This window comes from Cryptomeria japonica, chromosome 7, assembly GCF_030272615.1.
Source record: "Cryptomeria japonica chromosome 7, Sugi_1.0, whole genome shotgun sequence".
Taxonomy (NCBI): Eukaryota; Viridiplantae; Streptophyta; class Pinopsida; order Cupressales; family Cupressaceae; genus Cryptomeria; species Cryptomeria japonica.
This window is the reverse complement of record NC_081411.1, coordinates 697,680,200-697,752,288: the sequence shown is the minus strand read 5'-3', so window position 1 is coordinate 697,752,288 and position 72,089 is coordinate 697,680,200. Positions and strand designations below refer to the sequence as shown.

At 34.7% G+C, this 72,089-nt stretch overlaps 3 protein-coding genes across 3 annotated transcripts; 2 read left to right on the top strand and 1 right to left on the bottom strand.

Moving 5' to 3' along the window:
- Positions 1-1,384: 1,384 nt before the first annotated feature.
- LOC131033061 (cysteine-rich receptor-like protein kinase 44) lies at positions 1,385-10,076 on the bottom strand. Its single transcript, XM_057964184.2, has 9 exons — positions 9,393-10,076; positions 9,133-9,270; positions 6,206-6,345; positions 5,837-6,047; positions 5,429-5,663; positions 5,175-5,325; positions 4,766-5,098; positions 1,686-1,767; positions 1,385-1,596 (listed from the first exon to the last, which is right to left on the bottom strand). The coding sequence occupies exons 1-9, from the start codon at positions 9,871-9,873 to the stop codon at positions 1,385-1,387; spliced, it is 1,983 nt and encodes a 660-aa protein (XP_057820167.2). The 5' UTR covers positions 9,874-10,076.
- Positions 10,077-16,947: 6,871 nt separating this feature from the next.
- Positions 16,948-46,970, top strand: LOC131033060 (GDSL esterase/lipase At5g03610-like). Its single transcript, XM_057964183.2, has 5 exons — positions 16,948-17,002; positions 45,664-45,807; positions 45,925-46,214; positions 46,265-46,592; positions 46,690-46,970. Exons 1-5 carry the CDS (start codon positions 16,948-16,950, stop codon positions 46,968-46,970), a joined length of 1,098 nt encoding a protein of 365 aa, XP_057820166.2.
- A 17,841-nt stretch (positions 46,971-64,811) lies between these two features.
- On the top strand, positions 64,812-65,417 carry LOC131856958 (uncharacterized). Its single transcript, XM_059208924.1, has one exon. The coding sequence runs from the start codon at positions 64,812-64,814 to the stop codon at positions 65,415-65,417; it is 606 nt and encodes a 201-aa protein (XP_059064907.1).
- Positions 65,418-72,089: the final 6,672 nt, after the last annotated feature.

The following is a 72,089-nucleotide window of genomic DNA, read 5'->3' as shown; positions in this document are numbered from 1 at the left end:
TGTAATACTCTAGATTGATTTGACATGTCAATCCAAATTTAAACCGACATATTCCACCTTTAGTCACTCTTATAGCTACCATCTCTACCCTCAATCACTAGGGGGATAATTTCAACTCGAAGAGGATTGAGTAGGCTCTGACAAAATTTAATTAACCAAATGACCTAGTTTACTTAGTCAATGTATAGTATGTAAAATATTTTGTCAGTCCATCTAGCACCCAAAGGATGTCAATAATAAATATAGAGTTCACTAAATGTATATAATAATTATAATAAACTATTTTATGGTACTTGCATATCCACCTCAAGTGTTGGATTAGAGGAGGACACACACACACACACACATGTATATATATGGAGAACATGTATGCATATAGATTTCTAAATCTTAGGCAATTCATTTAGAATTTTTAGGCTATTAACGATATTTTTTCATGACATTGCATATATGTATCATTTGAGTTTTTAAATTGTACTTAGGAATTTATAAGGAAATTGAAGGCTATAATTTGTTGCCTTGAATTATTTCTCAAGGACATATAAATCATTAATTAGGATTTTGTATATTTTCTTTTACTCTTCCCTTTTGATCTATTTTACTTATAACCATTAGGTTAATACTACAACTTATTATATTATTAGATAAATTGAAATACTACTATGATACATGAAATTCTATATATGGTACCATTACATGCCTAAAAATTGAATGTAGTACAATTCATTTTAAGCTAGAATTATTCTTCCTATTTCCATTGTGGTAAGAACTAATCTAATAAGAATTTCCATATATATTCAAATGTTTATATTCTTTTTTAAAATGTGATTCGTGATTAAACATGAGATTCCATTGAATTGCATATATCTTGGTTTTTTTCACATTAATTATTGTACTATAAAATATGTAAATTTTACCATCGACGTAACTATCACACCTCCTTTTGATACAAATGCTAATTACATAATGAATATCTATGTCATCTCAAGAGAATGATGGCCTTTACTCTCCATTCAATTTTGGTAGGTAATCATTGAACATGTAGAGATATTACCGTCACAACTTTTGTCTCACACTCGACCTATTTGAACTCATTGAAGATGACAAAAAGTTAACATGACTGATAAGATTATTCCATTGAATTGCATACATCTCGATTTTCTTTCACATTAATTATTGTTCTATAAAATATATAAATTTTACTATCGACCTAACTATCACACCTTCTTTCTGATACAAATGCTAATTACACTATGTCATCTCAAGAGAATGATGCTTTTACTCTCCACTCAATTTTGGTAAGCAATCCGTCACAACTTCTATCTAATACTCGACCGTACTCGAACTCATTGAAGATGACAAGGAGTTAACATGACTGATGAGATTAAAAAACTAAAAAACCTTGGACGTCATTAAACATGGCAAGAACTTGACCTGCCTGCGCGAAGAAAAAAAGAACAATAGTGGGTCCAATCCCACAATTTTGTAATGGAAGCAGTTGTTTCCTTGCCGTGACTTGGAAATTTGCAGATGAGAAGTCGACATGCTTTCCAATCTCACAATTTCGTAGTGGAAGCAGTTGTTGACTTGCCGTGACTGCAGTTGAGAAGTCGACATCCCTTTCAATCTCACATTTTCGTAGTGTCAATTGATCAATGGGGAATCTCTTCCATAGACCTACGTACAGCTTTGACCCGCCTCAAGAAGAAGACACGCTTTCCAATCTGTCCATTTGATACTGTAAACAGCTTGACGTGAAGGTTGTACCTAATCCAGTTTCAAAAATATCACGATTTTTGCATAATATGAGGATAAGTCAAAAATTATAGATTTAGGTCGGCGGAACTAGCTGCATCTTTTTTTTTTCGGCAAAGGTTAATCAGCCATTTTGAAGTCAGATTAGCTGCATCCGATATGAAGAGGGGTTATCTCTTATATCCATCTAAAGCTTGAATTGGCTTTCTACAAAGTAGCTCCAGATTGTGCAATAGGGGTTATCTCTTATATCCATCTAAAGCTTGAAGTGTTGGATTAGAGGAGGACACATTCTTCTATGATTTATAAGAGTAGTAGAATTTATATTGATATACAATTATTATATATATGATATGGAGAACATGTATGCAAATAGATTTCTAAATCTTAGGCTATTTATTTAAAATATTTAGACTATTAATGATGTTTTTTTCATGACATTGCATCTATATCATTTGAGTTTTCAAATTGTACTTAGGAATTTATAAGGAAATTGAATGTTATAATTTGTTACCTTGAATTATTTCTCAAGGACATATAAATCACTAGTTAGGATTTTGTATAGTTTCTTTTACTCCTCCCTTTTGATGTATTTTACTTATAACCATTAGGTTAATACTACAACTTATTATTATTAGATAAATTGAGATACTACTATGATACATGAAATTCTAGAGATGGTACCATTACAGACCTAAAAATTGAATGTAGTAGAATTCATTTTAAGCTAGAATTATTCTTCCTATTTCCATTGTGGTGAGAACTAATCTAATAAACATTTTCATATATATTCAAATGTTTATATTTTTTTTTTAAATGTGATTCATGACTAAACATGAGATCTCATTGTATGCATGTAAAATTCATCTTAATAACAATGTATCAATTAGAATCAAAGGGAAAATTCATGAATCCCTATCTAATCAAAGAATCTAACAAACAAGACAATGAAATAATGCAATATCAAGAAATAGGAATTATAAATCAAATCAATCAAAAACTCCCTATTCCAAGATTGCATATCGCTTCCATTGCTCTTCTCTTCTCTGTGGTATGATGGCTCTCAGATATTGCGCTGGTAACCTGCAAGTGACACAAAGATTCGAAGTTCATGATTGATTGAAAATGGAGATTGAATGCTCAATTTATAGATTTTTGGAGAAGAATGATTGAAATGTGGAACAAATTGATTAAGAGGTGGAACTCAGGTGAGCTCAAATGAAAATTGATAGTTGAACTGCTGATTGTAGGAGTGAAACTCAATAGATAAATAAAGAGGATGACAAAGAAAGCTTAATTTTGAAAAAGCTAACTGAAAGATGGAAATAGAGATTGGAAAGATAAATGATTTAATTAATTAATTGAATTAATTAATTAATTTAGCATGTGCTTGCACTTTGACTTAGATTTTGAATTTAATCTTTGCATGAGATTTTAATTCAAATAATTGAATTTAATTCAATTTAGTATTTGAATATATTTAGAACTTGACTTTGATTTTCAATTTGGTTTTTGAAATCATGCACATGTAATTGAAATTGGAAGAATTAGAAGAAATAAAAATTAAATGAAACTAGAATTTGAGGATTTGGAATTGAAGAATTAATTAGTTAATCAAATAATTTAAAGAAACTATTTAATTATGTAGAAATGGAATTTAATTAAATAATAAAGATTATTTAATTTAAAGGATAAAATCATAATTAATTAAATAATAAATATTTAATTAATATTTAGAAGAGAGTTGAATGATTAGATGATTAGAGAGATAGAAATTGATGATTAATTTATTTAAATATTAAAGATTATTTAAATTGGGGAATTAAAAGAATTAATTAAATAATAAATATTTAATTAATATTTAGAAAATTGTTTAAATGATTAAATGATGATAGAATAGGAAATAGAATAATTAGTAAAATGATGAGGAAATACGAAATTAGAAGATTAAGATTAATTAAATAATTAAAATATTATTTAATCAAGTAGACGAATAATTAGTACATGATCAATGAGATATTTTTAGGTATCTACACTCATACCTAAACATACTTAGGAATAAATTGCCAATATAGAGAAATAAAATGTGATTCATGACTAAACATGAGATCTCTTAAATTAGTTATTAATGAGTCCATGAAAAATTATGAAGGCCTATAGGAATGGAATGTTGTAAGAACAAAGGCCAAAAAGTAATTCATAATGAAAAATGGGTATCTTGGGGAAACCCTCAACTAAAAGATATAGTAATTAGTTATTACACATTTTGATGAAATTGACTACTTTGGTACTATCAAACATGCTTTTAATTGCCAACAATGCAAATCCCATTATTGTAATAGAGTAAGGTTGAAAATGAAAATATATACACTACATAAAAGAATGAAATTTATCTTTCCATCCACATGCAACACGTTATAGGTGCCAACTACATGCCTAACAATAATTTTAATTTCAACCCAAAATGTAACTCCTATAGCCACTATTCAAAGTTGCAAGCTCATACTCTTGAAAATACAAGAAAATCTTAAATATTTTCAATCCATTTTAACTAATACAAAACAAAAACATCTATTAAAATTCTCTTACATGAAAAAAAGAAAACAAATCAAAGTTTATGAAAAATAAATAAAAAAATTGAACACATTAATTTCTTTATAGCGAAAAAAGACTAACAATTATATTAATATATTTAAAAATAAAGACCAGAAAAATATTTTCTTTTATATAAATATAAATATACAATAAAAAATAAAAAAATTTACACATATATTTTCTCTTCATAAAAAAACAATTTGAAATAAAATTCAATTCTCAATATCTAGTACAAAGTATAGCTCATTAAAGAAAGATAGAATTTTGTATAAATTCTTTAATTTAAGAAGATTGAGAAATCTTCAAAAAATAGGTGTCTCTAAATTACATAAATGCAGAAGCAATTAGATTATATCAAATTGTTTACAGAGATCAACTAGATTTATCTGGCAGCTAATCCTACTTATCTAGCTACCAAATCTGTGACAGAAGCATCATTGACAGACGGTGCAGATGATGATGATTTAGATATTGAATTTGCAGTTCTAGATCCATGCGATAGATCTCCTCCTGCTACTCCATGTGTAACATTTACAAAAGCGGGCTTTGTAGGATTTGGCAAATTGGTGAAAGAAGTGTTTGAAAGCATTGAATACACAATTGACATGGGTGGACGAAGTGATGCATCTGCCTGTGCACAGAGCAAACCGACATGAATACATCTTATACATTGCTCTTTAGGGCACTTGTCTATTATCTCTTTATCAATCACATCTAAACTATTTCCTCCGCTGTAACATCTCCATGCCTGCATAGTAACAACGTAAACATTATGGCCTTAGAAAAAAACCATGTCTAATTTTATGTTTGGTGTAATATCTTACCAATGACAACAGATTTTGATCTTTTGTGGCCAATTTGGTATCGTTATTCTTTCTCCCACTCACAACTTCCAGAAGTACAACACCGAAACTATATACATCAACTTTAGAAGATAATTTACCACGCATGGCATATTCTGGTGCCAAATAACCGCTGCATTGAGGAAATCAAATCAAGACACTCAAAATGTAAACCATCTAAGAATATATAATTCAACTTATGAAATATAAAAAAGTTTCCTCCATAGAATTCTTACTATGTTCCAGCAACTCGAGTGCTAATATGAGTCTGATTTTCTGGAAATAATTTTGCTAAGCCGAAGTCTGCTATCTTGGGATTCATTTTCTCATCTAGCAAAATATTACTTGCTTTGATGTCTCGATGAATGATTCGCAACTGAGAATCTTCGTGCAAGTATAGAAGTCCACGGGCTACTCCAGATATAATGTTTAAACGTGTTTGCCAATCCAGCTCTTTACTCCTTTGGGGATCTGTAAATCATGTTTGCTATAACAAGTTTAGACAAATAACAATACACTTATTTTTATACTAGGAATTGTATGTTTCAATGCATTCTTATTATCTAATTGCAAGTATATGTGGGATAGTGAACCAAAACAATCAGTGTTATAACTTTTGTGATGTAGAGAATTTGAGTACTCACGAAAGAGTATCTTGTCAAGGCTTTTGTTGGCTAAGTATTCGTAAACAAGCAACCTTTCTGATCCCTCTACACAACATCCAAGTAGATTCACAAGATTTCGATGCTGAATTTTCGCAACGAGTTTAACCTCGTTTAAAAATTCTTTGTTCCCTTGGGAAGATTTCACAGACAGTTTCTTCACTGCTACTTCTCTTCCATCTGGCATAGTACCCTGAATGTACATAATCAAATTCTATTTTTAAACTTAAAGGACTATTCAGATATGTATCATTATGCATAAAGAGAGGTCATCTAAATATAAGAGAGATTAGATATTATTACTATTATTAACATTTGGTATAAACATTGAAGAATTCAATGTTACACTACCTTATATACAGGACCAAATCCTCCCTCTCCTAGCTTGTTCTCCTCGTTGAAATTTCTGGTTGCCTCTACTAATGTTTCCAAATTAAATATTACTTGAAAATCTTCACTGATTACCTTGTCATTTTGCATGCACTCATTTCCTACATAGTAAAACCCACAGCTGTATAAGAAATTATTTAGATCATATAGCTTGTAGTATTATGATTCATGGAGCAAGAAAATCGAAAAGCTACATTTATGTAATATATAACAAAATATAATTGGTATATTTATTATTCAAATAAATTATTTTATGTAATAAATTAAAAATATAACTGTAGGAATATTAATGAATTAATTTACATGCAATATACATATAGTTTTCATGATTCTTATGGATGATAGATGTTAAGCATTATTTTTATGTCATTAAAGACTTAAACCACATCATGGTAGTTATAACACATTCTATCATTTGAATAATGTTTGTTATGATTATTTTTGCTCACAATAATTGCCAAATTTATTGACCAATAAATCCATTAAATAATGATGATTTTCACATCTTGCATATGTGATATAGTGAAGACTGTGCTATTTTCTATGGATAATATATGAAATAAATATTGAACCTCCCATGTGTATTTGACTAGCTTATTCAAAAATATTTTGGTACCTAGAATTATTTGATTGAGCTCATATACTTAACTACCCATCTAAATAAAATAAGTGTTAAATATGAGAAAATAATTTTTAGTTGATTCTCGTGGTTGAAAGTCTCAAACTTCGAAAACTTGAAGAACCAAAGAAAATACTTATTCAATTAAATGTACTAGTACTCCAAAGAATCTTTTGCTCAATTTTTTAAGGCAGTTTTATATTAAGAATTTGAAGTTATTAAAGTCTATGAGTGTCTCTTGATGAAAGGAAAAATAAGAAAAACTATAATAAATTTTGTAATAATAGTTCTAACAAATTTTTAGAACTAGCGGTACAAAAGCAAAAATGAAGAAGATTAATTGTTTGCAAGTATTGTGAATGTAAGAATGATATGGAAAAGTTTTTTTTAAAGAGGAAAGAATAAAAATCCAAGCCTAAGCAATAAAAGGTTAAAAGAATGTAAGATGGACAAGCTAGTTTTGAGGTCATCTTCTTTCAAAAGCAAGAAAAACCTAGTATGGAGTAAGTTTCAAGCCAAAAAATTATTAAAAAAAATCACAATTAAAATATATTGTAGATCTTTTATGAAAGTTTAAAATACTTGAAAGTAAGTCTACTTCTACTCACTTCGAGAGGTTTCGAGAGGTTACCCCAAAGACAGATTTCTTTGGATTCAAACACACCTTATATTGCTCCATTATTGTGAAAATTTAATCCATGATTTCGAAGTGTCCATCTCTGGTGTAAGATCTTCCAAGAAAATTATCTATATAATCTTCCAAATATGTATGCATCATGTCATGAAATATAGTGGTCATTTCACATTGATAAGTAGCTCTGATAATTTTTAATCTGAAGGGTATGACATTCCAACAAAAATTTCCCTTAGGATAAGTAAATGTTGTCTTTATTTGATCCTTAGGAGCAATTTTCCTCTGATTATAACCTAAGAAACCATCCTTGAAAGATAACATATTGTGCCTTGCCATTAAATCCACTATTATGTCAATATACTTGCCATCCTTGAAAGATAACATATTGTGCCTTGCCATTAGGGTAACCTCTCGAAATTCTACTTCTACTCACTTCCAATAGGAGATTAATCTTACTAAGAGTGTTTTTCAAAAATAGTAGATGCCACTTTAGATAGACATTTTCTCCCTTGCAATCTAGAAATAAATCTTATTAAGAGTGTACTTCAAGGCAATAAATGCCACTCTATATAGATAGTTAACCCATTCCATATTAGATATTTGTTTTCCAATAAATTTAGTATCAAGATTTATCCAAGAACCTAAAAATAGTCATTAGTTAGCTACAAAAGAATTATAATACATTTGTGGAACAATTCAGCATGGTTATAAGTCCCTAATTTCTTTGGTTGGCTTTTTTAAAATCTAGATTATAGTATTGATATAGATGATAGGAAATTCACTAGTAATCATGCTTTTGAGTTTGGATTAGGCTATAATAAATGATCTAGTAAAAAAAAAAACTACATCATTTTCTTCATGTGAAACAGAATATAGAATTGTAAATGAAGTATGAAAGTAAGTTGGATTCAAGCTCTATTATTTGAGGTTGACTTTGTACAATATTTCATTATTACTTTGTATTGTGACAATTAAAATAACATAAAAGTTGTAAACAAATTTATTTTCAATTTTAAAACAAAGCATAATAAGATTCAAGATTTGTTTTAAAAAAATATTACAAATCTCTATTTTTTTCCTACTGAATAACAAAGAGCTAATAAATTTACCAGAAATATGATAGAAATCAAAATTTTAAAATTGTGATGAAAGTTTAATATGATAATAAATTTACCAGAAATATGATAGAAATCAAAATTTTAAAATTGTGATGAAAGTTTAATATGATAGAAATGAAAATTAAGAGTGATAGTAGTATAATGTTCCCTTCTGTATACCTCATGAATATTGATCTAGCCAACGTTACACAGAGATGTTGTAAAAAGTAAGATTGTCTAAAATTTCTTATAAAATTATTAAAAAGAAAACAGTATAAGATCAACTATTTACTCTGTTTGTATGCCCTATTTTACTGTTTGCTGTTCTGTTTTAATACTTCTCTTCTCTCTTAGAGACGGTTTTAAATAAATATCCTTGAGATCAATAATAACTAATATGCTGCTTACTAAATGTTTTAACCCAGCCGCCCAACCATGCTATCCTCAAGCTTATGCAATTAAAATACACAACCCATTACAAACACACATACAAAATGTATTGCAGAGAAAAACGTAAAAAGATTCAATTGAAAGCTACCTTGGTTTGTAGTTGTACTCTTCCCAGATATTGCAGACTTCACTTTTCTTCGCGCTGCAAACAGCCCTCCTAATAAAACGAGGATTGTTAAGCCGCCAAGACAGCCCAGAATGATTGGGATTTTGGCTGAAGATTTTTCTGCGTGGCTCATCAATTTTTAGTGTAACCCAATGTCAGAAACATAAGTATAATTTCAAATCTTAAGAAGAAAACCAAATTCAGCTGCTATGCAGAATTACTGAATGTTGTCAAGGGCTTACTTGACGGTGATGTGTTCTGCCCATCTGAAGACAGTGTAAAGAAAGGGTAAGTATCATAACGAGCAGTACAACTTCCAGAATAAACCACACCTCCAAGATTATGTGCCCCATTTGTCACCTCCACCAGATTACGGATTGCGTTGTCTAAACAAGATGCGCAGCCCTCAACAGAGATGTCTCTCCAGCACTGTACAAGACCATAAATCTTCGTAGAAGAAGAATAATCTTCAGCCGAATCGGAAGAATACAGATAAGATGATTCAGTCACTTTAACGGACAAATCAGACAAGAGGCCCTTAACGGCAGAGCCAAAAGCTTCAGGATCTGTGGCGTTTAGAAGATTATTTTGGACTAGATAGGAGGTACCATCCAGATTTCCAATGAAGTGGCCACGCTCATAGCGTAAATAGCACTTGTCAAGCCAGACTCTACGGCCTATACAATTTCCACACTGTTGTCGAATCGTCGTGTTGGCTTCCATTGAACAAGCGTGACATTCCTTGTCTGTTGTGTCTCCCCTGCATTGGAGAAGCCCAGAGATGAGGTCGGGGCTTTGGCCTTCCACTGTAGTGTTAAAACCCCCTGAGGAGGATGTGTGTTGAACAAGATGATTGACCACCGTATTGATATTTCTCTCCACTTTACTACCGTTTGTGTAATGGTCGCCATTGCAAACGCTCTTTGCTGCCTTGCATGGGCGTATATGGGTATTGGTGAAGATGCAGAGAAAAAGGAAACAAGTGGTGGGTATCCTAGTGATGTTCATGTTTGTGCTGATCCACCTGCTTTTGCAGGATAGATGAGAGATGCAGCGTGCTACGATAATGGCAAACAACGCTATGAAAACGGTGTGGAATCAATCAATCAGTAAGTCAGGCCTGTAAAGCCAAACAATTATATCGCTATCGTCAAGTCCTGAAGGAATATTTTGTTCACTACGGTAAAGGAAATTTCATAGGAAGTTTTGTTTTTGGTCCAGGGATAATATGTGGACAGCGTAGAACAAGTAGCACACCATGGAGAAAGAAGGAGAATACAGTTTTGTTTTTGGTCCAGGCATAATATGTGGACAGCGTAGAACAAGTAGCACACCATGGAGAAAGGAGGAGAATACTTCCACACACGAATAATTTAGGAGATAAAATGTCACGGCTTAAATCATATATTTATACTTTTAGGTTTAAAAGTGTTAAATATTCAGAGTTGACTGACATTTTTTACACTTAATATGTTTTTTATTATATTAGCAGGGAGAAGACCCTGAACCTACAAAACAGCAAAATCAGAGTACAACAACAAAAGAACTCACATCATGCATCCAGTCAAGGAAGGCCAACCAGCTGTTCCTTAGAAGTATAAAAAATTAACATACTAATCCTAACTAACCACCATCTTTCAAGCATAATAAAAGTATTTTTAGTATCAGCAAGACTAAGAACTTTAACTATGGAGATAGTCATAATAAAAGTCTAGTTAAAATGGTCCACACAGGCCTCATACTATCAAAGAAGCTAACTATATTCACTAAGTTATCATAATCAGAGTATTAAGCAAAACAGCTTGTGTTTACCATACTATTCAAGACTTAATATGTTGCTTAATGTATGTTGTCAGACTAAGAATACACTTCTAGGCTTAAAAGTGTTAAACACTAAGAGTTGGCTAACATCCTCTAGGCGTAATATGTTGCTTAGTGTGTGTGGTTTAAAGCCGGCCCAAAATGTCATTTTAATATTGAAGTGATTTATAAGAATTATGTGTAGGTACAATCAATTAATATTTTAAGTCTATGATTTTTCTTGTTTTTGTCTTTGGTTAAATTTGTATTTATAGAGATTATCTCATGTTCATATTGGTTTCGACTCAATGAGATATTATAATTTATGTATTTGAAATTTTATATATATATATATATATATATATAAACAATCATATTGATTAAACATTGCACATTCATATTTATTGTAAAATTAATTTGATACAATTACTTATCTGAAATTATCTATATATATTTATTGAGTATTCAATAAAATATTTAAAATAGTTTTACTAATTGCTATTTTACATCAAGTTGTTCTCGAATTTATAATATTTTAAGAATACTTACTCTTTTAACTTTTCTTTCTATGTTAATATTTTCATTATATTTTCTCTTTTTTTCACCCATTTAAATTCAATTACACAAAAATTTTGGGACTTTTTGAAGTTCAAGAAAACTTTTTCTTGATATAAATGAACCTAGCTCCCTTGATTCTTGTTTCAATGAAAACTTTTATTCTCAAATATTAGTTCAATTTATCATAAGTTTTGGATCAACTTAAACAATTGATATATATTTTTCTATTGAAAAACATACATTACCTCAAATTAATAAAATAACATAAGGGTTGCTATTTGGAAGTTTCCAACTACCTTAAAATTTGGACTTAGAAATTTAATCAAGGTTTATGATTGTAGATAATTCATCCAAGTTTTAGCTTTTACCACTCATAGTCAGGTACAATTCATCACATTATCTCCCTCTCCTTCTCTATTTCTATACATCTTCCCTTCTCTATCTATGTAGTACCTTTCCCTTGATCAGACTTTTTGGATACTTATTTTGACTATAGTTGACTTTTACAGTGGATATTAGAGGATACATTATATGGTGATATTTTACTCAGATATTATGCTATGTTGTGTTATACTTTAATTTGAGTTTCAGTGTATGTTGTTTATGCACTATTTCCCTTATTGATGGTTAGATGTTATTTTATTGGATTACTGACCATGGACTAACACATTTATTTTATGCATGAGATGCGTTATGTATATGTTATCATGGTTGTAAGTGTATGGAGTGCGAGGAGTTTATTTTCCTTCACTCACTTTGGTGAGACAAGGAACGTCATGATTATCCTTCACCAATGTGTCTACCGTGTTTGAATATATATATATGTATGTGTGAATTGGTGATGCAGAATTTGCAAGTACAAGGTACTGACTTCACCTGGTCCCATAGGTCTGAGTGTACCTAAATAATCTGATGGAAGTGGAAGAGATAGTCTTAAGGCCCTAAGTTTCACCTTAGTCTTGCTCATCACTGAACAGTGTCAGTCATCAGTCAACCTTTCCTTTTGTTGGTAAGCGGGTTGTGTTTCTATTTTGTTTTGTTGTTGTGTGTTATGCATTTTTAAAATTAATTTTGAAATAAATGATTAGGTGTATTTTAATAGATTAATCAATTGTTGAGTTAAATAGTGAAATGTTATAAAGCAATTAAATTAATTTCCCTAGCTAGCTAATTAAATTAGTTGTCAAAAAAAAATTTTAAAAATCTTATGGTGGATGTAATTTTATATCTTATGTTTTGAAAAAAATAAATTTACTTTTGGAAAGTAAATATATTCTTATGTTGACTTTTGCTTTATAAAAAATTTGAATTCAATTCAAAAGTTTAAAACTTAAAAGTATTTTATTTTGGGGAAAAGTATTTCATTTTTATTTTGTAAAGTTTTGCTTGGAAAAAAAAATAAAACTTGACCTAATAGATATTTTTAGAAAAAAAATATTTAGATGCTAGGAGCTTTGCCGGATATGGGAGGCTGGTTATTTTGGAGGAAAATTGTCTAGTTGAAGAAATTCTTGCTCGGAGAAGAATTGGGTGCTCTCCATCAAATTTGTTTTCCAGAAAGCTTATCAAGTTGGTTTGTTTCTTTTAAAAATCTCTGCTTGCATAAATTTTGGATTGTAAGAGAAAAATCTCTGGTTTGTTATTTGAAAATGAAATCTCTATGTTTTCCTCTTGAATCTTTTGTTTTAAAATGATGAGGAAAGTATAAACGGTTATAATTTGTTATTAAATTTTTAGTATGAAGATGATGTTAAAATTCCTCAGATTTTAACTGTTAATGTTTACCCAATTTGGGGTTATGCTATTAAAATTTTGTCAATTTGATTTTTGGTTGGATTAGTAAATTGTTTTATGAAATTTTGTTGGGGTTTTATTTTTTAAAATACTAGTTAAAAAATATATATATTGGGTTTTATAGTTGTTGGAAAAAAATTGTTTTCCGGGTTATATATAATTTTACCAGTTCATATCTTGAGTTTGAACTGGGTTTTAAAAAAAATCGAAAAAAAAAATACTAAAAAAATAATATATATTAAAATATTATTTAATGGTATGGGGGGGTGGGGGCGTGGTACCGATGGACCACATCCCCATGGTGTGGGGTTCGTGGCTCCCCACGGCCATGGGAGTGGCCACGGCTGTGTGGACCACACCATGGTCCACCCACAGCCAAAGGCTATTGGGAGAGCCACGTAGTGGACCACAACCACCACCCCACCCCTTTGGAAAGGGGTTGCGTGGCTTTAAAAAGCTACGTGGGATTAAAAAAAATTAATTAATACTATATATATATATATAATATTTATTTATTTATTTTGTATATGAAGAAAAATATAGTTGGAAATGGGAAAAACAAAAAAAGGTTATTGTATTTTGCGAAAAAGAAAATATTAGATTTAGTATATAAATGTATTAATTTATATTTATATATATATGTATATATATATATATATATATATGTATATATATATATATATATGTATATATATATATATATATATATATATATATATATATATATATATATATATATATATATGTATAATTATATAAATATATTTGTGGCTTTTGATTTGTAGTGAAATGGTTATTATTAAATGGTTTATTTTGAAATTTAGAGAAGTTAGAAGACCTTGGTCATTTTGTGTTTAAATGAAAGAGAAAAGAATTGTTTTTCTAAATTAGCAAAAGTGCTTGTTTTTATTTGACTGTTTTTGCATTTAATTTGGAAACTGCAAGTCCTTGGTTTAATGGAATTGGGCATTTTCACGTGGTCTTATTCGTTGGTCGCTCATGTCACTTGATTATGTTTTGTCAATTGGTTTAACCTACATGCAAGGGCATGTATGGCTAAGTGTTTTCTATTGTCTTGAACTTCGTTATGTAACTTCATTTTGGTTCTTTGGTTTTAGAGTTCGTTGGGACATTTTGTTTAGTGCCATAAGAGAGAGTGGATTTCGAGTGGGGCGCACCCAAAGAGGTTAGTAGGATAACCCCTCAAAAGTTGTATAAGTAAGTGATAACCTAATAACATATTAGGGGGTAGGGTAGCTAAAAAAATTAAGTAAGATAATTGTACCTCGCTCATGGTTGAGTGCTCGTATAGACTCAGGATGTAGTGAGAAGGCCTAGAATGGAAAACCAACAACCTTGTCCTCATGAAAGGATTGTTTGGGTCCACATGAGACTTGGATGGGGCCGGGGATTCGAGAGAGGTTACCAGGATAACGCGGGATGGGGGCCAGGACCTATGGAGGCTTGCCAAGATAACCATGCCAAGCTATGTGATGACACTCTTCCCTTATGGTCACTAGTGTGTAGCCTTGTTGGTATCACCTGATTTTTGTTGTGGAGTCATGTTCTGTGATTTTATGCTTCATGTGAGTTTTTTCGATGTTGTGTTTCGACCATGTGTGTGCATACCTTGTAGGTTCCTAGTGGGTCTTATTTATATATCCTAGCATGGTGGGGTGGTTATTTTTTAGCCACATTGTCAGGTGGTAGTGCCACTTTCCATCGAGTGTGTTTGTTCCTTCTTGCGGGAGTTGGTTTCACAGTTATTCCATGTGCACTTGGATCCGAGTGTCTTGTTATTCAGTTGGATCCTATTTGTTATTTTGGATCATTCCTTGTATATCATGGACCTTATATGGCCAGTTGTAATTATTTGATATGTATGCCTTCATGGCAAGATGTAACTTGTAATGTAAACATTATCAGATCTTTTGAGACTTAATAATTTAGTGAAATGTAATGTATTTCTATCTTATGATGCAAAAAAAATGTATGAATGGAAATTAAATGTTAAATGCATATGTTTTATTAGATTATTAGATGTAATGTAATGGATAGAATCCTAATGAATGAAACCCAGTCTTGTTAATTATATTTCACACTATTGGATAAATTAACCATTGGTTAAATGCAATTATGATTTTATGTTTAATCAACTTAATTGGATTAATTAATGCTAAGCAAAATTTATTTTGAATTGGTAACAATTAGTTTCTTTGTATTTCAAAACATGTTGCCGCTCAAAAACTCCCACCTAGTGGCCTACGTTCTGGGGACGACGCCTAGAGGAAGCCCTTCGGCCTGCACTATCCCTGGTCCTTGTGGTTGCCCTTCGACATGTGTTGTCCTTGGTCCTGGTGGTTTCCCTTCGACCAGCATTGTCCTTGGTCCTAGAGGTAGCCCTTTGGCCTGCACTGTCCCTGGTCCTGGTGGTAGTTCTTCGGCCTGTGTTATCCCTAGTCCTGCACTAGGTGATGTGTCGTCATGCCCTGCGACTGATGGTGGTGGTGCTACTGCATATTTTGGGATAGTGGATGCAAACCGTGTTGTTAGTGGGGCTACTAAGATTTCATATGCGAATTGACTGGGTAAGGAGACTCAGCCTTTCCCTATTTTTTACTCCATTACTATTAACTTGGATGATGAAATGGTTAATGAAATAGATCAAGTGGCTGCTGATCTATCTTCTCATGCGATTATCTGTCGATTTAAAGGCTTTTGGCCTAGTCTTCCTGGGCTTCATTATTGGGTCTCTAAGTAGTGGGAGCCCCTTATTTCAGACTTGGTGCAGATTTTCCCTTTGGCCAAGGGTTTCATTGTTGCTAAGTTTGAAAATGCAGCTGACAGAAAGATTATTCTATGCGATCATTTTTTATTTGGGAGAATCGTTACCCTTTGATGATTAAACCATGGCATGAGGATTGCGTTCCTTTGTTTGAATACTTCAGTAAGATGCCAATTTGGGTTAGACTCCCTAACCATCCTCTTCACTTTTGGGTGGATCCACTTCTTGAGGTTGTGGGGGATGCTTTGGGATATTTTTTGATGGTACATGTTGAGTCTTCAGATATCCTTTATTCTACCTACGCTCGTATCTTGGTGGACATTGATACTTCTAAGGGGTTGCCTGAGGAGATTAAACTATCGAAACCAAAGGGTTTCAGGATCCAACCTCTCAATTATGAAGGCATTCCCTTCAGATGTAGAAGGTGCTTCAAGATAGGTCATGTAGTGGCTAAATGTGATTTACACAAAGTTAAACCTAAGAAGCCTCCATCTTGGTGGATTGGGGCTTCCTCCCACCATTACACGGTGTTAAAGGGCTCTTCTCGGATGGGTTTGGGGCCTGATATTTCTCCTCAAAATGTTGTTGAAGATGCTCCTCCTGCCACTAATGTGAATGGTGAGATGGTTCATTCAGAGCCAATCAGTGATTCAGAGTTGTCAAATGCTGCTGGATCTGCCCCTGTCGCTGGTTTTGATAGGTCTACGAGTGTTATTCTTATGTCTAGGGAGGTTGTTGGAGTGGTCCATGTGCCTACTATTGTTTCCAGGGGTGTTTCTGACCCAATTTTTGCTATGCCTATTGGAGCTTAGTTTCTTGTTGGCTATCCCTCAGCTACTGATTTTCCTACGTTAAATTCGATGGAGTGGCAAGATGGGGCTGCTAAAGTTGAAGATGGTTGGATAACGGTTAAAGGTAAACGGTCTAAGAGGTCCTCACCTTCTTTTGACATGACCCTTCAATCCCACATGAAAGGTCCTAAAGGGAAATTCTAAGTGAGGGGGTTCCTTGTGGGCAGTTGTGCTCTATTTTTTTTGGGGTGCCTATAGTTTCCCAGGTAGCTTGTCTCTTTGGGGTTTCTACGCTTTCTTTATCTAGTAGGCCGTTTGGTTTTCTTTATCTATTCTTTTTCACAGCTTTTCTTTGCTTTTGTTGGAAGCTATAGAGTCAGTTGTGCCAGTTTTTTGGCTGTGGTTTTCATTGTTAAGATCTTTGCGCAGCCTGCTTTGTTAGGATCTAGATCCTAGTAATATCTATTGGGTTTTGGGTCCCTTCAAAACCTGTTGTATGGGGTTTCTGGTCCCCTTAAAACCTGTTTTCCCTTATTCAAAAACGTTTAGTTTGAATCATGTTAACCAAGTTGGGAAACCCTTTACGTGTTAAGTCTTTTGTCGTGTAATCTAAACATAATGTTAACTTCATTTATCATTAAACTTATTAAAGTTTCAAAAAAAAATTAATATACACTCTTTTCAAGTGTTTTAGTTTAATCCCTTCAGGGTTTCCTGGCAGGGAGTTACAATCTATATCTAGATATCTCTCTATCTCATATTCTATATCTTCCTATGTCTCCCCCTCTATCCTTTTTTGTCTATTAATCATTATCTCTCTTCCTCGTTCATCATCTCTCAACCCCCACCCCCAATCATATTTTAGACTAATAGATATTTCAAATTTAATAAAAATCGTTGATGTGACTCTTTCATCAAATTATTCCTTTCTTTGACTTTCTATATCTATGATAGTCATTTTTTGTTAATTCATTTTATTAAATTCACATTTCCCTTAATCTTCTTAACAAACTTATCTCCAAACTACACTAGTTCCTTTTAAATTATTATTGAATAATTACAGTCTTCACTATCAACCTTTGTACCATTTAAGGGAGCATGATTATCTGTTTTAATAAGATCAACATTATATTGACCATGCTTTCCAACCCTTTGTTTCAATGGGATTGATGGGACACATAATTCCCCATTCTATGGATTAATGCAAAATATATAATTCAAATTTAAAGAGTCATTCATTTAAGTCATTATTTGAACAATATTATCATTTATAAACAATATTAGGAGTTTAAGTAACTAGTTCCTCACATTCAGTTCAAAGATTTAGATTTTTTGGTAATCAAAAAACAACTTTACATGATGGGTCATGTGTGCTTGTAAAATCGTGAATAGAAAGTAGATTATACTTCAATCAAAAACATAAAATGATTTTAGTTCTTAGAGATTTCCACAATCCATCATATAAACAAGAGTGCAGTTTTTGGATTTTTGCACACAATCAAATCTAGAAACTGTGCTCTTGTTTTTATGAAATGATTTTTTTAATTTCATGATTATCATATTTATTTATTTATTGATAGCTTGACCATATTAATTCTAGTTTACTATTCTTAACTTTCATTTATATCCTATGAATGTAAAGGACTTAATGATAATTATGATAGTTGTTTGGTTGCCTTAAACATGACACATGACTTTCCTCTTTTATTATCTGGTAGCATGAATTATTGCACTTGACTATCCTTTTTATCTTTGTATGTATTTGATTAGTCCAATCAACATTATTGAGCATCAAATTTAGTTTTTTATCTATATGGTTAACTATTAAATTTGATTGCTTAAGGTTTAAGCTTAAGTGACATGATTATTTTTCATCATGATACTCATCTTATAGCCATGATAGTCTTTACTAAAATTGAGAAACTAATTTTTTATTTTATTGGATTGAGTACAAGCACAAAAGAGAAAATATTTGAACAGTCAAAGGAGAGGAGAAAACAATGCATAATAACCAAAATAATGTCATTAAGTCCTCCAACTGGTTTAGTTAGTTCATCAATCTTTTATATGATGACCCACTTCTTTGTATACTACAAGATATGGGAGGAAGATGTATTCCCTATAGGATTGAAAAAACTTATTTTCAACACATTGATCATCTCCTGTTCTTAATCATATATAGTTGCCAATAAGAGTCGTAATAAGGATGATTTCTCAATGGAGTTGTATAGAGATATTTAGCTATACATTAAAGAAGAAGACTTTTACTATACAATATAGTTTGAAAGGATTGAAATGTGATCTTTGGGATCAATTATCATTCAAGAATTGTTCAAACTATTCTAAAAAAGACAAAAATAATTTAATAAAAATAATAATAATAATTGGAGACTAATTACTTTTCTCAACACTTATTATCACAACATTATTAAAACCTTTACTTTTACAATAAAGCCTATTATTGAAGAGATTGTTAACCTAGAACAAAAAAGATTTATAGGTGGTTAGTTTGTTCTAGATAGCATTGTGCTAGCTTGGGTGATAGTTGATTGTGCTCAATAGCCTTCCAAAAATGCTATAATTGAATTTTAATAAAGTGTGTGAATGAATAATATGATCTTTTATACTATATTTACTATTAGAGATATCTTGTATTAGGTAATAATTATTTATTTAATTATTAGTCTATTATACTCTACGCTAAAGCTAAACTTAGGCATTTAATAATATTGTAGGTATTTAATATTTTTTATTAAATAGACATTATCTCTTTAGGGTTTCTTTAGGGTTGCTAATATCCTTTTATAAGGATTGTATTGTACTTTTTCATTACTGATCTTTTAGAGGCCAAGGTTTCAATTTTTTTTTCAAAGTTTTATTTTAGATCTAGGGTGCTTATTTGTTTCTAGTCATTTTGGGCTCAAACAGACCTCACCGTTGAGCTCAGAATACCTAAAAATCCCCATTTTCATATAGAATTTGTCCAATTTGGACAACTTTGGCTCTGGCAAAATCTTTTTTTATTTTGGCCCTTCTAGGACACGAATTTCGAGAAAAAAATTTAAAAAATATAGATTTTTAGGTAGTTTTACGGTGTGCCCAGGCCAAAATTCACAAAAAATGGTCAAAAAGGTTTTGTTAAACAAAAAAAAAAAATACAAAGGGGCCGGGGGGGGGGGGGGGGGGGGGGGGGCGGGGGGGGTGGAGGGGGCATGGGGCGGCCTCTGCAGGTCCGTACGGCCTGCAACAGGTCATGGACCTGACTCCCGCCTCCCCATCCGACGCCTCCATGCGCTCAAGTCCTGTCGGCCCATGTCGTCATCGCCCATGGCCTCGCCTCCCGCCGTCTACTATAATCAGCCATGGACCCGCCTCTCGCCCGTCGGTGGTCTTTTCCTCTACCACCAGCACACTGTCGCTCCCCCCGTTAGGACCTATCCACCTCTCCACCACTGATCAATAGCCTGCCGATCCCTACCTTCTGTCAACCACTGCCCATTTCCCGACCATCGGTTTTTGTTTCTGGCATTTTTTTTCTGGCAACCGGATTTTTTTTCGGGAGGGAGAAATTTTTTTGGCAGGCAAAAGGAATATTCTAGGAATATTTTGCTAACATCAACACTGTGTAGGCAATCTTTAGGCCCCTTTTGGGCCCGTCTAGAGCACCTTCAGTCTTTTGGCCATATCTTGGGCACACGGAGGCATTTTTTGATAAACCTTATATCGTCGGAAAGCTCTTTTCGAGTTCTATCTAGATCTAGAGGTTTGAATTTTTTATTTTCCTATTTTGATGGTATTTTTTTCTGTCAAAGCCAGAAGTTCATTTTTGCACTTCAGGAGACATAACTTGAGCATCTGAACTTCATTTTTCAAAAAATTTATATAGATGGAAATCTTGTTCTGTGAACTTTCCAATTATATGAGTTTTATTTCTAGATTCTTCTCTAAGTACATTTTATTCAGTTTTTTTCTTTTCAGCACTGGTGAATATCTTAGATGTTTCAAGTCTTGGGATCTCTTTCTTTGAGTAGGATGTCTCATCTTTGGTTGTTCTTTCTATATTTCCATCCTTAGGTCTCTTCTGATCATTGTATACATCATTTTGTAAGCATTTCCTTTTTTGCAAATGCAGTGAGATAAAATGCCACTATGCCTTGCATGTTTGGGATCTTGCACATCTTGTGCCTTATTGTACTCACACTCGATTATAAAGTGCCATGGGGGAGTTTGATGTTTGCCTTTGTTTCCCATCTACCTTTATCATGTGAGTGTTCCTTCCATGACATTAGCCTCATGATGTGTGTCAAGTGAGTGTTCCTTCCATGACACTTGTCCTTATATGAGTTTGCACTTTCTACTGCACTCTCGATGTTCTTGGTTCTTCATCATGCAGTTTTCTTTGGCATTCATTTTTAGTGTACCTGTCACCTCTCCCTTGTCAGCATTATGGGGGGGGTTTCTCCTATTGGTTGTTGATTCTAATGTTTCCTTGGTTCATTGGAGTACACTCTTTCATTCCTATTTTTGGAGGCAATCTTCCATCTCGATTGATCATCTCTTCAGACTTTGGTGTTTTTTGCCATCTATATCTTCGAGTTCAGTTGTTTGCCTTTGTTTACCATTAGATTCAAGTAGTGTTATTTGAGGGCACTCATGTAGATTATAGTCTTCTCTACCTGATCATCTTCTATTTCAATGGAATTTCTTCAGATTGACAGTTATTATTCGACAGTGTTTGCAGGTTCTTCATGCTTCAATGATTCTTCTGCTCTTCTTTTGTCCTATCTTTTTGAAACATTCTTGTTTGGAGGCTTCTTCAGTCCTTCACTTGCTTGTTCCATCTATTTTTGGAGTAGAGTTTTTTCCCACATGGTTTTCTCCATTTCTTCAGTTTATAGAGATTTGGTTGTGATTGGGTACCTCATCAGGCCTTGTTGTCAGGACCCAAATGTGCCTTCATCATGTAGTTGCATTTTTACTTCATGCATTTAGTTTTTTAGCTTCTCCCTAAGTTCATCTTAAGGGGAGGTGTTAGATTTACCTTGTATTAGTTAGTAATTATTTATTTAATTATTAGTCTATTATACTCTACACTTAAGATAAACTTAGGCATTTTATAATATTGTAGGTATTTAATTATTAAATACACATTATCTCTTTAGGGTTTCTTTAGGGTTTCTTTAGGGTTGCACACCTTTAGGGTTTCTAATATCCTTTTATAAGGATTGTATTGTACTTTTTCATTACTGATTCCCTCTCTGAATGATAATCTTTTTCTTTAGAGCCATTATTGTGTTTTTGTCTTCAATCTTCTCTTGTGACAGGTATTTTGCTTGCAGGTGCTCTTGGGATCTTTGAAGTTGTATTTTCTCAACTTCTTCATTTACTATAACGATTGAATTTCTTTTATAAACTAATTGTCAACATAAAAATTAAACAACCTAGAATAAATAAGATTTATAGGTGGTTAGTTTAATCTAGATGGCATTGTGCTAGCTTGGGTGATAGTTGATTGTGTTCAATAGTCTTCCAAAAATGCTATAATTGAATTTTGATAAAACATGTGAATGAATAATATGAACTTTAATACTAATATGCTATAACAATCGAATTTCTTCTATAAACTAATTCTAAACATAAAAATTAACCATAATATGTCTGGCATGGGCAAAGAAGTGGTGGGTCTCCTGATGTTCATGTTTGAGTAGCACCAATTGTTTTTTTTTGGATGGATTCGAACCATGATAATGGCAGACAACCTTATCAATACATTGTGGAACCAATCATTCAGTAATTATGCCATGTAAAGCCAAACAACTTTATTGTTGTTGTAAAAAATTATACCATAGTAAGTCTTGAAGGAATTTTTTTTTCAATACGGGAAAATAAATTTCATAGGAATTTTTTTTTTGGTCCAAGCATAATATGTGGAAAGCGTAGAACAACCAGCATGCCATGGAAAACGAATGAGAAATTGTTGTCTCACAAAATTTTATGGGACAAAATGCCATTTTAATACCAAATCCATGATTTATAAGAATCATATATGTAGGTACAATTATTGAAAAACTATGTCAAAACTAAATAAGTATCTTAGTGTGAGGAAAAAAAAATTGATCTTCCATTAAATTTGTATCTATAGAAATAATCTCACATTTACATTAAAGACGGGTTAGATTAAATATTATAATTTTTGTTTCATATATAATATTAAACAAAAGAATATTAAATTTGTTTCATATATAGAGAATTACATTATAATAGAGCATATATTTAACTCACAAATGATCTTTCAATAAAAATGTCATATAAAAATATTTTCAAAATTAGAAAATTACATTATGGAAAAACATCTCCCAAGTAAAAATATTCCTTCAATAAAACTACCACATCTAAATATGTCATAAAAATTGACCATTGAATATTGACTTATGGTTGGCAAGTCGAGAGTCAAAGTCACTAAGGGGAGAGATGCGTGTGGAATGTCTCCACCTACTTCCACTTCCTTCCTTCTTCGTCAAAGTCTTGGTCTTTGATGCAATTTTATTTTACAATTTGTAAAAAATGTTTTATTTTAGACTAATAGTTATATTAAAATATTTCAATTATATATTTTAATAAGTATAAAGATAATATTGTTCTTAATTTATTATTTATATATCTTATTTTATTTTTCTAAAAAAACAATAAAGTAAAAGAATAAATATACATTTCATTTATATAATATTTCAAAGAAACAAGTTCTAAAAGACTACACGACTTGCCACTTGATAATATAATTCAAATGAAAACACATTTCAGTAAAATTTAAATTTTGAATGAAAATATTTTAAAAAAATTCTCAGTGATTCAAGACAAAAAATTTATGGGAAAAAATGAGGTTGTACGTGTCGCTTCATTGTCAAGGTGTTTTATGGTAGGTGAGATGTGGCCATCTTGTCATACAATCAACTGTTGCATGTAGACAATAATGGTGCATGTTGTCATGGTGTGCATGATACTAGCAATGAGTCGCGCTCTCAATTTGCATCAAACTTGTTCGACAAATGAAAAGCATATATAGAGAGAGCTTGTTGGTGATGGATGTCAATGTTGATGCTATAATGGACAAACATCTTGATGATCCCTTTTTCAGTAGTATTTTGAGGAAGAGAGATTCATTCCTAACATGCAAGGATGTTATGAACAACCTACCCAACAACCTAGGATAGCTCAATTATGCGTACTTTTGAAGATTACATTGAATTTAGTAAAGTGTGCAACAAAACAATCAATTGGAATTACCTATTTTCCAAGATTCTTTCTTTTCCAGTAATGGGTGTCTTAAGGGTTCAAAAGATGTCCTAACATGTACTAAGGGCTCCTATAATGTCTTAATAGGTCCTAGGATATACTAAGGGGTCCTAAGTGTCTTAAGGGGCCCTAGGTGCCTTAAGAGGTCCTAGGATATACTAAGGGGTCTTGGGATAACATTTTAACATATAAATATACATGTATAACATTTATACATAACATTGAAAACATCTAGAACATATATATAACATTTAAACATATCATAAACAAATTTAAACATTTAAACATTGAACTAGGTAGGTAGGGAGAGAGAGAGAGAGAGAGAGAGAGAGAGAGAGAGAGAGAGAGAGAGAGAGAGAGAGAGAGAGAGAGGTATATGTAGAGAAATAGAGGTAGCGAGGGAGTGAGGAGAGGTGCATAGAGAGAGAGAGAACACAAAGAGTAGAGAATTAAGGATGTGAGAGAGAGGTGGAGAGATAGATCTAGATTTTGGGAGAGAGGAGAGAGATAGAGAGAGGGGATATAGGAAGAGTAATATGAAGAGAGATAGGTCTAGAGCTTGAGAGAGATATAGAGAGTGATATAGAGAGCAAGAAAATTCTGATAGAAGCCTGTTGATTGCTGGAATTTAACCAAGTCTAAAAATTTATAAGATCTTCTAAAATCTAGAATTTCCATTATAACTCCTAGAGATCTCAAACCACTCTCAAACATCCTACCAATATATACATGAAATATAACTTAAAGTATAAGAGAATGTGACTTATACATAAATGTTATATTTCATGTATATATAGCTTGTTTTTAATAAATTAGAAAAAAAAAATAACAAAGAAATATAAAAAAGAAAGAAACAGGATCCCAATAGCCTTTAAACGAGATCCTATTTGCTAACATATTTTTAATTATTTTAAAAAACAAAACAAGATCCTGTATCCTAAACAGGATCCCATTACTAAAATTTTTGAATTTTGGCTCGGTTGTACCTTTGAATGTTGGCTTGGGAAATAGCTTGGAGAGCTGACCCTTTGGTTTGGACTTGGTTTGACTGCAACTTGAAGGCCAAATCAATCTTCATACAAAATAATGACTTCAAAAATATAGTTGAATACCAAATTTTCAGATTTTTTTAAACAGTGAAAACCCATTATAGTAGAGATTGTCTAGATCCCAAATATGTAATTTTTTTAAAAAATGGATCAATATTTTTATTTTTAAAATAATTTCTAATGAAAGAGGTCCATAAACTTGAAATAGAAAGGTTTGTAATAACTTTTTTGTCTTTAAGTTTTTTTGGAAAAAAACTTATATGGCATCAAACTAGAGACAATTCTATATAGTTTTAAAAAAATAAAAAATTGTTAATTTTAGGTTAAATTATGCTTGCCATACACGAGGATTTTTCAAAACAATGATTATGCTCTATTAAAAATTAACAAAAAAAATATACAAAAAAAAATTATAAAGAAATATCCTCATGAAAGGTGAGTGAGTTACAGATATTTTTCCAAAAGGATTCATAAAAATACTTTCATTTAAGTCAAATTATGGTTCTCGTACACGGGCATGGCATGGTCCTAAAAAGTGACTTTCAAACTATAGTTTTTAGTAATGACTATTCAAAATTAACTTTTAAGATCTGTGTATTAAAATAAATTACATATTTGAAAAGTAGACTTTGAGCACTACATTTTCTATTACTGACAGTTTTTTTCAAGATTCATTCTTTAAGTGCTTCAAATTTTTAGGTCAAACAAGACGAAATCTAAAAACAGGGAAAACACTTCCACTTTTTGGCCAAAAAATGGACTCAACTTCTTCCAGGCACCCAACAGGATAAAAATTCCCCCATGTAGTTGGTCATCTCTTTGTGCCTAAACTAGGTGGTTGTTCTGGTTTTTTGTGGGTTTCGATCTCTTTCTATTTCTGTTGGTTTTCTAGTTTTTCTATTGGCTTTCGAGTTGCCCAATTGGGTTTTGTTTTCTTATAGTGGGGTTTTTTTTGTTGGTTGTGCATCCCTCATGCACTCTTGGTGTTTCTTTGCAAATATTTAACAATTGGTATAGGCCTATCCTGCTTTTATTAATCAAAACTTGATCTATTAACCTATTCCATGGAAAGTGAACTAAAAGTATTAATTAGAGGAAATACATATAGGTTGTCTTATAATATTTTAACTAGAACGCATCCAAAAAAATAGTCATTGTGTGATTTATGTTATTAACCAAAATCTAATCATCTTTCATTTATTCTTTAAAACTAGGTTTAAGCCTTGAAGCCTCACATAAAGGTACTCTAACTTGTGATGATGAACTAATCCCATCTTACCAAGTAATATTTATGACATACAATAGATCTACCATAATCATAAAAGGGATTCTTGACATATTTACATTCCTTGGAAACCTTTCACTCAACCAATGTCTCACACAACTAAAAGACCCACTGAAAAAAGGAGGCATCAAATATCCAAGTTGTAAAGCCCGCACCAAAATGTGTGGAGAAAATGAGAGATTTTATTAAATTTGAGAGCTATAAATGGTGTTACACAAGTATGGTGTGGATTCATAAAATATTTACATTTAGGAGTAATTTTTCATTCACCTAAAGTTTCACACTTTGAACTAGTGGTTAATTTAGTAGTGAATCTTTGTGAATTGGAAATTGAGCGCCTTTACTTTTGGTGAATAGATTCATACATAAGAAGGGAAAATTAATATACAATTTTGCTAAGATTTATTGTAATGATTTCAAATCACCTCCCCATCATTTATGGATCATTAATATTATATCATTTTTTTATTGTAAAGTATTCATATTTGATGACTTGTTACTTGAAAATTTTGATGTACATTTCAATTAAGCATCATAATCATCATTACTATTAACAAGTTCACCCTATTGTTGGGGCCATATTCAACTTGAAATTATCACCCACAATTTGAATGCATGCTTTGTGAATAGTTTGAGGAGGTTTGTCATGAACTTCTCATGTATGGGAATGTTGATATGTGCTTCATCAATTAACATTTATATATATATTTCCTTTTAGGGTTCTTAAACTTTGATTACTTTGTTACGAGATTATAAAAAAATCAAATTTATGTTTGATATGGTGTTTAAGTCACAATGCATCTACATGTTGTCTCTATTTTGCATGTTACTAATGTGTTGCTTGATCTATATGTTGTACTATCTAAATATATGAGTTGTGTAGTTTTGTGGATTTTCTATGCCTATAAATTACATGGATAAATTGGATGCGGGTAGTTTATACCCATAGATCTTTCATAGTGTTGATGCAAATTTTGTTGGTTGCATGTTTTTATTAGCTTAGTGCATTGTTGTGTTCATTATAGTGACATAGAAAGATGATGTTTTGAGTGCTTGAGATAGTTTTACTTTGGAACCTATAGTTGTCAACCATGGTTCCATGAGAAGATTCAAATCATGGTTTAGTGGAAGCTTTGTGCATCTACATATGCAGCCATATCTTCTTGGTTGGAAATCATGGTTCTACATTGAGATCTGGTAGTGTTGTAGTTTTGTTCTTTGATTTTGTGAGTAACATAACATTATGTGATCTTAGGTTATATATTATAGTTCCATGTGCATTTTAGGAAGACCTTTAATGAGAGCTCTTGAAGTGATGTAGCTCTATTAAATTATGTTGGATAATCTTCTATAGTGGTCTGTGGTATTACAAGCAGCCTTGATATATACATACATACATACATGTGTGTGTGTACATACATACATACATATATGTGTGTGTGTGTGTGTGTGTGTGTGTGTAGATCAGACGTTATACCGCAATTGCAAAATTGTCTCGCAATTGCCATAAAGGGTTGCGATGTGTATATACATATATATATATATCTATATATATACACATATACATATATACAAATATATATATATACACACATATACATATATACATATATATATATACATACATATATACATATATATAAATACATATATATATATATACATATATAAATACATATATATACATATATACATACATACATATATATATATATATACATATATATATATATACATACATATATATATATATATGTAGATATATATATATATAGATATATGTAGATATATATATATATATATGTATGTGTATATATATATATATGTATGTATATATATGTATGTATGTATGTATATGTATGTATATATGTATGTATGTATATACACACACACACACACACACACACACACATATATATATACACACACACACACACAAATATATATATATATATATATATATTGTAGTCACATAAATCTGTCCACTTAATTAAATGAATACTTAGTATTTATTTGATTATTTAACCATCAATTAATAATTAATTAAATTAATATTTAATTAATTCATCTTAACCCTATTCTCCTATTAATTAAATAAATTATTCAATTTATTTGATTTAATTCACTTAACCAAATTCAGACCATTAATTAAATAAATAAATCATATTTATTTAATTAAATCTTCTCTCACATTTAAATAAATTAATATTTATTTAAAACCCCCAAAATCCCACCTCTCACATTTAAATAAATAAATCATTTATTTAAAATCACCTTTTGTCCTCCACCCACTTGCATTTTCCTACAAATACAAGTTGCACAATTATTTTAAATAAATAATTTATTTAAATCACCTTTATCCTCCACCCACTTGTATTTTCCTACAAAAGCAAGTTGCACAACTATTTTAAATAAATTATTTATTTAAAATCCTATTTATCCTCACCCACTTGAAACCTTTAATGGTTTCCCTTAAAGTATTCAAACTTGATGGCTTTAAAGTCTTCAAACTTGATGGCTTCCTTCTATAATCTTCTTAAGACTTTAATGGTTTTCCTTAAAGTCTTCAAGCCTTTAATGGTTTCCCTCAAAGTCTTCAAGCATTTTAATGCTTTATATTCATTTTTCTCATTTAAATAAATTAATATTTATTTGAATATTTATCCAAATGCAAATTACACCATTTAATTGAAATAAATGATTTTATTTTAATTGAAAATACCAAAATTTCTCCCACTTGCATTTTCCTACAAAATCCACTTGTATGCCTAAACCCCTTCTAGATTCTTCTAAACCCTTCCTAATTAGCCTAATCCATCCCCTAAATATTGTCACATTCCTAAGCAAATTGGAGTCACTTCTCAAAGACTCCAAAGTCTTTGAAAAGCAATTAATGCTTTGTGTGTTCAACAAATTAACCCTCAAAGTCTTTGATAACCATTGAAGGCTTTCAACCTTCAACCACTTAATCCCCAAAGTCTCCAATAACCATTAATGGTTACCTCAAACCCTCCCACATGGTTAAAACATTTGTTTTGACTCAACCTCTACCCAACCCAAAGGTCTCATCAAGCCTTTAATGCTTTGACCATGATTATCTCTTAATCATTTGCACAAAGGTTTATCCTTGGATTAACACTTAATCCAATGGGTAATCTTAATTTAGACTTGACCCTTACCTTCTAGATAACCATGAGGTCTTCTCAGGCCTTTAATGCCTCCAACCTCTTCTCTCAACCCAATCCTATGTTGACACTTGTCACCATTTTATTGGTGCTAATTGTGCACATGGATCCCCAACTTTCAAACTTGGCCCTTGATTAAACCATTCAATCTTAACCCTTCATTTCCCCATTTCTTCTATAAATAGAACCCTTCTCCTCAAGCAAAAGAGAAGCATTAGAGTATTGTTGTTATACTGGCATTAGCATAGAGCTTTTTCATAGCATCACTATCTACTCTTGCATAGTATTTGCTTATCATATTCAACCATCTTGAATCTCCATATGGCATCCATGGCTAGTGCTAAAAGCTGAGAGCTACACTCATTTGGGACTTGGAGAGGAGAGAAACAAGGGAGAAGCATCAAAAGGCATCATGGAAGCATCTTAGGGAGGCTCTTCTCCTTTCTTTTATTTTGTTAAACTTCTTTCATGCTTTTTGAAATCTCTCTTGATATGTTTGGAATGGTTTTTAGTTCTTTGTTTTATTTTTATGGTTGAAACTAACTTATTAACATTGAACTTTGTTGTTGCCTTGTCCCCATTTCCATGACATCATTTGGTGAACCCGACGTGAATCCAAACACCAAAAAGATCAACTTTTTTTTTTTTTTTTTTAACCAATAACATGTTTGAATGTTGAAAATGTCACACAGGTTGCGCTTTTGACACTGTTTTGGTGCGTTTGACATTATTTTGGCGCTATTCACCCTGTTTCAGTGCTTTTCCCTTCTCTGTCTTTCCCTTTCTTTTAATGCGTTTGTGTTAAATAGTGCCTCTGTTCAAACGCAGACTAGCGCTATTGTAACAAAACATTGTACAAATCACCTTGTAACCAAAATAAAAAATAAAAAATTAGGCTTGTAGAAGCCCACCAAATAGGCGGATTTTACTAACTATTTTTCTCTTTTGTGCAGATTTAAATTAGATTAAAAAGTAGATTTATATTTTTTACTAACTTATTTTTTGAAGTTGGTTTTAAAAATGAATTCACTTTTTATTTTGGTTTAAAATTAACTTCACATTTCAAATTTGGGCTTTTAAAAAAAAAGAATCACACATTTGTTTGGGGCTCTTAAAAAGAATTTCATTGTTCAAAGGTAAAAAGAACCACAAACTTATACAAAAACAACTTTATTTTTTTTGCAAGTTAGGAAACAAACTTCGTTTTGGTGCTTAAAATCAACAAGGCAAATTTTATTTCTTGCATCAAGATAAAACTCACAATCCACACTTCCATTTTTGGTGCAAATAAAATTCACAATCAACTTGTCTCATTTTCAAAGCAATTTTACTTCATGCAAACGTGTTTTTCATTAAGTTGACCAGGATTTTCAAATTCTCGTTTACTCCAACAATTGCCTTTGAAAATTAAAAAGAACACCATGATTGTTGGAGCAACATCTCCAAATAGATAGAAAATCATTGCGATGACAAATTAAAAGGAACAAGTGAATTTTGTGTTTGGCACACTTGTGCAAAAGAGTTGGTCGAGTGGTCCTACCTCTAACACACACTATCCTCTCCCTTGGCTCTCGTGGTCCTAGGTGCAAGAGAAAAGTGTTAGTAACGCTCAAATTTTATCTTTTTAAGAGAGGCCTGTCAAGGGATCGATACTCTTGGGAACGACCTCGAGCGGTAAATCCTTCGAGCCGCTATAGAAATCAGGTGAGAGCGAAAGCTGTAGCCTTGGGTATAGCTGTTCCTATAGTGTAACTGGCCGAAAGGACAAATGGGCCCCACCACTAGTTACAAGGTTCTTAAGTGAGTCACTGCAGAATGAACTTATGTCCAAAAACATCGAACATGACTAAACACCTTTAAGTAGTAGCCCACCTGTTCTATTGATTGAGGATATTTGAGGTATAATTTAGTGCAAGAGCATAGATGGTTTTGCTCCCAAGATACTCACCATACATATTTCCTTGAGTAGAAACATAGCTTTTTGAAAGGTCACTTGTGGCTTGATAAAAGTGGTGACTCCCCCATCATAGGGATCATCTATTTGTTATGCTCGTGCAAGACTTAGTATATCACATCCTTACCTGCCATGGCGGGATTCATAAGGTATGTAGTACCAAAGTCGAAGAAATATCAAGATGTGGGCTAAATTTATCACAACTGGCCATTTGACCTTAGGGATAAAAAGTGTTTGAAGTGTGTTCGTTTTACAGACCTAGTGCAAATTGAGCCGACTTCAGGCTTTGGAAATACACTTTAAAATAAATCTAAAGGAAGGGTCATATACAAGTCCAAAGATTGGGTTGATCTAGACCCATACTCATTTGTGCCTTTGGGGGCAACATTCTTGTGTTTGTGTGCTTGCTTTGTTTTCTTGTCAAAGAAAAATCAGCAAATCACTTTCAAAAACAAAGTACTCATCCAACATTTCTCAAAAACAACCAAACACATCAAAAACAAAGTACAAACAACAAAGAGTCAAATTTTATGACCATTCTTCACATCTTGCGAAAGAAGAAGTGTCATCAGAATATCAACTTAAGAAGGAGACCATTAAGCTCAAAGGCTTTGATCAAAAGGAGGAAATTCTTCTATCTCAATAGACAAATCTTTGTCTCACATAGAGTCTTTCTACATCGCACGCGTCTCTATCTTCAAGGTAAAACAAACGAATTTGATTCCGAATCATTGAACCGCAGAGCTTTTATGCAATATAGAGCTCTGAGTTATCACAAAAATCAAGGAGGAAAGATTAATCCCAACTTCTTCCCAAACATCTGTATCACCTACAACACAGCTCGAGAAGTGCCACCAACGCCTGAAAGGGAAGAAGTAGAGTTTGTTCCATTTGTAACACAAAGTTTTTATTGAAGTTGAAAACAAAACATCCATCATCTCATTCATACATCATTTTTTCCATCATCAATTCATCCCAAAACTCTCAAAACATTAAGAGGTTCTTGTCCCAAGTTCTCTTTTAGATATTGCTTGAAATCAAACACATCACATCACTTTTAGATTGTTTCTACATCTAGGATAAGCTCATCCTAAGAGACACATCTACGCAGGTTAAAACTAGTCATGAGTGAATCCTCTCATTGCTAGGTAGTCAAAATCTGTAACACATCTCAGATTTCTCTACACCTTATCACATCCAAACTCCTCAAAACAAACAAGCAATTCAAAGAAGGAATTTCGGTTACATGTACCTTAAAGTGCTAGAGATCCCCATACAATACAAATCACCAATCATCAATCTTTCATCAATAACTCATCATCATCTTCAATCAACTTCAACACAAACTTACAAACAAAATGGCTCAAACCCGATCGCAATCAAGGCAACGAGAAATAGAAATTGAGGAAGAAGAAGACAACCTCAATGAATTTCAAGAAGCACTTGGAGGAACTGTAACTGATGAAAACCCAAGTACTCCCACTCCTTCAACAATCGAAAGGGCTCAGCATAACCCTCACTTCAACAGATTATTTGATGAAATATTAAGGAGCAATGCGGATGCTCACTTCTTAAAACTCGCTCAAGAAGGAGCCAAACTCCCCTCAGACTTTGATCTTTCCCAATTAAGACAAGCATCAGAAAGACAAAGTCACCATGAGGAGGAAAGGGGTAGAAATCACATCAGATATAACATTCCTCGAGGTAACCCACCACCTCCTCCTCCAAATGAAATAGAGATGTTGCGGCAACAAGTCGAGAATCTCGCCCAACAACTTCATAGTGGTGTTAAGACCAATCAATTCTCACTTAACGACATCTGTCCCTATCCTTTTGATAGGAATCTTTATATGCCACCCTTTCCACGCGGGTTCGAAATACCCAAATTTGAAAAATATAGAGGAAAGGGGGATCCCCGTGATCATGTCCGAGAATTTCATTCCGCTTGTCTTGAAGTGGCTTATGAGGACACATACCTAATGCGCCTTTTTCCCCAAAGCTTGGGAGGAACCACCACATCATGGTTTTCCCGACTACCAGGTGGCATTAGAACATTTGAGGAACTCATCCAGAAGTTCCTATCTCATTACTCTCATAACATTGAACGCGACATCACCATGGCTGATCTATGCAACACCAAACAAAAACCAGGTGAATTATTCTCAGTCTTCCTGCAACGATGGCGCCAAATGTCTAGCAGACATTCTCTTCAGTTACCTGAACAAGAACTAGTGGAAATTTTCATTTCCAACTTAAACGAAGAAATGGAATTTCACCTGGATGTCAAAGACACAGACTCCTTTAACGATATGATCACCAAGGGTATAAAATGTGAAAGGGCACTCATCAAGAAAGGACTCATCAAAATCTTTAATGAACCAAAAGATGGTCCTCGCCCGCGCTTCAATAGTGATAAACCAAACTTCTGGAACAAGAATAAAAATATCGTCAACGATGGGGTTGTGGATGCTCGAACTATCCAAAATGCACAACCTATGGTTCGGTTTGCAGGACAAAATCCTCCACCTCAAAATAACACAAATGTTCCTCCTAATCAAGGTCGCATCACATCTCATGATGAACCAAGACCTCATCCACAAAAACAAAAATGCACATACACTCCCTTAGGGGAACCCATTGAAATAGTGTTGCGACAACTCCTTTCTCAGAATTTGGTCACTCTACCTAAACTATCCAACTATGAGCCTCAGGTCAAACCAGCATGGTGGAGAGATACTGAACACTGTGAGTTCCATCAAGGACGAGGACACAAGACAAGTAATTGTCACCGATTGAAGGATCTCATTCAGGATCTTATTGATCGAGGAGAAATTGAAATTGAAGGACATGACCCAAAAACGACCAATAATGATCATCTCATGTTCAAGGATCCACTTCCATCACAAGATCAAAGGGGTCCTTCCACTTCTCGGTGAGGCACTGATACCACTGATTATACGCAGGCTGCGTATAACTACACTGTAAATCCCCTGTATGATGCCAGTGAACAAATTGCAACTATAACCTTAAAAAATCCCACCTCAAATTGCAATGTTGTTACACGTCGTGGCAAGGTCACCATCAAGGCAGCTCCACAGGGCACCACCTCCGTCCCAAAGCAATATAATCTTGTGGAACAATTAGATAAAACGCCTGCACTCATATCCATTTTAGAACTATTGCACCTATCGCCATCTCATAAAACAATCTTGGATCAAGCACTCCAAGAGGCGTCAGTCCCTACAAACCTGAACACAGACCAATTTCAAGCCATGGTTGGAAATCTAAAGTCATCACCTTGTCTCACTTTTTCTGAAAGTGACAACTCTTCCTTCCAACAACCTCATAACGCTTCACTACACATTGAAGGCTTTATCAACCAACACAGGATCGAGCGAGTCTTGATAGATAATGGAGCAGGCCTAAACATTTGTACACTACAGTTGGTCACAGCATTGGGATATGCAATAGAATCAGTGGATCCTCGCAAGAAGATCACCATCAAGGCCTATGATGATGCAGAGCGTTCATCCAAAGGAGCGGTGGTGCTACCAATCCGAGTGGGCCCTGTGGTAAAACACATAATTTGTCAGGTTCTGGACCTTCCTCTACCATATAATCTATTATTAGGAAGACCTTGGATACATGCCATGCAAGCCGTTCCGTCTACCTACCATCAATGTATCAAGTTCCCACATAATGGTGCAGAGATCACAATCCTGGGTGATGCAAATCCCTTTGCATTTTGCCATAATATCAGCCATCAACCAGAAATTACTGTTCCTAATAATAGGGAAGCCATTTCCTCTACATCATATGTAAGTCCCACCTCTCTTGCCAGTTTGAACACCCCTATACCCAAGCAAGAAAAGCTTAAAATGAAAGTCGCAGAGGAAGGTCCCGAGGAATATAACTTAAGTCAACTCTTTTGTGTGGGACAAATGCCCAATTCTCCTAAAACACATGGTAAACCACAGCAGTTACTCCAGCAATGACTAATCACGCCAGCATGTGCTTGGATGCCTTTCGTCCTTGGAAGGAGTCAAGAGGAAGAAACACAAGATGAGGACCTAGTGGACTGGATCTATAAAGATCCCATCACCACTGACATACCGCGAGTTACACTTCCTACAGAACAGTATGGCAAAGGCCTCCTCATATACAAAGAATGGGATATGATGGTCAGAGTGCTTTGGGATACTACAAACAAGGACGACATGAACCGCTGCTGCCAGAGTTCAAGCCCAAAGGTAATATAGGCCTAGGCTTTGAAAAAGAGATCCTTCCTAAACTCAGATTTAAAGGAAAACCTAGCAAACCATTTTGCCCACCTACTGTAAAGAGGACACCTTTCATAATCAAAGCACCATCAAGCAATATTGTCACTGCCCCATCAAGGCTCACAAACCCACCGCAACCGTCATCAGTGCCAAAAATCCCACCAATCGAACTAGTAATCCCATCCACAGCAGTCATCACATCAATAAAACCATTCATAGCAGCAACTATATTGGAACCCGTAGCAGCATCTATGACACCAGCCGTTCCAATAGAAGCCACTAAATCAACCCTGTCGATACTTCTAGTGACAAAACCTTTAAACCCCATCACAGTTCCTGCAGCACCGATCACCTCAAAGGTACATAAACCAATCACACCTGCAGTATTCAACTCCAGCGACATCCCAGTATGGTATAGCAATTAGATGCTGGAAAGTGATTCAGAGACCGACTCACATGAGTGGGAATTTGATTCTGTACAGCTTAACACTTCAGATGAGGAAGACACGTCACCACCTCCGCCACGCAAAGACATTCCTGTTTACGGAGAAGCACAGATAAAGACCACTTGGGTACCCGAGCTGGAAACATCTTCCACAGACCCTACGTCTCATCCTACGCCGGATTCTGATAGGGAGAATACCATCAATGACCTTCACCACACTGTCTTAACCCTCACTGATACATCTCCCGCACTTAACTTAATCGATGAAGTAATGCCCATTATCCACCCTGAACTCATCGAATGGAACCAACCAAATCCCCCATGTCTTGACCTCTTCCAAAACGATGAGGCTATCATTGACTTTTTGGAATTAAGGGATAATCTACCAAGCGGGGATCACAAAGCTGGATTCGCCATTGAACTTAATAGCGCATCATACTTCGGGGCGGATGCCAAACCCTTCAGCTGCAAAAATATAACATTAAAACATGGATCTTCCAGTGAAAACCACACTGTGGCACTGTTTGATCCAACAAAAGTAAAAAGAAAGAGCGTATCCAACGGTGAAAACCTCTCTGAGGCACTTGAGGATGAAGGGTTTGACATTCTCCCTGCTAGTACACAACAGGAACGATCGACGATTCTCATTGAGGAGACTAAAGAATACAATGTGGGGACTCCTGAAAACCCTCATATCATACATCTGGCATCTCTTCTCACTCCAGAGGAACAACCTCAATTTATAGAGTTCTTCCAACAGCGTCAGATCAACTTTGCATGGTCATATGCAGACATGCCTGGGCTTGATCCTGATTTAGTCATGCATCATCTCACAGTAGCAAAAGGAGCCAAACCTGTCAAGCAGAAGCTTCGTAAGATGCATCCTCAGATTGCCGTGCTAGTCAAAATAGAACTCAAGAAACTCCTGGATGTTGGTTTCATTAGACCAATTGATTATGCAGAATGGATCTCCAACATTGTACCAGTTGGCAAACCAAAAGGGGGCATCCGCATTTGTACAGACTTCAGAGATCTGAATAAGGCATGTCTTAAGGATGACTTCCCTCTACCAAATATTGACATCATAGTAGATTTGACAGGAGGACATGCCATGCTTTCACTCATGGATGGCTTTTCAGGATACAATCAAATAAAGATCGCACCAGAGGACCAACATAAGACAGCCTTCACATGTCCATGGGGCACATACTGCTGGAATGTAATGCCTTTTGGTCTAAAGAATGCAGGAGCGACCTATCAAAGAGCAATGACCACCATCTTCCATGACATGATGCATACTATAATGGAAGATTATGTGGATGATTTACTAGCAAAATCACTTACTAGAGAAGGACATCTTCACATCTTAGATAAAATCTTTGATAGACTGGAACAATACCATGTTCGACTCAACCCAAAGAAATGTGTCTTCGGAGTGACCTCCGGGAAGCTTCTAGGATACATTGTCTCAAGCAAAGGCATTGAGGTCGATCCAGCAAAGGTTAAAGCAATCATGGACATGCCACCTCCAAAGAATATCAGTCAGCTAAGGACACTACAAGGACGGCTTCAATCCATCCGAAGATTCATTGCACAATTGGCTGATAAGTGTCACCCATTTACACACCTGCTACACAAGAACATCTGCTTTCAGTGGGATGCCAAATGCCAGCAAGCATTTCAGGTGCTTAAAGACTATCTCATGAATCCACCATTGTTGATGCCACCAGATCCAAGTAGACCGTTGTTACTTTATATCTCAGCAACAAGTACAGCATTAGGTGTATTATTGGCACAACATAATGCAGAAGGTAAAGAGTGTGCTGTATACTACATCTCTCGCACACTGGTGGGCTATGAACTCAATTACACACCTATTGAGCGAGCTTGCCTAGCAGTAATCTTGGCAGCCACTAAACTGAGGCACTATCTGTTAACACACAAGGTGCAACTCATTGCAAAGATTGATCCACTCAAGTATTTACTTAGCAAAGCAGCATTGACAGGTCGCTTAGCCAAATGGGTGATGATTCTAAGTGAATTTGATATTGAGTATGTGGACCGTAAAGCTATCAAAGGTCAGGTTATTGCAGATCAGTTGGCCGATGCACCTCTCATAGGTGATCATCCTCTCATTTCCAATTTTCCAGATGAAGAGATATTCATGATTACAGAAGCACAGTCATGGAAATTATACTTTGATGGTTCATACACTAGGCACGGCTCAGGGGCAGGCATTCTGTTATCACACCTCAAGGTGATAGCATCCTGAAGTCTTACAGGCTCACATTTCCATGCACAAACAACATAGCAGAGTATGAGGCCTTGATCACAGGACTCAGATTAGCCATACAATGGAAATTAAAAGAATTGCAAGTATATGGCGATTCCCAACTAGTCATTCGACAAGCAACAGATGAGTATCAGACCAAAGATGATAAACTCATGCCATACAAGCAAATGGTGGACAATCTAAAGACATCATTTACTACTATCACTTTTGAGCAGATACCAAGAGATCAGAATCGAGCTGCTGACGCTATGGCTACCATCGCATCTCTACTAGATCTTCCACAGAATTCAACACGCTACGAGTTCTTGGTAGAACAACTTTGGATCCCCGCTTATGATATCCCCGAATCTGAAATGATATGTTGCCTTGTTGGTTCTAAATCCCCATGGTACGGTGAGTTCTACACCTATCTCCGCGATCACACCCTTCCTCCCAACCAATCAAATAACCAACGTAAAACCTTCATTCGCCAAACTGCTCGATATACCATTATTGCCGAAACCCTATACCGACGCGGTCTTGATGGTACTCTCCTTCGATATCTAGAACAAGGTGAGATAACAAAGGCTTTGGAAGAGGTACATGAAGGAATTTGCGGGACTCACTCAAGTGGTCCATCACTAGCCAAGAAGATCATGCGAGCTGGATACTATTGGCCATCTATGGAAAAGGATTCCTACTACTTTGTCAGGAAGTGCAAAAAATGTCAAGTTCATGGCGACCTAATACATGCACCAGCTCAAGAACTGCAACCAATCACAACACCATGGCCTTTTTGTCAATGGGGTCTTGATCTTGTGGGTAAAATCCATCCATCTTCATCCAATGGCCATAAATTCATTATTACCGCCACCGAATATTTCACCAAGTGGATTGAAGCTGTTCCACTTACCCAAGTCACCGGCAAGCAGATTGCCTCATTCATCCTCAATTACATCATCTGCCGGTATGGTGTGCCCATGTCCATTGTCACAGATAACGGTCTTCCTTTCAAAAATCAGGATGTCCGTGAGCTTTGTGAGAAATTTCATATCCAACACCGCTTTTCCACTCCCTATTACCCACAAGGCAATGGTCAGGCCGAAGCATCCAATAAAAACATATTGAGGATCCTAAAGAAGACAGTCAATGATGCCGGCCGTGATTGGCATGTTCAATTGAATCTAGTGCTATGGGCATATCGAACTAGCATTCGGACCCCTACAGGTGCAACTCCTTATTCATTGGTCTATGGTGCTGAAGCTATCTTACCTATTGAGGTCGAGATACCATCCTTACGAGTTTCATTGCACAATCTCATCGATGATGAAGCATACAGAGTATCTCGTCTTCAGGAATTAGAGTTACTAGATGAGAAGCGACAAGCTGCATACAATCACCTCAAAGCCTATCAGCAGCGCATGAGTAGAAGCTACAATCACCGAGTTAGATCTCGTACATTTGAGGTAGGTGATCTTGTTCTTCGAGAAAATCCTCGCAACCAACCAAACAGAGAACATCAAGGCAAGTTTGAATCAAACTGGTTGGGCCCATATGTTGTCACTGCTGTATTCGGGTCCGGGGCATATCAGTTGGCTACATCAGACAGAGAACCGCTCGCAGATCCAATCAATAGCATGCACCTCAAACGGTTTTATACCTAAGGTGTACAAGGCATCAGGCTCCCCTGCATATCAGAAAATACCAAAAAAATTCAGAAAAATGTCCTAAAGAAAATACCAAAAACATTCAGAAAAATGTCCTAAAGAAAATACAAAAACATTCAAAAAAGTAAAGAAAAATCATGCATCCAAACGGTGAACAACCACTCCAGTGGCACCTTGGGTAAGTACGATGGCGAAAACCTGGCAAACAGGCGCCACTCGTAAAGGCAATGGCTCCAGTATCTTTCAGGCTCATTGCGATCACATTCATACATACACACATCCATCCATCTAACCATGGCTTGTTATTTGATCTGTCATCCAAGAAAGTACTTCATGCGTCTAGCATCCCGCTTTTTCATAAATCATGTCCAACTTGGGGGCAATGCCCTTACAATCTAGATGATGGAAGTGGATTCTACATTACTAGTGATTCATTGGCAAAAACATTCAAAAATGTCTCGCAAAATACAAAAACATTCAAAAATGTCTCGCAAAATACAAAAACATTCAAAAATCTCTCGCAAAATATCAAAAACATTCAAAAACTATTACACAAAATCCAAAAACATCGAAAAACCATCGAAAATCACCCACAAAACATGACAACACCTTGTACATATTCATCCGATCAGATACAAAATACTCACACAAATGACCACTTATCACTCGACCAACACAATCAACATCAACAATCCAAACTGTCTTAAACAAGGATGCATCCTTCCTTATCAAAACAAAGACAAGATGACATTTTCTTTGACAAGAAAATTATGTTAAGCTATCAAATACTTGGTTGATTTATTAGTACAATCATTTGTTTATCTGTATCGGGATCTTTCAGCATTGTTTTGTATCATTTGCGCATTACTTCCGATGAAGTACTGGGGCATGTACTAATGGTGTCTACATGGGAGGTTCACCAAGATCCATGATCTTATGCAAAATGCAGTCATAGATCATTACGGCTTGCTGACTACAGCGTATACCTCGACCATATGAGCATGAACCATTACCAAGGATCCATATTCTTTATTCTTTATGTATATATTATTTGTTTGCAGGTACAATTCTCTTTCTTTGGTTCCTCCTACCTCATCCAAACTGGATAAAGGTTTTATCTCTTATTACGGTATGCACTTGTCTCAGGATATGATCAGCCTAAGATCAAGGAGGACGTTCCAAGTCATGCATGAAAGGAGATAATCCTTATCTGTTCCGCAAGCAATACTTAGGTCAACTTGATCCATTATATCAAGTTGCTTGTATTAACTTGCTATATAAAAATCCATGTAAGAAATACTCTGGTCATCTTGAATCTTTATGTCAAGTTGCTTGTATTTTCTTACAACATTTTAAAGCTCAATGATGAAAAATAAAGCACCATGGATCGTCATTCCATCTCATTTGTATATATTGCATTTCGTTGCATTCCACCCATCCATACATTCATAATAGCTGCATATCATGCATACGTAGTCATAATAATGCATACTCTATTTTACTCATCTTCTTCCATAGGACTCGATCCTAGTCCTCCATATCTTCTATCTAACATCAAATCCCCCCTCACCCTCCCTATCTTGATCATCAACATCATCCTAATCCCTTCATCGCTTCCCATCCTCACTCATCCACAAAATTAAGCCAGTTACTCTATCTACACAGATACATCGACTCCCACACACCTAGACTATCAACAGATACTCTGATCAAGTATCTTCGGGTCTCAACAGGTAATCGATTATGGTAATCCTAGACTACATCAGGCATTTATCACAATGACCTAGTCTCAACGGGGTTGCCATGATTCCCCACAACCATCCATCACACGCACATACTATTAATTGATCAACCAATCAAACACAATCCAATAGACAATTACATCAATTGTCTACATCTCAACGAGTATTTTGCTTCATATACCTTGACTTCATCAGACAATTACATCAATTGTCTAAGTCACCATCAGGTCACTTTGATTCACTTACTCAGACTTTATCATGTCCAAGCGACCAACTGACATCAACTGTCACGCTTTGACTTGACCGGGGCAATTCAACCGATTGCACTAGATTGTCCAAACAATTTTGATTAATTGTATAGCATCAATCCAAACCCCACACTACATCTGCTATGTATCTCTTGCATGACCTCAGGGTACTCGTTGGCTTGTTGTTTCTTCATATTCACTCCATTTTCTCCCATTCTTTCATCATTAGTTCTAATTTCTTCTATTCTACCTCCCCTCCGCTTTTCATTCTTTTTCGAGAGATCGCCCGATTTTTCAATAAAATTCGGCCCATCTCTCAAGGGGGCATACCACCCATTAAATTTACATTTTATGGGGCATTTCTTCACACCTATTTTTCTTTCTTTGAAACGACGCGATAAACCGCACCGTCTCAAAGAGGGGCAAATGTAGTCACATAAATCTGTCCACTTAATTAAATGAATACTTAGTATTTATTTGATTATTTAACCATCAATTAATAATTAATTAAATTAATATTTAATTAATTCATCTTAACCCTATTCTCCTATTAATTAAATAAATTATTCAATTTATTTGATTTAATTCACTTAACCAAATTCAGACCATTAATTAAATAAATAAATCATATTTATTTAATTAAATCTTCTCTCACATTTAAATAAATTAATATTTATTTAAAACCCCCAAAATCCCACCTCTCACATTTAAATAAATAAATCATTTATTTAAAATCACCTTTATCCTCCACCCACTTGCATTTTCCTACAAATACAAGTTGCACAATTATTTTAAATAAATAATTTATTTAAATCACCTTTATCCTCCACCCACTTGTATTTTCCTACAAAAGCAAGTTGCACAACTATTTTAAATAAATTATTTATTTAAAATCCTATTTATCCTCACCCACTTGAAACCTTTAATGGTTTCCCTTAAAGTATTCAAACTTGATGGCTTTAAAGTCTTCAAACTTGATGGCTTCCTTCTATAATCTTCTTAAGACTTTAATGGTTTTCCTTAAAGTCTTCAAGCCTTTAATGGTTTCCCTCAAAGTCTTCAAGCATTTTAATGCTTTATATTCATTTTTCTCATTTAAATAAATTAATATTTATTTGAATATTTATCCAAATGCAAATTACACCATTTAATTGAAATAAATGATTTTATTTTAATTGAAAATACCAAAATTTCTCCCACTTGCATTTTCCTACAAAATCCACTTGTATGCCTAAACCCCTTCTAGATTCTTCTAAACCCTTCCTAATTAGCCTAATCCATCCCCTAAATATTGTCACATTCCTAAGCAAATTGGAGTCACTTCTCAAAGACTCCAAAGTCTTTGAAAAGCAATTAATGCTTTGTGTGTTCAACAAATTAACCCTCAAAGTCTTTGATAACCATTGAAGGCTTTCAACCTTCAACCACTTAATCCCCAAAGTCTCCAATAACCATTAATGGTTACCTCAAACCCTCCCACATGGTTAAAACATTTGTTTTGACTCAACCTCTACCCAACCCAAAGGTCTCATCAAGCCTTTAATGCTTTGACCATGATTATCTCTTAATCATTTGCACAAAGGTTTATCCTTGGATTAACTCTTAATCCAATGGGTAATCTTAATTTAGACTTGACCCTTACCTTCTAGATAACCATGAGGTCTTCTCAGGCCTTTAATGCCTCCAACCTCTTCTCTCAACCCAATCCTATGTTGACACTTGTCACCATTTTATTGGTGCTAATTGTGCACATGGATCCCCAACTTTCAAACTTGGCCCTTGATTAAACCATTCAATCTTAACCCTTCATTTCCCCATTTCTTCTATAAATAGAACCCTTCTCCTCAAGCAAAAGAGAAGCATTAGAGTATTGTTGTTATACTGGCATTAGCATAGAGCTTTTTCATAGCATCACTATCTACTCTTGCATAGTATTTGCTTATCATATTCAACCATCTTGAATCTCCATATGGCATCCATGGCTAGTGCTAAAAGCTGAGAGCTACACTCATTTGGGACTTGGAGAGGAGAGAAACAAGGGAGAAGCATCAAAAGGCATCATGGAAGCATCTTAGGGAGGCTCTTCTCCTTTCTTTTATTTTGTTAAACTTCTTTCATGCTTTTTGAAATCTCTCTTGATATGTTTGGAATGGTTTTTAGTTCTTTGTTTTGTTTTTATGGTTGAAACTAACTTATTAACATTGAACTTTGTTGTTGCCTTGTCCCCATTTCCATGACATCATATATATATATATATGCCACATTGGCAGTGGCTTTTTTTAGTTTAGGTAGACCCATGTTTTGTCATGGTGTTTTATTGATACGGTGGCTTAATTTGGTCTATGCATTAATGGGTAAGGATGTGGGTCTAAAATGACTTATTCACTACACCACGTACGCAAGGGTTTCGTACCATTTGAAGCGTTTTATTAGCCGATGGTGTCACATGGTTCTCCCTGTACATCAATCTCGATGCATAAAGTCATATTTCTCTAGTTTTCATTTTTACCCGATAACAAGTACTGTCCAGCTCATATAACGTGTTTACTAGCTTTCATTTCTACCCACCAACAAGTATTTCCCTTCTCATATAGGGGAAGAGCACCAATAGATAACATAGTTCCAATAACCGTCACCTTATTGTCATGTTGACCCCCCCAATAGCCGTCATAGTGAAAACACCATTAATAAATTTGTTTTGTACCAATAGCTGATCATTTTTTGTAATTAATTGGCCCATTTATGCACAACTATTGGAACATTTGTCCCATTTGTGCACCACTATTGGAACATTTGTACACCACTATTGGGATATTTGTCAACAAGTACTAGCAAGTTTGAGTTGACGGTTACTAGAACATCTTTAGTTAGTTATCAGGCGACACTTTGAAATGTGTACTTTTTGACCTTTGTGCGCCACAACGTGCATCGTTACTACCCAGAAGCCAGATCAATAGCTATAAGCAGTTAAGTCACATACGAAGACAACTAAAAAAAAAATCAAAATCCGATGTACCGTTTAAGATTTGTAGATGCGCGAAGTTAGCTATGACGGCTACTGGTACTCTTCCCCTAACGTGTTTAAGATATTTAGTTTGCACTATTATAAATAATCAGCCTATTAAAACGTTAAAAAGTGGTGTTCAAGAAGACATTGACAGGCATATGATTAAAGTCAACCTGCCTCGATTTAGCAGTCATAATGTCGATAACTGAAGAAGATAGTTGAGTTCACAGCATTCCCTTTGACAGGTTTTCTCGACTAGAGATATGGATGCCATGTTTTCTCACCACCTCTTTCTGATAATCCCTCATTCTATATACTCGTATGGTTTTTTTATTTATTTAAATGAATTGATTTGCAGGGAGAGGCAATGCGGAGAAAGCGCAGGCGTTGTTTGTGTTTGGAGAGTCATATGCCGACACAGGAAATCACGATCGATACAATCAAAGCGTAAACCAGCCTTGGAGACGACCGTACGGTTTGACATGGCCTGGCTATCCTGCAGGCAGATATTCTTCTGGAAAAATCCAGACAGATTTTTTGGGGTAAACCTTCCAGCTTCCACTCTCAAATTGTGAAATTTAGGGTTTTAAGCAGCCTTTGTCTTATTTATCTGTGGCAGGGGATAGTTTAGTACTTCCTGCTCCCACAGCTTATGAGCTGCTGAAAAGTCATGACTGTAAATCAAATGCGAAGAAGATTAGACAAGGAGTGAATTTTGCAGTGGAAGGCAGTGGAATATTTGAAGACTACGGTTTCAAAACTATAGCACAACAGGTGAAGCAGTTTAAAGAGCTGATAGGGGGAAGTCAGGAGTTCGATTCTCACAAGCTCTCGCGGTCTTTAGTTCTTATCTCTGCGGCTGTTAACGACTACCGTGCATTCCTCGCTAGCAGAAACGGATCCATTGAGGTAATTTTAGATCTGAGGGGCCCTTTCTTCGCTTCATGTAAATATTTCAGAACATCCATTATTTCTCACTTTGTGAGTTTATTACAGGACTGAAAGATCTGGTGAAACCTGTAGTAAGCGGGACAATCGACGCTGTGAAAGAACTGTATAAAAGTGGGCTTAGGAATTTTGTGGTGAGTAATATTGATCCCTTTGGGTGCGCGCCTCAGATCGGCAAAACATCGTGTGACTCAAACTACGATGAAATTTTAGCTCTTCATATAGAATTATTGAAGGGGGCCATAGAAATCCTCAAATCGGATCTCAAGGAATTGTCCATCATAATTTCAGATTTGGTGTCTGCAATTAATCATATCTTCTCCAGTCCTGCACAATTTGGTACTTCAAAATCTATACTTTTGCTGTGTGCCGAGTAAATCTTCAAAAACTCTGCCATATGAATAATATAACATCTGTTCTTGAAATTGTGTGACAGGTTTTGTGGATTTGTTCGGTCCTTGCTGTGCTGCAAAAGGTAGGGTTGATATGTGTGGAGAGGTGGATCAAGTAGGAAGGGCTTTATTTGAGGTGTGTTCAAACGTAGATGAAAAGTTCTTCTGGGATTCAGGCCATCCAGCACAGAGAGGATGTCATGCGATAATGTGGCTGTACAGTAATGGAGCAAAAGGGGAGAATTGCAGTATCAGTTTTATTGAGGGGGCGCCAAACGTTATTGAGTGGGTAGAGTCACTTGGTTTTGTGGCTTACAATATCTGAACTATGTTTTCACCTAAATAACAGCTTTTTATAGGCAATTTGTGGATCTATTTAATGAATACCATGTATCAAATGATTTAAGAACTTTTCTTTAAAACATTTTAAGATTCTCTGCAGGAAGCCAAACTTTTATTTTATATTTAAGAGAATAATTTGTTCAGTGCAATTGTGCAACCGTCAGAAACGTAGATTAAATGCCTTGCTGCAAAATATCACTGGATGCTTTCGATGGTGGATTCCTTTGACATCAAGCATTTATATTAATACGCCATTGATAGTTTAGTCTTTCTAGTATATCAAACGTGAATTAGTGAATGAAGATACAAATATATTTATATTACATCTGAACATTTTATATTCATGAATGATGCGGAAGAGTTCATATAAAATTTAAAGCTATTAAAAACTATTAAAGTCAAATGAAAATGAATGTGTTTCCTATGAATGCGGAATTTTAAAATTTTGTATGCCTTTTTAACTTTATATAATTTTGATACTTCGTGTTTCGTGATAAGTAGTCTAAAATTTTTGCACCAAAAATCGTGACTGTAGAATGAACGATGAGCAGGCGTTTATGGGCTTTCTTCCGGTGAAGCACGTTTTTGTGATCTTCGTTGGACGCTTTTTTTCACACCGTTGCAAAGTTAGAATAGAAAAAACAGAGCTGACGATACGAGGGGAATCTGTCATGTGTCAGTCATAAAAACACAAAAGCGTCGGAAATGTGGGCCTAATTTAATTTTTTTCAACTGAAAATGAACGAGCTGGATTAATTGGATTTTTTTCATAGGGAACGCCTTCGGCCTAAATATTAAATATTAAATAAATTTTAATTAATCCATATTTATATTTATAATGATTAGAAAAAATTAAACAAATGTCACATAATGACGAGTATTTGCTATCAGAGTATAGTAATAAAGATATTTATTCTAATTTCTAATTATTGTAATCTTGAATCATTGTTATTTTAAAATTATATTAGAATAATAATATTTATGTAATAACTTTTATTTTAATAAATTAATATAAACTAGCAATTGCACTTTGGTGTGCAATGGGTATGCCAAAGAGGTGTGGAAGGTCAATTGGGGAAAATTTGGTCTATTTTTTGGATAAATTTGTGTAGTGCAGGACGTCAATTTGTGGCTATTATGTTGTTTGTACAACAAAGGACTTAATTGAGAGGTGATAGCCTAAAATTGACTATGCATCCACTTACAAGGATTCAATCATAATTGAAATGAAACCTTTGTATTGAGAAGATAATCAAGTTTTATTAGCAACAAGCTCATATTATCTTTGCAATAGGGTGAGTGCAAGAGTGAGATTGAGATAGGGCTAGAAAGACGAATATACAGAGGGGTAAGAGTGAGAGAGAGATTCGTAAAGAGATAGACAAGAAGATGAAGATATAGATGGATTTGAAGATAGAGATGGAGAATGGGGAGAGGAAGATGGAGAGAAGGAGAGAGATATGAGAGAGATACAAAGAGAGGGGAGAGGAATATATATATATATATATATATATATATAGAAGAGAAAAATAAATAGTTGGAGAGATGAAGATATAGAAAGATAAAGATGGAGATAAGAAGTGATATATAGAGAGAGGGATATATATAGTGGTAGAGAGAGATAGAGATAGAGATAGAGGGATAAATGAAAGAAGTGATAGGGAGAGATAGATATAGAGAGGAAAAGGGATATGGATATAAAGGTCCAAAAAGAGGGAGAATGAGAGAGAGATGGATGGATAGAAGGAGGCATGTCTAGATATTAGGGGAGAGATGAAGATAGAGCAAAGAGGAGGGAAAAAAAGATAGGGAAAGGGAGAGGGGGAGATAAAGATAGAAAGAGAGGGGAGAGAGAGAGGGAGATAAAGAGGAAGAGATAGAGAGAGATATAAAGGAAGAGGGAGAGGTTGTATATATATATATATATATATATATATATATATATATAGAGAGAGAGAGAGAGAGAGAGAGAGAGAGAGAGAGAGGGGGGTAAGATAAAGAGGGCTGGCCTAGAGAGAGAGAGTGGGGCAAATTGATATAGATAGAGGAAAATATAGTAGACAGAGAGGGATAGAGAGGTAGAGATATATGTACAGAAAGAGATAGATAACGAGCCAAAAAGAGAAGGAGACAAATATAGAAAAAGATATATTGTGAAAGAGATATGGAGAAAATGAGAGAGAGGGGGGGAAAGAGTGAGAGAAAGGAGTTGAAAAAGACAAGTAATAGAGAGAGAAAGGTTAAGACTCTAGAGAGGGAGCGAGATAAAGAGGGAGAAAGATAGAGATAGAGATAGAGAGAGATAGAGAGAGAGGGAGAAACATGGAGTGTGTCTATATACATTAGAGAGAAGAAGTAGAGAAATATAAAAAGAGGGAGTGATGGGGAGATAAGGAGAGATAAGATAGAAAGAGGGAGAGAAGCAATATATAAGGATATAAAGAGATAGATATGTTTCAAGGTGTGCGCCCTTCGTCTCCTTGTGTTGTGTAGCACAACGCTTGGATTTGTGACATGGTTTAACCACCTCTTGTGGATTCTATAAGTCTAGTGGTTGTATCGCAGATTAACAGATCGATCTTTTGGTGCAATGACAACCGCACTTGTAACAAGTGGTATCACAGCTTGGTCACAAGTTCAAAACCCTCACTTTCACTACAGGGGATTGTTGCAAGGTGTGTGTCCTTGGTCTCCTTGTGTTGTGTAGTGCAGCGCTCAGGTTTTTAACATGGCTTAACCGCCTCTTGTGGATTCTATAAGTCTAGTGGTTGTATTGGGGATTAACAGGTTGATCTTTTGGTGCAACGACAACCACACTTGTAACAAGAAATAGGGATAGAAAGGATCAAGAGAGTAAATATAACTTGTAAAATATAGAGGGAGTGAGAAAGAGAGAGATGAAAGGAGAGAAAAAGGGGGAGAGGAAGAAATAGAGATAGAAAAAAGGTGAGAATTAGAGAGGGGGAGATAGAGAGATAGAAAGATAAATATATAGGAAGTGATGTATGGAGAGGTAGAGAGTGATATGGAGAGAGTGAGAGAGGTGAAGGAAGAGGAGAAATAGAATAGAGATAGCGAGGGAGAAATACGCTAGAGTGTGTGTTTGTGTGAGCGAGAGAGATATAGACATAAAGATAAGGAGGGAGTAAAACAAAATGTGTGTGAGTAAAAGATATATAGAGATATATATAATGAGGAAGAAAGATATACAAAAAAATAGAGAGGGGGGAGAGGGAGAGAGATGATATAGAAGTAGAGAGATATAAAAAGAGGGGGTGAGAAGGCGATGTTAGGGTTTCAAGCAGATCCGAAGCAAATATGAACTAACAATCATATGCAGATTTAAATACAAAATATAAAGAAATAAAATAGGACACAGATAACACAGAGATTTAACATGGTTCACCCAGAATGGGTTACGTCCACCATACAGAGCCATCCAATCTTTCTTATTATCTAGCAAAAATAGTACATCAATCTTACAATGCCTTAAGCATCCCAGTCGCTTATAACATGCGTTTTTAGGGCAACAAACAAAGTCATCTTTTTTTAGGGTTTTATTACAATGTCAGTTTTCATCAACAAAAAAAAGGGCAAAAAATCTCAATAATCTCCCACTTTGAGAATGGTCAGGCTCCACACCAAAGAATCTCCCACTTGGAGACTGATACTAGACGACATAGCTGTACTTGCAGCATCCACTAGATAAAACACTTGGACTTGACTGGTATAAATTCCACAATTATCAGTCAAGAAGACCAACAGAAACTTATGAAGAAATAAGCTTCTCCTGTGGAACTGCCTTCGTGAACATATCGACAGGATTCTCACTTGTGTGAATCTTCTCAAGCCGTAACTGACCCTCCTCCAAAATAGTCTGGATGAAGTGGTACCTGAGCTGAATGTGCTTTGTCCTTGAATGAAAAGCAGAGTTCTTTGCAAGATGAATGGCACTCTGGCTATCGGTATACAATGGGCGATCCTCCTATGTCTGACCCAAATCCTCCAGAAAACATTGTAACCAAATTATCTCCTTGCTAGCTTCTATAGCAGCAACATACTCAGCTTCAGTGGTTGAAAGTGCAACAACCTTTTGTAGCCTAGAAATCCAACTGACTGCAGTTCCCCCTATAGTAAAAACATACCCTGTAGTACTCCTCCATGAATCAATATCGCCTGCTAGATCAGAGTCAACAAATCCCCTCAGAGCAGCATTAGATCCTTTAAAACATAATGCCTTCGTAGTAGTTCCTTTCAAATACCGAAGAATCCATTTCACAGCATTCCAATATTCCATACCCGGATTAGTCATAAATCTGCTCACAACTCCCACTGCATGTGCAATATCTGGCCTTGTGCATAGAATTGCATACATTAGACTACCAACAGCTGATGAATACAGGATGTTAGACATTTTATTTACCTCTTCCTGTGCCTTTGGGCACATCTCCTTAGTCAATTTGAAATGACTAGCCAAAGGTGTACTAACTGCTTTTGCATCCTACATGTTAAATCTTTTCAACATCTTCTTTATATACTCACTTTGGGACAAATTCAAGGTTCTCTTTTTCCTGTCCCGTGTAATCCTCATACCGAGAATTTGCTTAGCTGCACCCAAATTCTTCATAGCAAATGACCTGGCTGATTTTTGTTTAAGATCATTTATGTGTTCCATGTTAGACCCAACAATAAGCATGTCATCAACATAAAGCAACAGGATAATATAACTGCCATTATCCAATCTCTTAAAATATACACAATGATCAGAATGACATCTATGATAACCGTGTTCAGCCATGAAACTATCAAATTTTAAATACCATTGTCGGGGTGCTTTCTTTAGGCCATACAAAATTTTCTTCAACCTGCACACCAAGTTATCCTTACCTTTCACCTCATATCCCTGTGGTTGCAACATGAAAATTTCCTTCTCCAAATCTCCATGGAGAAAAGTTGTTTTGACATCTAATTGTTCGAGATGTAAATCATCTGCAGCCACAAGACTAAGTACAGTTCTAATTGAAGTCATTTTTACAACTGGAGAAAATATTTCATCATAATCTATACCCTTTTTCTGTGCAAAAACCTTTTACCACAAGTCTGGCCTTATATCTTTTCTGACCTCCTTCCTCCTCCTTCAGCCGATAAACCCATTTGTTAGGCAAGGCTCTTTTTTCTGCAGGTAAAGGGACTAAGTCCCAAGTCTTATTTTTCATCAAGGAGTCCATCTCCTCTTTCATGCCTAGCTCCCACTGTTGTTTGGCATCCACCTGCATTGCTTCTTCATATTCTTCTAGTTCACCAGAATCAGTTAATAATATAGAATACAAAGAAGGAGAAAATCTTTCAGGGGGTCTACTTGACCTCATAGAACATCTAACACTTGCAGGAGTTTGTAGGGCATTCTGTTGTTGTTGAGCATCAAGTACTTGTGGCATTTCATTTTTCAGGAATCTCATCCAACACCACATATTCTTGCTTGCCCTGTTCATGCTTCTTTTCTTGCATCTATTTTTTATACATAACCTTCTCATTGAATATAACATCTCTACTTTTAATTATTTTCTTATTTTCAAAATCCCATAACCGATAGCCATATCATCTATCTCATATCCAATGAAGGTACATTTTTGAGATTTAGCATCAAGCTTGGTTCTGTTTTCTTTATCAACATGGACAAAAGCTTCACAACCAAAGGTTTTCAGAAAAGAATAATTTACCTTTTCACCAGTCCATGCCTCCTCCGGAATACCACCATCCAAAGGGGCTGAAGGTCCTCTATTTATCAAATAGACAGCAGTATATACAACATCTGCCCAAAAATGTAAGGGCAATCCAGCATGCAATCTCATGCTCCTCGTGCGTTCCATGATAGTCCTATTCATTCTCTCTAACACACCATTTTCCTATGGAGTTCCTGGAACTATCTTCTGCTTTTGAATCCCATTTAAGGAGCAATAATCTTCAAATGCTTTGCTGCAATACTCACCTCCATTATCCGATCTGAGACACTTCAACTTTTTTCTTGTCTCATTCTCAACCAAATCTTTCCATTTCTTAAAAGTTTCAAAAACATCTGATTTTTGTTTTAGGAAATATACCCATGTTTTTCTGGTTGAGTCATCAATAAAAATAACATAATAACAAGAGCCGCCAAGAGATGATACCTGAGTTGGTCCCCATACATCTGAATGCACAAGCTCTAACTTCTCACTCTTCTTCTCTCTCCCAACCTTGAGAAATCTGACTCTTTTCTGTTTTCCATTAACATAGTTTTCACAGAACTCTAAATCAATCTTCTTTAGTCTTGGCAATAGATTTTTGGAGTGAAGGATTTTCATCCCTTTCTCACTCATGTGCCCAAGCCTATGGTGCCACATTATCGAATCTGTTCTTGCAACATCTATTGTTGTTGTCCCTGCAGTAACTTTATTTGTAGCAGCTAAGGTAGAGTAAGTGTTAGCAGTACACAGATATAATGTACCTACCTTCGCACCTTTAGCTACTACTAATGATCCTTTAGTGACCTTCCAGATATTGTCTCAGAAGGTAACTATGCAACCTTCACTACCTAGTTGCCCTGCAGAAATTCAATTTCTTCTTAAATTAAGAACGTGTCTTACCTCTTGCAGAAACCAGTCATTTCCATTCTGCAACTTGATCTTTATCTTTCCTTTTCCAACAATTTGATAGGGCTCATCATCACCCAAATATACCTATCCAAAATCACCTTGAACATAATCTAGAAAATATTTTCTATGGGGTGTAGCATGAAATGAAGCCCCATAATCTATTACCCAGGAATCATTAACATTATCCAAACATAAGATTAAAGCATCTTGTAAAGTATTACTTGCAATATTATCTTCCTTCCTGTCATTTTCATTTTTGTCTCCTTTGTTTTTCCGAGACCAACAATCTTTCTTTAGATGACCAGGCTTTTCGCAGTACTAGAAATCTTTCTTTTCTCTAGATTGAGAGCATCCTTTGTTTGACTTCCCTCGTGACTTCTCATTCCAAGGGCCTTTTCCTCTTTCCTTTGATCTTCCTCTGTTCTCCACATTCAAAACACTACTTGATGATGTTGAAGTCTCACCTGTGCTTTTCCTTCGCATTTCCTTGCTTAGGATAACACCAACAATATCATCAAATACCAAAGTATTTTTACCAGAGACAAAGTTACTTACAGCCATAACCAAGCTATTCCAGCTTTCTGGCAAAGAACATAAAACCAAGAGAGCCCTAACCTCTTCTACAAAAGTAATTTTTACCAAGGACAATTGACTGGTAGTTGTATTAAATTCATTTAAGTGCTCTGCTATAGATCCTCCCGCACTCATTTTCAAATTAAACAAACGCTTCATAAGAAATACCTTATTCGAAGCCGAGGGTTTCTCATACAACTTAGCCAATGTCGCCATCAAATCTACAGTCATTTTTTATTTTTTTATACTGAATGCTACAGACGGTGCAAGGCACAATTGAATGGATCCCAGTGCCTTTCTATCTAAAATTTCCCACTCTTCATCTAACATTGCGGTCACTTTCTTTGCCTTTCCTTCCAATGGCCGCCACAAATCCTTTTGATACAGGTAATCCTCCATCTGCATTTTCCATAACTGATAATTCTGGTCGTTAAACTTTTCGACCTTGAATTTGGAATCCTCCATTGCTCCCACTCAATTATGAAAGTCCTGCCAATTTATAGAAAACCTCGTTCTGATACCAATTGTTAGGGTTTCAAGCAGATCCAAAGCAAATATGAACTAACAATCATATGCACATTTAAATACAAAAGATAAAGAAATAAAATAGGACACAAATAACACAGAGATTTAACGTGGTTCTCCCAGAATGGGTTACGTCCACCATACACAACCGTCCAATCTTTCTTATTATCTAGCAAAAATAGTACATCAAATTTACAATTCCTTAAGCATCCCAGCCGCTTATAACATGCATTTTTAGGGCAACAAACAAAGTCGGCTTTTTTAGGGTTTTATTACAATATCGATTCTCATCAACAAAATAATGGCAAAAATTGTTTTCTCAGGGGCTGCGGCCCCTGAACCCCCACAGTGGGCTTTGCCTGCTTTCCTGGGGCCCGGCCTTGCCCCGAACGCCGACAAGGATACATGCCTAGTGTACAATACTTTGTTGATCAGTCACGACATATCAACAGGTGAGAGATATGGATAGAGAGAGGGAGAGATGGAGAGCTAGATAGAGTGGGAAGGATAGAAGGGGTAAAGAGAGATATATAGGGAGAGGTACGGAAATATAGATAAAGGAGAGAGATGGAGATGGATATAATAATCAAATTACATGCTACCATCAGCATAACTCCCCAAGGACATATGATATCCTTAAATTATTGGCATGAAATGAGTAATAAGAACTTAGTTACTCTTTCTTTCTCTCTCTCTCTAAACATTTAATTTAGGTGTTAAGTTGAAATTTATTTTATTATACAAATTAGAATAAAATTCAAATAATTATTCTATAATAAAAAAATTTAAACAACACAAAATGTATGAATTCTAATATATCTTTTAATTATTATTTTTAATTCCATTAAAAAACACATAATTAGAATACAATTTCAACTTATTAAAAAATCAACCCTTAAAAGAAGAAGTGGAAAAACTAGAATAAATTAAAAAATAATATAATATTGCCCGTTAATGGGCATGGGTGGGTTCAATCTATCTCTTCCTCTCAATCTAAGGAGATTTGGAAGCAACCTTCGAAGGTGTGGTGGAAGATTAACTTTGATGGTGCATTTAAAGGTAATCCTAGACCATCTGGTGTTCGATTCATTGTCTGAGATTGGAAAGGGGATGTGGTGGCTTTGGGAGCTAAAAATATTGACCCAGGAACTCACAATGTGGTGGAAGCATTAGCTGCATTGATTGCAATCAGATTTTGTAGGAAGATAGGTGTTAGAAGGTTTCATCTAGAGGGGGATTCTCTGATCATCATTCAAGCAATAATGAAGGGAACAATTGAGGCATGGCATCAATAAAATTTAATTCTCAGTATTGTGGAAGAGTTAAATAATTTTGAAGACTTCAAAGTGAGTCATGTCAGAAGGTCGGGAAATCTGGAGGTGAACATTCTTTCTAAATGGGCTTTAACATTTAATGAGAAAGGTCAAATGAGATTCGAAGACCTTCAGCATATAAGAATTGAGGATTTTTAAATTTATGGAAACTATCAAAGATTAAAAGTAGTATTTGTTTGGTACACTTTGAGTACAAGAAATGAAGATCGTGTTGTTTTTTTGGTGGTGGGTAATTATGTTGGACAGGTTCATTAATGAAAGAGAGAGAGCTAAGAGGAGCCACATTTAATTTTCGGTCACTTTCTCTTTTCATTGTTTGATGTTTAGTCTGAAATAGTGGTAGAGTAGAGTGGTTGAAACGCTCTCCAGAAGTGGAGGTTCTATGAAGGTTTGAAGGTGGTTGTGGTGTGCTGGGTGGTGAAATGGAGGTGAATTTCACCTTGCGAACTCGGAATCAATAATGCCCCTTTTACGGGGATTTAACAATAAAGAGAGTGCAGAGTTTTTTCAAGTTTTGGGATGAACATCTTGCACCATGTATTTATCTCATCATGGGCAAGGCCTTTGTGGGGATAAAGATCAATACAAGACAAGTATGGATGTTTATTCATTGATTATGGCATGGGGTTTGGATGTTGGTGAAGACACTAGAATAGTGAGATGGGTAATGGAGGCCCTGGCTCCAAATGAATACCTAGGCGAAATGGAGTCCTTTCTAGAATGGGCGGTACCTGGGGTGGGATTCGATATTGGTGAAGGTGTTGAGCATAGGGGATTAAGATGGTAATAATTCTGTGATATGGTCACGAGGACAATGTAAATTCCATCACCGGGCAAAAGCATGGAATGGATGGGATGTCCCAAAGCTCCTGGTGCAGATTAAAGAGCTGGATGCAATAATTGAAAGAGCCAAGGCTCAGGTAGAGGGTGTGGGGAGGAGGATTTTTTGCTTGAGGAAGTCAAGAGTGTGTAACGAGCTGGGTGGTGAAGAGAGTTCTTCGAAGAAGTGTTAATGTCATCTGGAGTATGTAGTTGTTTTGACTCCAGTGAATTCTGTGAATGGTGTTTTTGTCCACTTTTTTAATAATTTTGTTATGGTTGTTATACTGTTTGGTCAGGGAGTAGATTTTGGCATTAATTATGTATTTTTTGATGTAGAACATGTCGTTTATGGGTTAGTTGGATCAGATAGGGATGCATCTCATTGATAGCTATGGTTTTTTTGGAAAGTTCAAATTTAGACTTTAGACTTTTGTATATCCCTTTGAATATTAATAAAAATAATATTATTACCAATAAAAAAATGATAATAATAGAATATCTAATAAAAGAAGATAATATTAAAAGAAAATAGTAAGAAAAGAAAGATTTTAATTCAAAATATAATTATTCTTATTATTTAAATTTTAATAATACAAATAATTATAGATTAAATTATAATAATTTTTCATTATTATAAAAAGACAAATAATTAAAATGAATTTTAAACTTAAAGAAAAATTAACTCAAAATAAATGATATTAAAATTTATATATTTTATTTTTTATTATTAAAGATCTCTTTTTAAAAATTAATAAAATTTAATCAATTAATTTGATAGTCTTCATTCTTCTCCCCAATTTTAAACCATTGATTTCAATAAGTAGGTTGTTCACTTCATATTGAGAATGCTTCAACATAATAATTATAATATAATACAAATTTTATAGTGAATTTTTTTTTTTTTTAAGAGCATAATCCTAATTTAATTTAAATTTTTTTCATAATTATAATAATAAAATTTAAATTAATCTCAAATATAATTACTAATTTGTAGTAAAATATTATAATATTTTGTATATTTATTTAATATTAATTATAATTAGTTTTAATAAAATAAATATTAATAACTATAAAAGAGAAATTAGAATTTTAAAATAACTTAATGAAAAATATTTAAATTTATGACTAAAACTTATTAAATTATTTTGTATATATTAAAATGATTAAAAAATTTATGATTTTCTAAAAGTATTTAAAAATAGAATGATTTAAAAATATATATAAAATATAATTATAAAGAATAAATATAATAATTAGGTTTATTTTTTAATAGAAATATTTGTATTTAATTTCATTTAAACTAAATGAAATCCTTATAATTGGTTTTATTATCTATATTTTTAGATAAAAATAATAATTATGAAAAATTTATATGTCTATTTAGAAAAAATATCTGATTTCCAATATATTATAAATGATAAAAAAAATTAAAAAAACTATTTAAAATAGATATTTCAGTTTTTAAATTATTTTGAATGTTAAATATAGAGGGGGTGAGCAAGAGGGAGAGATGGAAGGAGAGAAAAAGGGGGAGATGAAGAAATAGAGATAGAAAGATGGTGAGAACTAGAGAGGGGGAGATAGAGAGATAGAAAGATAAATATATAGGAAGTGATATATGGAGAGGTAGAGAGGGATATGGAGTGAGTGAGAGAGGTGAAGGAAGAGGGGAAAGAGAATAGAGATAGCGAGGAAGAAATAGGCTAGAGTGTGTGTTTGTGTGAGTGAGAGAGATATAGACATAAAGAAAAGGAGGGAGTAAGACAAAATGTGTGTGAGTAAAAGATATATAGAGATAGATATAAAGAGGAAGAAAGATATACAAAAAAATAGAGAGGAGGGAGAGGGAGACAAATGATATAGAAGTAGAGAGATATAAAAAGAGGGGGTGAGAAGGAGAGAGATGAGGATAGAGAGAGGGAGATATGGAGAGCTAGATAGAGTGGGAAGGATAGAAGGGGAAAAGAGAGATGTAGGGAGAGGTAAGGAGATATAGATAAAGGAGAGAGATGGAGATGGATAGAATAATCAAATTACATGCTACCATCAGTATAACTCCCCAAGGACATATGATATCCTTAAATTATTGGCATGAAATGAGTAATCAAAACTTAGGACTTTTTCTTTCTCTCTCTCTAAACATTTAATTTAGGTGTTAGGTTGAAATTTATTTTATTATACAAATTAGAATAAAATTCAAATAAAATTATTCTATAATAAATAAAATTTAAACAAGATAAAACGTATGAATTCTAATATATCTTTTAATTATTATTTTTAATTCCATTAAAAAAACACATAATTAGAATACAATTTCAACTAAATAAAAAATCAACCCTTAAAAGAAGAAGTGGAAAAATTAGAATAAATTAAAAATTAATAGAATATTGCCCATTAATGGGTGTGGATGGGTTCAATCTAGCTCTTCCTCTCAACCTAAAGAGATTTGAAAGCGACCTTCGAATGGGTGGTGGAAGATTAACTTTGATGGTGCATCTAAAGGTAATCCTAACCCATCTGGTTTGGGATTCATTGTCTGAGATTGGAAAGGGGATGTGGTGACTTTAGGAGCTTAAAAACGTGTCCCAGGAACTAATAATGCGGCTGAAGCACTAGCTGCATTGATTGCAATAAGATTTTATAGGAAGATAGGTGTTAGAAGGTTGCATCTGGAGGGGGATTCTTTGATCATCATTCAGGCAATAATGAAGGGAATAATTGAGACATGGCATCTATAAAATTTAATTCTCAATATTGTGGAAGAGTTAAATAATTTTGAAGACTTCAAAGTGAGTCATGTCTGAAGATCGGGAAATGTGGAGATGAACATTCTTTCTAAATTGGCATTAACCTTTAATGAGACAGATCAAATAAGATTAGAAGACCTTCAGAATATTGAGGAGTTTTAAATTTTTGGAAACTATCGTAGATTAAAAGTAGTATTTGTTTGGTACAACTTGAGTACAAGAAATGAAGATGTGTTGTTTTTTTGGCAGTGGGTAATTATGTTTGACAAGTTCATTAATGAAAGACAAAGAGCTGGTAGGAGCCACATTTAATCGCCAGTCACTTTCTCTTTTCATTGTTTGATATTTAGTCTGAAATAGTGGTGGAGAAGAGTGGTTGAAATGCTCTCCAAAAGTGGAGGTTCTGTGAAGGTTTGAAGGTGGTTGCAATGCGTAGGGTGGTGAAATGGAGGTGAATTTCACCTTGCAAACTCAGAAGAAATTATGCCCCTTTTATAGGGATTTAACAGTGAAGAGAATGCGGAATTTTTTCAAGTTTTGGGATGAACATCTTGCGCCATGTATTTATATCATCATGGGAAAGGCCTTTGATGGGATAAAGTATCGATACAAGACAAGGATGGATGTTTAGTCATTAATTATGGCATGGATTGTAGAGGTTGGCGAAGACACTTGAATAGTGAGATGGGTAATGGAGGCTCTGGTTCCAAATGAATACCTAGGCAAAATGGAGTCCTTTCTGGAATGGGTGGTATGTGGGGTGGGATTCGATAATGGTGAAGGTGTGGAGCATGAAGGGTAGGGGATTAAGATGGTAATAATCCATTTTGTGAGATGGTCGCGAGGATAATGTAAATTCCATCACGGGGAAGAAGCATGGAATGGATGGGATGCCCCGAAGCTCCTGGTGTAGATTAAAGAGCTGGATGCAATAATTGAAAGAGCCCAGGCTCAGGCAGAGGGTGTGGGGAGGAGGGTTTTGTGTTAGAGGAAGCCGAGAGTGTGTAGCTGGTTGGGTGGCAAAGCAAGTTCTTCGAAGAAGTGTTAGTGTCATCTAGAGTATGTAGTTGTTTTAACTCAAGCGAATTTTGTCAATGATGTTTTTGTCCTCTTTTTTAGTAATTATGTTATGGTTGTTATACTATTTGGTCAGGGGTAGATTTTGCCATGAATTATGTTGTTTTTGATGTAGAACATGTCATTTATGGGTTTGTTGGATCAAATGCGGATTCATCTCATTGATAGTTATGGTTTATTTGGAAAGTTGGAATTTAAACTGTAGACTTTTGTATATCTCTTTGAATATTAATAAAAATAATAATAATATAATATCTAATAAAAGAAGATAATATTAAAAGAAAATATTAAGAAAAGAAAGATTTTAATTCAAAATATAATTATTCTCATTATTTAAATTTTGATAATACAAATAATTATAGATTAAATTATAATAATTTTTCAAGAGATAGCGGAACTGGCTCTGCAAAAACTATTGGAGGTTAATGGCGGAGTAGGGCAGAACATAGGTAAACCGAATGGGTGGCGAGGCCCAGAGGGAGATGAGATGGTGGTGGACCTTAGGGTGAAACTTGAAGAACATAGCCAGCTCTGGGAAAACCACATAGTGATCGCAAGGATAATTGGCCTTAATTGCTCAAGGAAAAATATTAAACTCTGGGTGGCAGAAAGTTGGGGAGACCATATTGTTATCAAATTTATCCGGAGGGGATTTTTTGTGGTGCTCTTTGAAAACCAATCGGTTAGAGATCGCATCCTCAAACAAGAGAACTAGTATACAGAAAAACATGCGGTGTACTTGCAACCATGGACACCTAACTTTAACCTAATTCCTTTGGTAGTCTATTCAAGCCTGATATGGGTCAATCTGTATAATCTGCCAATAGAATACTAAGGAGAGTCTTACTTGGAGAAGATAGGTAGGATGTTAGGAACGGTATTGGTAATTGATTTCGATGATGAGGAAGATTTATGTAAATTGGTAAAAATAAAAGTTGTTGCAGTTAAAAAAAATCCCAGAGTATATCCGTTTACAAACTGCAAACGGATTATGGAGACAACGGTTAGAAATCGATAAAGACAGGAGACATTGCTCCAAATGTGGCAGCAAGTCCCGTGCTATGGAGAATTGCAGAATGTTTTTTAGGAAGGCTAGGAATCCCCTCAAAAAATCAAAACAACAGTGGAGGAGGAAATCAGAAAAAATGGTTATGGATTCGGTGGTAGAGAGAGATGAAGTTAAATCCCCTAGGTGAAAAGAAAAGGAAGGTAACTCTCCCGCGAAGATTGGAGGAGAAGCCAAGGTAACGGAGACTAGGATTGCTGATGCAATTCCTTCTTCAGTTGAAGGTGAAGGGTCCTATAGAGAAGCAATGATAGGATCCAAGGAAGGAGGGGTAATTCCATCATCCCCTAGAACTTTAAACATTAGTAAAGGCTTATCAGACATTGAATTCGAACTGGATAAGGATTTGGATGAGGATTTTTACCAAGAGGATGCATTGGAAAATGTTGATCTGAGATGCATCAGCCAATTGGTGAACGTCCTTTTGGGCAAGGCCAAAGGATCCAGAGGTAGGAGAAGCAACCGCTAAAAGAGATAAGAATGTTCCAAGGAAAAAGGCATTGTCGGTCTCTTTGATTTCATGAGGAAAGCTAGGGGAGAAGGCTTCTCCCCTGGAAAAAGATGAAGATCACCACGTGGAATGTTAGGGGTCTATTAGCTCCTGACAAAAGATGCTTGGTAAAAAGAGAATTATTTAGAAGTAGCAGTGATATAATCACCTTTCAGCAAACAAAGATGGACAAAGAGAAGGCGAATAGCTTCATCAATTCTTGCAAGGTCTGGGAAGGCATCTTCCAAGAATCCACAGGGGCCGTTGGTGGGCTGGGAGTTATCTGGAATCCTTCTCAGGTCAAAGTAACTCTATTGGAGAAAGCAAATCATTGGATGTTATGCACAGTAAATAATTTTAAGGAGAATTTGAATTTCCCTTTAATTAATGTCTACGGTCCAACAAAAACAAAAGAAAAATCCAAAGTATGGCAGGTTTTCACAAAAAAAAATTCATAAATAGGGAACGATAAGATAGTAGTGGTTGGCGATTTTAATGCCCTGCTTGATTTGGATGAGAAAAAGGGAGGTTTGAGAATGTCAAATAAGATTATGGAAGATTTCAGAGATTTTGTATTGCAGAATCAATTGATGGATGTAGTTCCAAAGAATGGAACCTTCACCTGGATGAACAGGAGAGCAAATTTTGCCCATATTTCAGAAAGATTAGATAGACATCTCATTGGTGAATCTTGGTTGGAGTCATCTTTCCAGGTAGAAGCACTCATTCTTCCTATATCCCTTTCAGATCACTTCCCAATAGAACTCAAATTGTGTGAGATTCCAGTCAAAGAAAGTAGTAGTTTTAAATTCTTAAGTATGTGGTGGAGAGATCCAGAGTTCACTTCGCATCTTCAGCAATGGTGGATAGAAAGTAACACTTTAAGGGGTTCACTGAGCTATTGTTTCATTAAAAGACTAAAGTTTCTTAAAGAGAAGATAAAAAAGTGGAATAGAGAATCATTCGAGAACATCTTTGCAGAAAGAAATAGAATTGAGGAGGAATTAAATCAAATAAATTTGACCACTATCATCTCTAGGATGACAAATGATACGTACCACAAAGAAGTGTCTCTCAAGCAAGAATTGGCAGAAATTCTTCTGAGAGGGGAAGTTTTTTGGCGTGATAAATACAAGGAGCTTTGGATTAAAGAGGGATACGTAAATATAAAATTCTTCCATGCATCAGTAAAATCTCACAGGATCAATAATAGAATCGCCATGATCACTGATCTGGAAGGTAAGTTGCACACTTCCCTGGAAGCCATTGAGGAGGCAGCGGTGAATTTCTTCAAAAATCTGCTTGGGGATGCAGTGGAACAAAATTTGCGGTCCTGCCTATTAGGAAACATAATCCCAAAAGTGATTTCGGAGGAAGATAATAAAAAATTATGCTATCCCTTCTCACTCAATGAAGTTAGAAAGGCAGTCTTTGATCAACACCTGAATAAAGCTCCGGGGCTTGATGGATTCACAATGGAATTTTATTAGAAATGTTGGGGTTTCATGGGGAATGACATACTCCGAATTGTGGAAGACTTTAGAAAATAGGGGAATTTTATCAAAGGGATCAATCATACTAACATTGCGTTGATCCCGAAGAAACAAGACTGCTCTTCTATCGTGGACTTCAGGCCAATTTCTCTATGTAATTCCCTCTACAAAATCATCTCCAAGGCAATGGTCAATAAACTTAAACCAATCCTGAAGAACATAGTTTTGCCAGAGCAGCATGGCTTCACACTAGGGTGGGAAAGCATTGACAACATCATCATGGCAGCCGAAACCATCCACTCAATGCATTCTTCCAAATTTCAAGATATGATTGTTAAACTAGATGTCTCCAAGGCTTATGATCGGGTAAAGTGGAATTTCTTAATAAAGGTCCTCAAGAAATTCAGTTTTGATGAAAAATGGTTGAGATGCATAGTCCACTACATTTCAGCTGTATTTTTCTCAATTATTGTTAATGGCTCCATGTGCGGTTTCTTTCAAGCTTCTAATGGGCTACGACAAGGAGATCCTTTGTCGCCATTCCTATTTGTTCTTATGGCAAAAGTGGTCGATAGGCAGATCAAAAGAAAGGTCATGCAAGGTCTTTGGAAAGGATTCTCAATCCATGAGAACTTGAATCTGGTGTCCCACTCCCAATTTGCAGACGACACCATCCTCTTGAGCGCTGCTTTGAAAAGAGAAGCTCAGGTCATTAGCAATGTTCTTGAAGTATATGAAAAGGAATCAGTGCAGAGTATGAACAAGCAAAAGTCCCAAATATACTTCCTCAATTCCAGCAAGAGAACTCAAAAGAAAATAGTAAGTGTGTTGCACTTCGGCCAAGGTGACTTCCTGATTCAATACCTTGGGGTTCCCATTTATGTAGGAAAAGTGGACAATGGGCTTTGGGAAGATGTCGTCAACAAATGCAAAGCCAAATCAGCCTTATGGAAGAACAAGTGGCTATCGCAGGCGAGGCAGATCCAGATGATCAAATCGGTTTTATCTACCATCCCAATTTATTACATGTCATGTTACAGAGCTCCATATAAGGCATTGTTGGCAATGGATGGTTTGCTAAAAAGATTCATTTGGGAAGGATCGAAAGAAGAAAAAAATATCCCGTTGATCAACTGGGAAATAGTTTGTATGCTCAAAGCAGAAGGCAGAACGGGCCTAAGAAAGATGAATTTATACAATTTGGCGCTAGGAGCGAAATTGGCATGGAAGATGTACAATTGTCCCAACAAAGGCTGGTGCAAGGTAATGTCGCACAAATACCTGGAATCAAATGAGCCAGAAAGAATTTTAACCATGGTGAATTCGATCAGCAGGTCTTTGCTTTGGAAGTTCATATGGGAGAGAAGGAGGATCATTACTAAATACCTGTCATGGAGAATAGGTGACGCTCGCAAGGCTAAATTCTGGAGGGACTCATGGAACAGTGACAAAGCGTTAGTAGATGAAATCGATGACCAAGACTGGATAAATGAGATGCAAGAAACTATGGGTGTGATGGTGGCAGATTATGTTCAAGAAGATTGTCGCCCAAACTCTCCAATAAGATGGAAAAGGTTCGAAAATGCTCAGAATGCAAATAGTGCGAAGGTGGTCAACATTCTCCAAAGTAGAAATATCTATCTGACAACTGAAAAAGACACCCTTATTTAGAACGCTTCTAAATCAAGGAATTAAAGGTTAACTTGGGATATGAATTACAAAGAAAGAGGCAAAAAGATGGTAACTGGTCGGCTGCCTTATGTTGGGACAGATGGGTGTTACCTAAAGTGGGGGCTTTTCTTTGGATTTCTCTAGCAAGTGTTGGGATTGGTTGTAGTTGCAACTTCAGCAGACCATTTATTGTACAATTGTCCTTTCTCTAGGAAGTGTTGGGATTGGTTGCAGTTGCAACTTCAGAACTATATGGTTTATAACAGTTCTTTCAAAGATTTCATTCTTGCTTGGCCGACAGGGGGCAAATCTTCAAAATGGGGCAGCTTGTGGATTTCAAGCCCTTCATTGGTGGTCTGGCACATGTGGAAGGAGAGAAATAGAAGGATTTTTAGAGAAGAAGAGTTGGAGGTTAATATCCTAATCAATAAAATTCAAGGGGCCATAGAAGAAACAATCAATGGCAAGATCTTTGACAGTAAATATAAATATTACTGAAAGTGGGATATGGAAACGGAACAAGTTTGGAAGCTTAAACAAAGCAACAACCACACCCAAGGAGTCAAATCACTAGAATGAAAACAGGTCAAGTGGAAGCCTCCCCCTATCGAATGGAAAAAAATGAACTTTGATGGTGCTAGCAAAGGAAACCTAGGATTATCGAGCTATGGAGTGGTTGTCAGAGATGACGAGGGCAACCTTATGGGGGTGGTATGTGGCCAAGTAGGCTTTGTTTCCAACAACATTGCAGAAATCACCGATTTAGAGGAAGGACTTAAAAGGGCGACTGCTAATGGAGTAACGAAGGTGGTGATTGAAGGAGACTCAAAATTGATTCTTAACGGAATCACCAATCATCGCTTTATGAACTGGCGATTGGACACTTGGATCCCAAGAATTTATGGTTATCTTCAAAAATTTAAGGATTACCATGTTCAGCATATCTTCCATGAAGGCAACCTAGTTGCAGACCTTCTTGCTAATAACAGGATTGCTAAATCTCTGTGAGTCGTCTTGTCGCCTGCGAACACAGTTAACAGAGATCTTTAGCAGAGATTATTAGAGGACAACACTCACATCCCAAAGTCAGAAATTGGATGATGGGTTGGTCATTTTTGTTCCAAGGATAAGAGAAGGTGCGCTCTTATTCAGCTGTTCACGTGGGTTGGCAAATGAATCATCAGCAACACATCCCACCTTTGATATCCCATGAGAGAGAGAAGAAGGGGACTAAAAGGACCTAGAAGGTTCTAGAAACAGTTGATCTTTTTATAGCTAAGAGAAGCCAAATCGAAGGGGTGCATTCAGAGTAAGCAAGATGGTTCATAGGTTTGGTTTGAGTTGCCTCTATCATGAGGAGACACTGAAAGCCCAATGAAAACGTCTATTCGAAATAGACATCAAAGGCCAGAATGCTATACAGGGATTGCTCGATGATGCATTCAGTGAGGAGTGGGACTGGTGCGATGGCTTTATATACGAGATCATCTTGTGTCTATTGGTGGATGTTTTACCATGAAAGGAAGCCTGCATGGAGAAACTAGTGGGCTTCGTAAGGGAAGAAGATATTGAAGTCATAGGAGGAGCGGTGTTGGAAGTGGAAGAGGAATTGGCCAGCATACTTGGCTTGTATTTCAATCCCATGGCATTTCTTTCTGATGCGAAGTGTTTAGACCCCGAGGATGAAATCTGGCTTGCTGTCGAACCACTCAGAATGAGGAAGGAGGAATTTATGGCAGAGGCATGGGAGGTTTTCAGAGTGGGAGTCAAGAATGCAGATATGGGGCCTTTAAGAAGGATGATGATGAAGGAAGACGGGTAGCTATTCGAAGGGAATGTCGACAAGGTGGCGATCATAGGCATGTGTGTCACCACCATTCTTAGGCTTATGTAATAAGTAATATGTAATTTGTAATTTTCTTTGAAGTTTGTTGTGGTTGTTCAGAAATTTTCATTATGTAAGATTCTTTTGGATTAATATAGGGCGCTATCCCCATCTCGATAGCACTTGCTGGATAAAAATAAAAATAAAAATTATAATAATTTTTCGTTATTATAAAAACAAATAAATAATTCAAATAAATTTCAAACTTAATGAAAACTTAACTCCTAATCAATGATATTAAAATTTATATTTTTTATTTTTTATTATAAAAGATCTCTTTTTTAAAATTAATAAAATTTAATCAATTAATTAGATAGTCTTCATTCTTCTCCCCAATTTTAAACCATCGATTTCAATAAGTAGGTGGTTCACTTCATATCGAGAATGCTTCAACATAATAATTATAATATAATACAAATTTATAGTGAATTATTTTTTTTAAGAGCATAATCCTAATTTAATTCAAAAAAATTATATAATTATAATTATAATAATTAAATTAATCTTAAATATAATTACTAATTTTTAGTAAAATATTATATTATTTTTTGTATTTTTTTTTTGATAGGTAATAGGCCATAGCTGTAATATTTTAAATTATTATTATTATTATTATGTTTGATTAGATTTGTTCCAAGACCTTCCCCATTCTATGGAAGGCCAAGAGTCACAGCTTAGATGAAATCGATGACCAAGACTGGAAAAATGAGATGGAAGCAACTATGGGCGTGATGGTGGCAGATTATGTTCAAGAAGATTGTCGCCCAAACTCTCCAATAAGATGGAAAAGGTTCAAAAATGCTCAGAATGCAAATAGTGCGAAGGTGGTCAACATTCTCCAAAGCAGAAATATCTATCTGACAACTAAAAAAGATACCCTTATCTGGAATGCTTCTAAATCAAGGAATTATAAGGTTAACTTGGGATATGAATTACAAAGAAAGAGGCAAAAAGATGGTAACTGGTCGATTGCCTTATGTTGGGACAGATGGGTGTTACCTAAAGCGGGGGCTTTTCTTCGGATTTCTCTACACGAAAAAATCCTTACAAGCGACAGATGGAAGTTAATAGGTATTCAAGGGCCCAGCAGATGTTGTCTCTACAAAAATGAGGAAGAATAAGCAGACCATTTATTGTACAATTGTCCTTTCTCTAGGAAGTGTTTGGATTGGTTGCAGTTGCAACTTTAGAATTATATGGTTTATAACGGTTCTTTCAAAGATTTCATTCTTGCTTGGCCGACAAGGGGCAAATCTTCAAAATGGGGAAGCTTGTGGATTTCAAGCCCTTCATTGGTGGTCTAGCACGTGTGGAAGGAGAGAAACAGAAGGATTTTTAGGGAAGAAGAGTTGGAGGTTAATATCCTAATCAATAAAATTCAAGGGGCCATAGAAGAAATAATCAATGGCAAGATCTTCGGCAATAAATATAAATATTACTAAAAGTGGGATATGGAAATGGAACAGGTTTGGAAGCTTAAACAAAGCAACAACCACACCCAAGGAGTCAAATCACTAGAATGAAAAAAGGTCAAGTGGAAGCCTCCCCCTATCGGATGGAAAAAAATGAACTTTGATGGTGCTAGCAAAGGAAACCCAGGATTATCGGGCTATGGAGCGGTTGTTAGAGATGACGAGGGCAACCTTATGGGGGCGGTATGTGGCCAAGTAGGCTTTGTTTCCAACAAAATTGTAGAAATCGCCGCTTTAGAGGAAGGACTTAAATGGGCGACTGCTAATGGAATACCGAAGGTGGTGATTGAAGGAGACTCAAAATTGATTCTTAACGGAATCACCAATCATCACTTTATGAACTGGCGGTTAGACACTTGGATCCCAAGAATTTATGGTTATCTTAAAAAATTTAAGGATTACCATGTTCAACATATCTTCTGTGAAGGCAATCTAGTTGCAGACCTTCTTGCTAATCATAGGATTGCTAAATCTCTGTGAGTCATCTTGTCGCCTGCGAATGCAGTTAAGAGAGATCTTCAGCAGAGATTATTAGAGGACAACACTCACATCCCAAAGTCCTATATTGGATGATTGGTTGGTCATTTTTGTTCCAAGGATAAGAGAAGGTACGCTCTTATTCGACTGTTCATATCATCGGCAACCCATCCCACATTTGATATCCTGTGAGAGAGAGAAGAAGGGGACTCAAAGGACCTAGAGGGTTCTAAAAACAATTGATCTTTTTATAGCTAAGAGAAGCCAGATCAGAGGGGTGCATTCAGAGTAAGCAAGATGGTTCATAGGTTCAGTCTGAGTTGCCTCTATCATGAGGAGACCCTGAAAGCCCAATGCAAATGTCTATTCGATATAGACATCGAAGGCTAGAATGCCATACAGGGATTGCTCGATGATGCATTCAATGAGGAGCAGCACGGGTGCGATGGCTTTATATACGAGATCATCTTGTGTCTATTGGTGGACGTTTTACCGTCAAAGGAAACCTGCATGGAGAAACTAGTGGGCTTCATAAGGGAAGAAGATATTGAAGTCGTAGGAGGAGCGGTGTTGGAAGTGGAAGAGGAATGGGCCAGCATACTTAGCCCGTATTTCAATCCCTTGGCATTTCTTTCTGATGTGGAGTGTTCGGACCCTGGGGATGAAATCCAGCTTGCTGCCGAAGCGCTCAGAATGAGGAAGGAGGAATTTATGGCAGAGGCATGGGAGGTTTTTAGAGTGGGAGTCAAGAATGCAAATATCGGGCCTTTCAGAAGGATAATGATGAAGGAAGATGGGTGGCTGTCAGAAGGGAATGTCGACAAGGTGGCGACCATAGGCATGCGTGTGGCCACCATTCTTAGGCTTATGTAATAAGCAATATGTAATTTGTAATTTTCTTTGAAGTTTGTTGTGGTTGTTCAAAAATTTTTCGTTATGTAAGACTCTTTTGGATTAATATAGGGCGTTATCCCCATCTCGATAGCACTTGTTGATAAAAATAAAAAAAAAAATTATAATAATTTTTCGTTATTATAAAAAGAAATAAATAATTCAAATAAATTTCAAACTTAATGAAAACTTAACTCCTAATAAATGATATTAAAATTTATATTTTTTATTTTTTATCATAAAAAATCTCGTTTTTAAAATTGATAAAATTTAATCAATTAATTCGATAGTCTTCATTCTTCTCCCCAATTTATAGTGAATTGTTTTTTTTAAGAGCATAATCCTAGTTTAATTCAAAAAAATTATATAATTATAATTATAATAATTAAATTAATCTCAAATATAATTACTAATTTTTAGTAAAATATTATATTATTTTTTGTATTTTTTTATTGATAGGTAATAGGTTGTAGCCACAATATTTTGAATTATTATTATTATTATGTTTGATTAGATTTGACCCAAGACCTTCCCCATTCTATGGAAGGCCAAGACTCACAACTTAGAATTTCACTTTGGATGACCCTATTGGGAATTTAATTTGGGTCTCCACAGTGAGAACCTAGTGTTTTAACCAGTTAAGCTCAACCCCTTGGACTATTTTTTGTATTTTTTAATATTAATTATAATTAGTTTTAATAAAATAACTATTAATAACTATAAAAGAGAAAATAAATTTTTTTAAATAACTTAATGAAAAATATTTAAATTTATGACTAAAACTTATTAAATTATATTGTATATATTAAAATGACTAAAAAATTAATTATTTTCAAAAATTATTTAAAAATTGAATGATTTCAAAAAATATATAAAATATAATTATAAAGAATACACATAATAATTAGGTTTATTTTTTTAATAGAAATATTTGTATATAATTTCATTTAAAACTAAATTAAATCCTTATAATTGGTTTTATTATCTATATTTTGAGATAAAAAATAATTATAAAAAATTTATATGTTTATTTAGAAAAATATTTTATTTACAATATTATAAATGATAAAAAAAATTAAAAAAACTATTTAAAATTAACATTTCAGTTTTTAAAATACAAAGAAAACCAAAAAAAAACCTAAAAAGTCTATCATCCCTAAACATTTGCTCCTTTTTAAACCAATCATATTGTATATAAATAATTTTTACAAAGTCTTAAATTTAAAAATATAATCACTTTTGGTGCATACTAATTGAATAAAGTAGCTTCACTTAATGCAATTAGGACAAATAATTACAAATTAAATTGATTCTAAAATATTTAATTATTAATTATAATATCATAAAAATATAAATAATTAAAATAAATTTCAAAGTTAAATCTAAATAGAATAAACTTATGAATTTAAAAATATATCAAAATATAAATATAATAAAAATAATCATGAATTTAATACACTAAGTTAATAATTATTAAAGTAAAAAGTAAAAGTAAATTTTAATTTATTAGAAATATATTTAATATAGTACAAATAATATTGATGATGCAATAAATTATTCGTAAAATATAAAAATAAGAGTGGACTCTAATTCCAAGACCGAAAAAAAAAATGTGAATATTAAAAGTGTAAAAAAGAAAAGCAAGCTATTGAAATCGTAAGACAAGTAAAAATTAAGTGGTACCCCGCCACTGGGAAAATGTCTCACGCCGTCAAACTGCTGTTGTTTTCCGTTAGATTCACCCCTAGGCACAAACTTGTAACCCATTTTGAGACTGCAACAACTTTTCTAATGAACTTTGAACCTTGGCCATCACTTTGCAATAGCTCCATTTTACCATAGGACCAACATTAAATTCTAAATAACTAAAACTAAATTCTATTTCATAACTTTCATTACCTTAAAAAATCTAGATGTAAACTTAAAGTCCCTATTAAAATTAAACAA

Bases quoted from the DNA above. Each gene is read 5' to 3' on its own strand.
- LOC131856958 (XM_059208924.1), top strand. From the start codon at position 64,812: ATGGATGGTTTGCTAAAAAGATTCATTTGGGAAGGATCGAAAGAAGAA.
- LOC131033060 (XM_057964183.2), top strand. From the start codon at position 16,948: ATGGAGTGGCAAGATGGGGCTGCTAAAGTTGAAGATGGTTGGATAACG. The intron at 45,808-45,924 runs GCAGATATTCTT...TATCTGTGGCAG, and splicing joins ATGGCCTGGCTATCCTGCAG to GGGATAGTTTAGTACTTCCT. The intron at 46,215-46,264 runs GTAATTTTAGAT...TAAATATTTCAG, and splicing joins GCAGAAACGGATCCATTGAG to AACATCCATTATTTCTCACT.
- LOC131033061 (XM_057964184.2), bottom strand. From the start codon at position 9,873: ATGGAAGCCAACACGACGATTCGACAACAGTGTGGAAATTGTATAGGC. The intron at 9,271-9,392 runs GTAAGCCCTTGA...TGAGCCACGCAG, and splicing joins GCAGAACACATCACCGTCAA to AAAAATCTTCAGCCAAAATC. The intron at 6,346-9,132 runs GTAGCTTTCAAT...TTTACTATGTAG, and splicing joins GAGTACAACTACAAACCAAG to GAAATGAGTGCATGCAAAAT.